The sequence below is a fragment of the Strix uralensis genome, chromosome 1 (genome assembly GCF_047716275.1).
Source record: "Strix uralensis isolate ZFMK-TIS-50842 chromosome 1, bStrUra1, whole genome shotgun sequence".
NCBI classification, from domain to species: Eukaryota; Metazoa; Chordata; class Aves; order Strigiformes; family Strigidae; genus Strix; species Strix uralensis.
In genome coordinates, this window is record NC_133972.1 from 143,417,616 (window position 1) to 143,480,499 (window position 62,884).

At 40.5% G+C, this 62,884-nt stretch overlaps 3 protein-coding genes across 7 annotated transcripts; 1 reads left to right on the forward strand and 2 right to left on the reverse strand.

Moving 5' to 3' along the window:
• Positions 1-7,559: 7,559 nt before the first annotated feature.
• Positions 7,560-19,228, reverse strand: IMPA1 (inositol monophosphatase 1). Of its 3 annotated transcripts, none has more exons than XM_074883606.1 (9): positions 19,137-19,228; positions 17,363-17,444; positions 16,045-16,178; positions 13,967-14,071; positions 12,635-12,680; positions 12,386-12,494; positions 11,553-11,661; positions 9,877-10,028; positions 7,560-9,458 (listed from the first exon to the last, which is right to left on the reverse strand). In XM_074883606.1, the coding sequence occupies exons 2-9, from the start codon at positions 17,423-17,425 to the stop codon at positions 9,340-9,342; spliced, it is 837 nt and encodes a 278-aa protein (XP_074739707.1). In that variant the 5' UTR covers positions 17,426-17,444; positions 19,137-19,228; the 3' UTR covers positions 7,560-9,339. The 3 variants fall into 3 exon arrangements, 2 of the variants coding, with proteins under 2 accessions (XP_074739707.1, XP_074739715.1); XM_074883614.1 differs by lacking the exon at positions 19,137-19,228 and adding an exon at positions 18,809-19,081; XR_012630842.1 differs by lacking the exon at positions 11,553-11,661.
• A 7,711-nt stretch (positions 19,229-26,939) lies between these two features.
• Positions 26,940-35,825, reverse strand: ZFAND1 (zinc finger AN1-type containing 1). 3 transcript variants are annotated; one of them, XM_074883648.1, is made up of 9 exons: positions 35,700-35,778; positions 34,934-35,354; positions 34,800-34,842; positions 32,778-32,817; positions 32,290-32,417; positions 32,113-32,204; positions 31,179-31,303; positions 27,321-27,476; positions 26,940-27,169 (listed from the first exon to the last, which is right to left on the reverse strand). In XM_074883648.1, exons 2-9 carry the CDS (start codon positions 34,962-34,964, stop codon positions 26,999-27,001), a joined length of 786 nt encoding a protein of 261 aa, XP_074739749.1. In that variant the 5' UTR covers positions 34,965-35,354; positions 35,700-35,778; the 3' UTR covers positions 26,940-26,998. The 3 variants fall into 3 exon arrangements, with proteins under 3 accessions (XP_074739749.1, XP_074739741.1, XP_074739733.1); XM_074883640.1 differs by having other exon boundaries at positions 34,934-35,386; positions 35,700-35,763; XM_074883632.1 differs by lacking the exon at positions 34,934-35,354 and having other exon boundaries at positions 35,700-35,825.
• Positions 35,826-36,693: 868 nt separating this feature from the next.
• Positions 36,694-54,008, forward strand: CHMP4C (charged multivesicular body protein 4C). Its single transcript, XM_074883660.1, has 5 exons — positions 36,694-37,035; positions 43,989-44,166; positions 45,091-45,205; positions 48,511-48,619; positions 50,841-54,008. The coding sequence occupies exons 1-5, from the start codon at positions 36,840-36,842 to the stop codon at positions 50,903-50,905; spliced, it is 663 nt and encodes a 220-aa protein (XP_074739761.1). The 5' UTR covers positions 36,694-36,839; the 3' UTR covers positions 50,906-54,008.
• Positions 54,009-62,884: the final 8,876 nt, after the last annotated feature.

The following is a 62,884-nucleotide window of genomic DNA, read 5'->3' on the forward strand; positions in this document are numbered from 1 at the left end:
AACCTCCATGTCCTTGTGTATTACGGAGCCCTACAAACCATGGTCACAATCTCTACCCACCCACAAGCCGAGTAGCCCTTTAGGTCGTGACATATTCCCAGGCATGTGCTTAGTTTCCCTAAGTGTGCTCCATGATGCCATTGGGAATAAAAGTGAACCTAAAGGTAAACACGTGACAAAATGTTTTGCTGGATGTAGATGAAGCTGTAAAAAACCAATAGCATCCCACCAACAGACAGGATCATGTAGGAGGTTCAAGGAAGGGAAAATACATTTCCATTAACCAAATGACTTATCATCCACTAAAGAGGTTTGAGAATAGACTGCTCTCTTTATTCAGAGCTGTGGTCTTGCAGGGTTGGGCCGCTGAGTATGCAGCTACTCACAAGGCCAGCTGCAGCTGAAGAAGCAGCCGTTGATCTGAACACTCGTCCCCCCAGAAGCTGGGGAAAAAGGGACTGTTCACCAGTGCTGCCTGCTCCTCTCCAACATGGTGATGGTTTGACACTGCAAAAAGTGGAGGCTCAGTGATGTAAAGGTGGTGTTGAGCAGAAAATATTTGGCACCAGGTCTCCTAGCCTAGTCAGGAAAAGAGCAAACTGGTGGATACAAGTTAAATTAGTATTTATCAAGTTAAAGTTTAAAAATTGAGGTTTCATCATACATTAATTTATACATGAATTTTAGCTTCTCCAAAACAGTTTTCTTTTGATGCATGTGGACACTGGCTAGGTAATAAATATGTATAATATAGATGTATATGGATTTTGACAGAGCAACATAACATTTTCTCATGATGCTACCAGGAGTCATTTCTGTGGCTCATGAATACATGACTTACAGTTCCAGCATGAAATTGATGGAATTACACATAGAACTACCTTGCCCTTCTAGGTTTCCTCCCTTACTTGCAGTCACATAATTAGCTCAAATTGCATCAACTACAGGCTGGTTTAATATGACGAAGTACCTGCTGTATGTCTCTTTAGGCCCACCTACCTACCTCCTGTGGATGTGTCTGCTTTAAAAAGGCAGTGAACTAAGAGCCAAAATGAAACCAAACCAAGCACACTCTGTTGCACGAAGCTTCAGTTTACCCAAACATCTTCCCTCTAGTGGAAAGCTATTGCAAAATGTCGTCTCCACCATTAGCTTGCAAGATCTCTGCCACCATAAGGCAGCCCTCCCTTACATGCCCTTTTCAAAAATAAACACATCCTGTCTTTAATGGTATTTCAGTCTGAGTTCATTAAGTTCATGTTGTCTCTGAAGTTGCTGACAGAAGACATTACAACAGGCAGGGTGGGAGTGGATTTACAGTTACTGTACTGCATTTGGAAATGCTAGGGACAAATTTTCACAGACTGTAATGTAAAAGTCACACATCCGAGACACTGCCTCCATGTGTCAGCTTGCATCTGTTGGAAGATATGAAGCAAGTGGGGGGAAAAAAAAGGCCTTCAAATGAAACAAATCTTTAATGAGTATGCTCAGGTAAAGATGAATACAGCAGAAAATTTGATATGTGATCGATACAATAAAATTTCCTCTCCAAGACAACTTAGGCTGGAAGAAAGACTATTATTAATCTGACCACAGTATTAACTAGTCTCTGAGTCTTGCCTCCATGATCCAAATGATGTTATTAATGTATTTGCAAATCTCACTTCTTGTATTTTATTTGGTGCTTACATTATCTCATCACCTGTAATTTGATTTGGGAGTTTTTTATTGTAACTGATGCCACTTTTAGAAAATCATGGAATCACAGAATCATTGAATCATAGAATGGTTTGGGTTGGAAGGCAACTTAAAGATCATCTAGTTCCAATCATTATCTTTAGTCTCTTTATAGGTTAAAACCATAACTGAGTCTTTCCTGCTTTCTTGTCTTCTGTTCCATCTTCTATGCAGATGGTACCTTTTCTTGTGAAGGTTAAATAAGTGTAATGGTTTTAAATATTTGTGGAAAAAATGACTGACGACTTTTTTCCTGGCTGTTCTGCTAAAATAAAATTATTCTTTGAACAGATGCAAATGTCTCTTTTCCAGAGAGCGCTCTCTAAAAGCTTCGTTCTGGATTGCGTCAGAACCACAGGCGTCCATGTAGGTACAGACCCTTCTGGAGCAGTCTCATGTGTGGAGTGGGAAGTAACTGGTTTTAGTGTTCATTTCATTTTCCAGGTATTCACTCAGATTTGTTACCATGGAATACAAGCTAAGTAAGAAATATCTGAGAGATTTCATACATACATACATAACATCTTAAATGCATGTGTGCACGCTCAAGCAGCTGAACCATCTCACTGTAATCAGGGTGTATGTACTTCAGTTAAATACGTACAATGTCTTTGCCAGATCAGACTGTGGATCTGACCCTGTGCCGCCGAAGGGAATGCCAAATCTCCCATTAAGTAAAGATTATTCCAGAAATCTCTCTATTCTGGATTCCCAGGGAGACATAGTCAACATGACTTCAGCTGAGGTGCATTGAAGATTGTAATGAAAACTTCAGGACAAGGAAGAAATAAATACTAGTAACAGAGCCTGCTGAACTAGAGGAACTAATTTGAGTATGGAATCGGGCTGGCATTTCCTAAAATGTCAAGTATTAGGCTTAGTAGTTGGCAGGTACACAAGGGGCAGAAAGAAATACTTCTGATAGGTTCTACTAGCTATTCATTTTCCGTTTGTAAATAAAAGATAGGAGGAATTAACCAAACAGGAGTGCGCACTAGTGGAAAACATATCTTCTCTCTTAATTGATTCAGTTGACTGAATAGCAGTGTTTTGCAGTGTCAGATACGCAAATGGCTGTTGATGGGAATCATTATGTCTGGGTTTGCACTTCCTTTCAGTGGAAACTGCTATTAAGATCTAAGTGCCTACAGAAGTAAAGCTTTTAACCTCCCTCTGCTATGACAGCTTATCATTATGAATTCCATTTCAACAGAGTGAGCCAAACAAGGTGCACACATGAAGTGGGAAACAATTTACTTTTACACATCTAATACATTGCTAATTACACCTGAATAAATATTGAAACAGGAATTTCTAATAACATTAACCATTACTCTCTTTTAAATGTGTTTTGCTGGAGGACTGTTCAGAACTGTAATCACAATTTCAAGTATAATGAAGCAGAAATAAAGGGAGTTTTTATTATTTTTAGCTTTCAGTAATGAGGTGAAAATAATAAGCATTTTTTTGCTGTTTGTCTACAAGAGTCCAATGCAAACATCCAGTAATGTGCAGTTTTCTGCCATTACTAATAACTAAAGTCATTCTGATGAACTTCTACACCTGGCTTAACTTTTTATTCTGGAAAATCTATAGAAATCTGAGAATCTCTACAGAAGCTTTCTACATGACTATATAGAAAAACTATATAGATGTCACCCTGTCTGTTTAGCATGAGAGCTGGAAAAGAATGACCTTTCTAAAACTAGAAAACACCGTAAAGAAGTCACACTAGAAGAGAGTTATATCATGCTGATCCACGCTAGAGTAACTTGCTTATTTTAAGCCACCTTGACTTGTACTGAAAGCGCATTGCAGGCACTCTGGGATATCTCTCCTTTTGCTACTCACTATTAGGAAGCAGAGACCTTGGGGCCTGCCCAATAGCCTGTGCAGATGTGCTTGGCAGCATGATAAAACGCTGGGCATGTTCTGGATGGTGAGCTCTAGCAGGGCATCTCCAGAGGTATGACAGGGAGGGCAGGAAAGTCTTTTCCTGAGAACACTGTTGAAGCAATCTTTAACCAGCCACACTGACATAAATAGTGAACATCTTGTCAGTAATACATTGTCACTTAATCTCTAGGCCACTACCTTCCTGGTCAAGGTCACAAATACAGAGAAACTTTTTATAGGATACAGCACACAGACCTGTGAAATAATGAAATAAGGGGATGAGTTACCTATACCTATTCATGCTTGAACATGGTTCTGAAAAATAGTCTCAATATGCTGTACGGTACAGGGACAATGCAGACACAGCTGGTAAAGTTCCTTTATGTCATCACAACACATTTGGAGGTAAAATACTGGGCTTGCGTTCTCTCTGAAAAATAAAACAGTTTCATCTCAAAGATCATACAGAGATGCTCATTAGTGGCTGGGTTTGTGGTCCCAGGGCTGCTGGATCTGCATACAGATTAATGCATGCTTGCCCAGAAGATTATCTGGTAAGTTTAAAAAAAGGCTTCTAAGAGTCATGTCCTAATTCATGACAGTAAAAATCTAGGGGAGATGAGTATGCCTTAAATGCAGTATAATCTGATCATCTGTACAGCTTTTATCTGATTTTAGAATTTAGATTCATGTTCTTGTCATAGATACCACAATCTTCAATATACTTACACTGAAAAGGAGGGATTGTTAATGCTGCTGACACAAGTCCTGTTTCAAATTTCTTGTCAAGTCAGAGAAACACAGAGCCCAAGTCCTCAAAAATTTGTGGTATAATTCTTTTGAATAATTCTCAGATATGTTCTGAGTTGTATCCAACAACAATTACAGAGAGCAGGAGGAGGATGGGAGGGAGAAGTGGAAAAGGGAATCTGATCTACAGAAAAAGAACCTTGGGCCTTCTGGTGTTTTCCTGGCTCCTGCTGCCATCTAGTGTTTTGCCAGGCACGGTGAGGAGCACGGCTTCCTTGGAGGCTGCCTCAACCTCCTCCGGGAATGAACTCGGGCTCCGTGCACAGGCAGGAGAAATAGTACAGAACCACCTCTCCAAGGCAAAGCAGAGGACGAAGATCTCCTACAAAACTGGTTCTCGAGTATTTGAGGTAGCATCACTTCCTCTGAATTAACTGCTTTACATGGTTGTAAACGTGGTCTCTAATGAGCTAAGAAGGACAGATATAACAAAACATAAACCTCGATCTTCCAGTGCATAAAAAGGGTTTTGTTCTTCCTTAGTGCTGTGGAACACTAGTTGCTGTTGTATTTGGGCTTCTTTTCCATTCACTTAAAGAGGCCTACAGAAGGCCTGATTCCTAACTAAAGCAACACTGGTGTAGGGAGAGTCATCTCAGTGTAAAAATCATCGCTGCAACTGTGCAAACCAAGAGTATGACACACAATGCATAAACTCAAGCTAATGTAGCAGTCATCAACACAGTCTATAAGCTTCTGGAAAAGGATGTACATGCACCATTATTTTTAGCATCTTACTAGCTTGAATTGTGCTAGGAGATTATTTCTGCTCTACTGTGGGAGACCTAATCCATCCTCCTCAAACAGGCAAGTTTGTAGCTCTTTAATACAGAGGCATAACGTGCTCTCAAACTGAGCACAGTCCTCGAGTTTGTTTGTTCCGGATGTTGCACACAGCTTTGAAGTGTGTCAGATTTTTTTTGCCCTGTTGTTGCAGCAGGCAGACAGTGGACAGTAGGCACAGAAGATGTTTCAGAAGCTCCTGCTGATCTTTGAGAAGCTACAGATCTTTGTGTGAAGCCTGTACAAACCCGAGTGATCTGACAGACTAGATTCACTGTCACTTTTGGTGCAGGACAAGCAGTAATCCAGAGATCAAACGGATTATGTTGTCCGGGAATCTGGCTGACTCTGGCTCTGGCAGAGACTCTTGAGGTGCCACATCACTGACAATATCCTTCTGTTTGCACAAACTCCAGGCATCAAAGGAAGCCATGTCAACTGGTGTAGATCCAAAACCAATGTGCTGTCGGAAAGTTGCCTGTCAGCACTTTAGCAACAGGATCAGACTTGTGAAGCAATTACTTCACTCACAGGTAATGAATGGAGCTGAATTAGCAGCTGGCTTTGAGGATGGTAAGAAGCTCAGGAAAAGAAAAGATCTCCCTTACTTACATTGCTTCATATAGAGGTCACAGGTTGACATTTTAAATCTAGTCAGAATGTCTAGTTCACACCTAGACATAGACTATGCAGAATTAAAACCATAGCTTTGGGTCACAGATACAACAAGAAATAGTCCATATGGCATTAGGGGGCAGGCAGGGGAGGGATCTTCCGCAGGACTGCTTAAAAGGGCTGGACAAGAGCCTCAAGCCTTTTATAACTTTGTCTTTGGCAATATTTCATGCCGGGAAAAGTTCTGAAGGATTGAATCTACTGGAACACCCTGCTTTGAAGAAGGAGTAAAGCTTTGTGGACTGCCACAGAAAACAATTGCAAGCTATCAGCAAATCAATAAATGGAGAGGGCTAGTGAACGGGGATGATAGCAAGGATGGTAGACTAAGGTTATCTACCCTTTTTCATACATATCAGTGCTAAAAAACAGTATTACCATTTTGTAGCACTGATTGTTTTAGTCTTGGGCTAGAAATCAGTACCCCTACTCTGAAGACCTTTGTTAAGAATAGCATTAGGCTCTATAGCAACTACAGCGATGATGTTGACCACTCCATCAAATTCTCAAAGTAAAGGTGAACGGACTGGTTACATTTGCCCATGTGGTCCTTTAATTTCCAGTAGTATTTCTTGGAATTTTTCATTTGCTCCTTTTTGCACTTTTGCATTTTGAGTGTTCTTCACTCAGAGTTGGAGATTCAAACCATATTAGAATTTGCCATCTGAAGTCATGAGTTGTTCACTGAAAAGCTCTTAAAAAAGCTTCCTGTATACTGGACTGTTGATGTCTTCATGAGGAATATTCATAATCTGAATTTGACAGTCTATCTGTTCAATCTGTGGTAACTGGTTTTCTTTTCCAACTGTCTCATTGCCCAGCAAAAGCTATCTTGTAAATATATAACGTAAGATAAAGATACTTAAAGTCTAAAATGTTTATCACTGTCACTCCACCTTTCAAAGCAGTAAAACCAGGTATCATTGTTTTTAACATTCAGGGACTACGTCTTACACATGATGTCTCAAAAGTATTTTGATTACACAGCAATCATGACTTCTCTGGTTTACTACAAAAACTTATCAAAATAAAATGCCTTTAAACTTAATAATTACATTTTGGTGTCCTTTCACATGATGAAAGAAGTGGCCACATATTAGATGAAGAGTTATCTGAGAAGATAATGCTTAGGCAAAATAGCAAACAACAGCAGTTTCTGAGCCCCCTGAAAGGGAGACTGAAATTGAAAAGAAAGTAGACAATTGTTAAAAGCTGCTATTTACAGTAAAAAAAAATTAGGCTGGTCTCCAATGCAAATAGAGTGAGAGGACCAAGATGGGAAATTCATATAAATTTTGCCTCGAAGAGCATTAGTAGGAAAGCTAACAGTGAAAAAGCTACATGCTTCAACCAGCTGATGGGCCTCCTAAACAAATCACAGGCAAGATAAACCGTAAAGTTTGAGCTCTGAGGTTGGAGATGATTAACGCACCACAATCTCATTGGAAGGTGTTAAAATATTCACTCTAAAAACCTGCTGCAGGTATATACATAATTTCACTTATCTAAAGGCACAACAATTTATGATCTGTGTACATCAGAGGCCAAGAAGAGAAAGCGTTGAACTCACAGAAAGTTTGAAGCCCACAAATCCAGCTTGTTGGGACCCAGCATTGTACACCAATGAACGTTAAGAAAGGAAGCACATCTGAAGCTACAGCTGGTAAAGCATATTTATTTTGAATGTGTTCTCCCATCTCAAGTACTTTTCAGACATGTCTCCATTTCACAAATAAATCGGTTTAAAAAAGTTATGCAGAATTTGTTATATAAAAGCCACAGAAATGGTACAGTAGACATACTGCTTAAGAAATAATGATGATCCCACATCATTTACAGCAATAAAGTTACTGAAATGCTCAAAAAATTTCCTTGTCAATGGGGATTTAAAAAGTAAAATTAATCTAAATTTGGCTTTTTTACAAGACCTTTAAATAGCAGGCTGATCTCATTACCATTAATCATCTGGCATTAGATACAATTTCAAATTAAGTACTTCTGCAAAATCTGCAAAAATCAACTGATATGAAAGACTGAAATTTATAGTAATAGATCTGCTGAAACTTCAAGACAGACAACATCATTTTCCAAAATAAAAATAGTGGGACAGCAGTACAAAGTCAGGTTTTCCAAAGCATTGCTGTGTCTTCACTGGACTCCAATGAGACAACTTTCTTTAGGAAACTTTACACACGGAAAAATCAGTCTAAAAACTGATGTAAGTTAAATCTTTTTTTTAAAGTGCATTAATTGTTTGAACAGTACACTGATACTTCTAACAATCTTAAATACAGAAATGCAAAGAACCAGTATAGTGTCCAAAGTTTAGAACAAATTGACACCAAGAATGAAATTACTAGTATTTTTTAGATTTATAAACCCTTTAGGTTTAGATATGTATCTTTTTTTGTGCCTGCACACTCTAAGACAATGGAAACCTGATCCTGGTTGGTCACTGCTTTCATAACTTACAGAGAATGCTGTAAAAAATCTGGACTATGGGCTTACTTTTTTTGCTGGCTGAGTTACTGAAAACTCTCTTGAATTTTAGTGATTCCTTAGACTCTGAAACACACTCATTCACAGAGAAGCCCAAGCAAAATTAACAGGAATTTTAACTGCCAAGAATAAGATAGAGGACCTGTTATCAGCTGATTCCAACGGTCAGATGCAAATCATACTTCATCTTAACCTAGAGTAAGTCCATTTGGTGATAGAAGGTGTGCTCAGAACTTATTTCTGGGAGATGCACATATTTTCTGGCACCAATAACTATTACTTCTGCAACTGTAATGAATTTGCAAGTGTACTGGCCACATAAGAGCCTGAAGAGGAGATTACGTTTATCTACCAAAAGAAAGGTAGAACATGACTACAAAACCAATGACAGCTAAGTAATAAAGGCTTTAAATTAGAGCCAAAACTACAAGCAACTAAAAAGAATCTGGAAATGTGTGAACTACCTCTACAAAAACCATACCAAGGTAAGGAAATGGATACACTGATGACACTGAAGAAAACAATAGGACAAACAGTAATGCCTTCACCTTTTTGGGTTCAGAATCAGATGTGATGATGTAGTGTTAAGATGGTGAATTTTGTTTTGTCACTTACAGAACTAGAGATTTGTATTTATCTATACATCAAAAAGTCTCTTTACTATGCCTTCCAGTGTAGTATAAAGCTTGAAAATATTAGTTGTTGTATTTGCTTCTTTTTATAGATCTTTATGTAATCATGATGTTAAATAAAATACTAACAGTGAGAGCTTACTTAGAATGTTGGTCCAATTTCAAAACACTACTTAGCAGTCACACCAGTACTGAAAGACTACCATTTATTTATCTATCTTTTTATCAGGTTTAAGGTGTAGAATAACCACCACATGGAAGTATGAGACATTATATAATTACGTTTAACGTGTAGTTTTGGTATTCAGTTAGCTGCATCATCCCTTTTCAGAGGAATTATTTGAAGTGCTTTGGCTATTCTCTCTCCTATAGCTCGACTACTCGCTGCAATTATTCTTCGAGACATCAAATCAAATGGTCCACCTAGAAATCAAAGCAAGCAAAGTAACTAGCTTATATCTGGAGAAAAGTAAAAGTTGTTAAGAAAATGAGCATTGAAAAAAATCAAGCATAAATGATACATTACTATTTAGGACCAAGTTTTGCCCCTGGATAAAAATGCATTTAACACAACAGGTATCTCATATGAGCTACATTTAAATTCTCTTCAGTGTATGTCTACCGTCTTTTTCCACTCTTCCAGGTGCTCAACCAAGAGCGTAATGGTTGTCTTGTAGTTGAAGAACATACAGTTGACTCTGTCTATTAACTGTATGGGAACTCTTCAGTAGTAGTAACTCAGAAAAAGGATTGAAAAACCTCTTTGCCTTCTCCTTTCAGCTACGTTTTGCTCCCAGTTAGCTATTCAGAAGGAGAGTATCATGCATGCCCATGTATTTACCTGATACATCTAGCAGTACTCCACCTGCTTCAGTAATAATGATTCCAGCTCCTGCCATATCCCAGCAGTGAATCCCCATTTCATAATAGGCATCAGCTCCACCCGTTGCCACAAGGCACATGTTCACAGCTGCTGTACCAACGGCTCTAATCCTAAAGGAGACATAGTTGTTTTTTTAATTGAGAACAGTTTGTAAGAAAGTCACAATGTCTGCGTACACTGCACAGAGAACACAGAAGCATCACGCGCAAAGTGAACTGAGCGAGAGAAAACGTGACTGAATGCTGCAGCGAAAAAATAAAAAATTGGGAATGAAGTTTTGCTTAAGTATCTTGAAGAACTCTCCAAATATAGCAAATTTCCAGAAATTACATTTATAAATTCTGTTACACAATTTTGTTTTAGAGTGAAAACACATCTTAAAACAACTTCTTAATCTAAAACATATTATAGAAGATATGTACCCACAAAACAATAACAGATATTCTACTTTGCTTTTTGAATACAAGAATTCAAGTAGAGTACACACTGTCCTCAGCGTTGAAAAAACAGTTACTTCAGTTTCACTGGTGATGCTCAGTAAGCATCTCTGACTTGCAAAAAGCCCTGACAGCAGTAATCCCAAAAAATAAATTACACAGCCTAAGTTTGGTCTGGATAACTTTATCAAACACTTGTGTTACAAATTCCAGTTTCTTTTGGAAATATTGATGCATTCAGTAAGTAAGCGTGAATTGTAAAAATAATTGCAGTTATTTCAATTATCAGTGAAATGTACATTAAATTGTAACTGATAGCAGCTAAGTTAGTGCAAGAAGCAACTTAAATCAACTCCAATCTCATTTTATTGTTTACAAATAAAATACCAAAGTTGAACTGACAACATACTAAAACATATTCCCTACTTACAACTTGGCATATAATCTTTAATGACATCAGAAGACTTTTTGAAAGTACAAAAAAAATCTATATGTTAAGTGTCAAAACAAGAATCCTGGGAATCTCAGCATGAAACTACAACAACCCCTTTTAGATCAGAAAAATGAGTAGGGTTGAGTAACAAAAAACTGTCCACTAAAACCACCTTTAGATGTAAAATGGTTTATGGAAATTTAGGCTTTGGCTCATCTGGAAGAGAGGAAGCAGGGAATGTAATCAAAATAAGAACAGTTTATGGACAATTTCAACTACTTGGACAAATTTTTTAAAATTGTACCGTATTGAAAGAGAAAAGGGAGACCTACTTTTGTCTTCCGATATACATAAAAACCCCCAACAATTTTCATTACTACACAGAAAAGAAACTAAGAAATTATAGCTTTTGTTTATCCAGTTTTACTCCTTGTGTTTCTGAAAAAAAAGTGCACAGAATTGTACTTTTTTTTTTTAACTAGTAAACACAATACTTTTTAGTATTTAGTTTTAATATTACTTAGTTCTACAAAACCAAACATGCTTCACTTCTCAATACTGATTGTTATGGTTCTCTTATATATGTCCCAGCTTGAAAAGTTAAACACACTTAAGAGTTTCTCTGCAGAAGCTACTAGACAAAAACATTTAAATCATATTTCACATTTAAGGTGTCGGATGTAATGCAACCAATCCTTCCTAAAAATTATCATATTTACAATGTTAACACTACCAGTAAATATAAAAAATAGGAAGTATCTTACCCATGAATAGGAATACTGAGAAGTCTTTCCATGTTAGAAAGAACTATTTTTATAGTCTCTGGATCACGATTTGATCCCAATTCTGTTACTAAAAGGGATTTTGTAATGTCTGGAAAAGAAACAAAACCTCACTTTTCCAACAGTACAACTTATATAATTAGCAGAGTTTACTTCATTGCTTTCTTACAAGACTGAAAAAAAGTATGGCATTTTAGTATATTGCATATATTGAATATATAAAAATCTGTTCTTACATGGAAAATGGCAGGAAAAAATAAAATACAGCAAACAAAGCATGATCTGGTTCATTTGTGCATATACATTAATCGATGTCATTAGTAAATAATATTCTATTGCTATAAAAATTAGAATAGTGCTCAGATCTTTAAAAGTCCCACTTTAAATGTGAATTTTACTTTACATAGGGTAGTAAGTATACAAGAGAGATACTGATTTAAACCACTAGTTCACACCTGGAAGAAGTTGAATTGTTTGGTAGATTTGTTGCAGACTCTAAAAGACCAATCATAGATGGATTACAGAGGTACAGGGAATTAAAAACAAACAAAAAACCACAATGCACAGACACACAGGGAATAAAATCTTCAATTGCCAAGACCTGATTTTGCAAAGATCACAAGCACGTTATATGCATCAAAGAGGACATAAAAGCTGTTTCTCAAAACTGAACAATGCCTGGCCAAAAAAAGCCCGTCTCTGCAAAACAGAACTATGAGCTAAGAAACGGGAATATATTCAGGTCTAAAAACTGTTGATGCCTCATTTGCAAAATAAATGTAATTACTAGAAATAAGCTACTCAGTTCAGCTTACCTTCTTGGCCTGATACTTGAAGTTTTTGACCATTGCAAAATGCACCTTTTCCTTTTCTGGCAGTATACATCTTGTCTTCTATACAACTATACACAATTCCAAACTCTATCTGCAAGAAACAGTAAAGATACCTTGAGGGCTTTTTCCCTTTCTTCCTATTTACTGTGAAAATACAGATCTTAGTTATGACTAACAACAAGGAATTAATTTGGTTTTGATTGATTAGATATTAAGTAATAAAAAGTATACCTTTTTGTTTACAACAAAGCCAATTGAAACTGCCACAAATGGAAACCTACAAAACAAAACATTTCACTAATTTATAGTGAGATACTATGCTTCTTTCATTACCACGCTTACTCTTAATAAAAACAACGTTCAGTTAAATGTAATGTGTCTTTCAAAAAGAAACTTGGACTATATAGGAAGTATTAGTTTCCTGGAACCTGCAAAATTTACTATGAAAACAGACCCAACAACACCGATTACTATTTAAAATAAAAACTTTTCCACCCACTGAAACTAAGTCTGTTACAGCTTCGGGACTGTGATTTCTGTTACAGCTGTTACTAGCTTAGGCACTGTCATTTTATAGCCAAAGAATATGAGCAAGCCCCTATGCTACTAACCTTTCTCAGAAGGAACAAGCTGGCACAAAATGGTCTCATGAGAAGAGGCAAGTCACCTCCCCTCCCACCTCCACCTTCTCCACCAAAGCACCGACAGACATTCAAGCAAGAAGGAAGAATGCCAGGGGAAGAGCAAAGGCAGTGGAAAAATATAGGACATAGTGGGCTGCATCTCAGTCTAAGTTTTTAACAATCAACCAATTTTTTTTTCTAATTATTTTTTTACTCTTCAAATTTGCAGTTCCAAAACATTTGCTTTAATTACTATCTGCAAAAAATACAGACTTTTAAGTAACCCAGCAGAATGGGTTCTTTTCTTATAGCTTTTTGAACATTTAGCAGGATTCAGCAGCTGTTTAAAGCTGAGTCGCACATAGCGGCTGTCATTTCAAAACTGGAACCAAATACGCTCAGAAAAGCTCATCAGGGTCAAAATCCATCATGTTTCAAAGACAGAAGGTACAGGCAGTCAGCATTACACTGAAAGTCCCCTCCTCATCCTGGTGCTAAATACCACTAGACAATTACTGCTGATATTCTGCTTTCTTTCGTGGTAGCAGCTCCTAGATCATAATGAATTTGAAATTTCTTAGAAATCAGCACCTAGACATGTTACCACCTTTCTGAAAATGCCACAACTCCTAATTCTGAGTCCTGTTGCTTTACTGTTAAAATCTGCCCACCTGACCTTGGCACTGGTGCCAAAGGCTGCTGACCCCCACACTGCATAGTACAGGTCTCTCATGGAACAAACACCTGCTGTTGGTTACAGAGTTACAAAAACTCCCCAGTGATGCTCAATAAATGCAAATAGTAATTTGTAACTATTAACAAGTTCATAGTATCTCATTTAAAGCCATTTAAAAGTGAAAAAACCTTACTTTCATGGAACTGGAGAAAGAAAAAAGGTAATCAGCTGAAGTTGCTAACATAAAAAAAATGAAAGGTGGACCTGTGTACGAAGTTGGTAGTTCCATCAATAGGGTCTATAATCCATGTGGGATTATCTGTCAAAATGCTGCCCTCTCCAGCTGCAACAGATTCTTCTCCAATGAAGCTAGAGTAGTAAACACATTTAAAAGATATGAAGAAATTGTTTTAAATGTCTGAATTACAACATTGTCCTTGACATGAAAATTCTTAAAGTGCCATGCAGGATTTTGTACTGCCACTGATCATACGTAAAAAGCTGAGAAATACACAATTTATCTGGAAAGTACCAACCACATCTGACCAAACTTGCATCAATATTTATGATGTCAGAGATAAGCACAATATGTGGGGAAAAGAACTTTACATTTTAATATCTATTACTGGAATTTAGCACTCAGAACATTGAAGTTTTCATCATTTTTTTCAGTAACAGCATCACCAAATTTTGGTCAGAACAGTTGTAGCTATTTACACCTTTCAGTTTATTTGTGCTACAAACCACCGCTTTTTAGCTTGCATTTTAACTGAAGAAAGCCTTTGTGGTCATATGCATCTGGTTAGAGCATTGCAGTAACTGTTAAATTTGTAGTCTTGATTTCAACCCAAATATGAGAGAAAGTTGTTAATCTCAAACCTGTTTAGTTTTACAAGCATTATAAAATGGTAATATGGTAAAGGGATGGAATCCAAACCAGAGCTCCTCCTGAGCACAGCAGAGCACATGCTCAACCATAATACTAAATCTGAGGGATACACAAGGCACAGTGCCATAGGAACCCAATTTTTACAGTTTTTGCTGCACATGAAAGTATTTGTTTTGAACTGCAAAATTGTTGGGATGAGTCTAAGTGGGTGGGATTCTCTTCTATGCTTTTTGCATGTTACATTTACCACATATTACTCAACCTACAAAAAGCAGGCATCAAACACATGCTTTCCTCCACAAACATGTAAAATGAGAACTGCTGAGAGTAAACAAATAAGGTCCCTTTAATATTGATTAGAAGTTTTATTAGATTAACTAAGGAAGTGAAGATTTTTGCTCAGAATGAAACAGTATGTTTCCAGAAAGCAGCGGATCTTCACAAAAAGAAAGAGACTGAATAGTTCTTTAGGTGGATGAGTAATTCATTAGAATGAGAAATTCAATACCAGTATGTCTAATGTGGCATCAATTATCTAATATAAAAAGAAGCTAAAAGATTCTAAAATGCTTATCAATGTCACAGAAACTGTTATTTCAAGGTCATTCCACAAGTCTGTATGCTTACACTAACTTGATTGGGTTACCGACATTTTGCATCACCTCAATTGTTCCAGTTCCATGCATATTTATTACGTCTCACATATGCAGCTACAATAAGAAAATCTCCAAGAAAGTGCAATAAAATTAGCAAACCCACTTTAAGGAAACTATTAAACTTGAATCCTTGTGTTAAAATGGGAAAGAAAGTCTCGTGTAAGTAAAAGTAAGTAAAATACATATAATTCACCCTTCAAGAATAAATTTATTTGGGGGGGGAAGAAGGGCAGGGGGAGGAAGAAAAAAGGGAAGAGCAATAAAAAAAAAATCAGTATTTTGTATGATAGACTTTCAGTTACGCAGAATCTGAAAATGCTGTCTTCTTTTAAGGATGCTTGATGTTCTTAAACTGTATGAGACTTGCCTAAGGCACACTCACTACCACGGGACCCCACCAGAAGACAGCGAAGGCATGCTAGTTTCAACAGCCCACAGCAGACATGAAATTTGGGTTCTGGGTATCTTGGGGCCACCTTTGATTCTCCAACACAAATAATCAAGAAGTTATTTACAGCTGGTTCAACTGGAAGTGACTTCCAGAAGTCTTGAGCAAGGCTAAACTCATGTCAGTAGACCCTGGGGACACCTTGTTTTGTTACTACAGCTCTGAGCAAAACTTCAGCCCACCAGTACTCTGAAATACTTAATATATTGAGGGTAAGGGAGAATTCTGTAACTTTTCAGCATACCAATTGTAATGAAATTTTACCAAGCAGAATCATAAACTTCCCATTTTCTACTTCCAGTCACCTCTCTCCTCCTTCTATCAAAAGTGTATTGACAAGAAGCCGTACCTGTGAGAAGGATACTTTTCTCTTATCAAAGAAATAATGAAGTTTTCTACTTTTTGATCAGTTTCTGTCACTAGATCTACTGGTGAACTTTTAGTCATAACAGATATTTCTTCTTTGAGTGCTCCACAGATTATCTGTTGACAAAAGAAAAAAAAAAAATCTTTCTCCATTAACAGTATGGAAAATATTAGTTTCCCCCCAAATTTGAGCATTCTTTTTACTGTGATTTTCTATACTGCACATACAAAACACAAACACAAGTAGTGACAAAACCTGGATTTAACTGCAGAAGCTGGGGCTTACCCTTGCATCCATCTCCAGCCCCTACTCAGCACAAACTTTTACATGACCTTAGATCTAATTACTACAAGAAGATCCACTGGTACACAAAACTGAGCTCTATTTTGTTAGGACAAGTTTTAAATTTATAAATTTAAATATCAGAGTTGAATGAAACACTTAAGACTGAGCTTAGGTCAGCTATTTTTAGCCAGACCCTGCATTTATGATCTTAAAACTATTGGAATCAGCTTAAGAAAGAATACATGCCTCACAGCCCACAAAATTTTTTTACTCTAACTTAGAAAGATTTTCTAAGGGAAGACTTTAATGAGGTCACTGCAGGGACAATGTTCTGCAGATTCTGCAGCTCCAGGGGACAGAATCAGTACGTGTGCCATCTTGTCTGGCTGCAATAGCATTCAAATGTACCAAGCAGAACTACCAGGAACTGAACATTTGGTAACCACGCTTATGCTGAAGTTCTGCCAAGATGTGCAAACTCTTTCCTGTTCTAAGCCATCTTAGATGACAAACGGGCAAAGTACCGCCACTGCAAGGGATGCTTCTTATTTACAGAAGCAGTCTATGAAGAGAACACAATATGGTATTTCGTGCCAACAACAAGCCACTGTATTAAGTTGATTGAGGTGTTTGCAAGAAAGACTGTCAACAGCTTTCACATGGTAAAATAATAAGGTAGACAGGTGCAGTTTAAGGGGAAAAACAGAGATGTTTTTTGTTTACCACAATTCAGAATTATTTTTTTAAAATCAAATTTAAGGAACAAAAGATACTCCTCAGTCTTTACTTGGACTCTGTTCCAAAGAAAAGTACAAAGTTGTTTTCTTAAATTAACCAAGCTGTAAACATGAAAGACACTCCCATCTTCAACCTGTCCATCACTCAATGATTCTGCTAATTTATGTTTTTGACAAAATACTCCTCAGAAGAATATCCAACACCAAACTCCTTCAAAAGCTATATACATACTAGACTCAATAGACAATACTATTACTTATGAATAGTTTATATTTACCGTCCCAGCTTTCCTTGCTAAAGCAACTGCATAATCCATACATTCTTGCCAAGGATCTGCCATCTTCTCTTAGATATACAGCCTACCAAAAGGAGAGATTAACACAAAAATTATCATAGCTGTTTTTTTACAAATTCTAATTTTCTGCTCCCCCTGTTCTGGACTGCATGGTTTTCTCCTTGCTGGAATATGGAAGTTTGTCCTAGCCTTTACTCTGAAAAAAAAAAGGTAATTTAAAAAGTATTAAAAACTTAGATTAAGTTACCAATTTTTTTACCCACATTTTGTGATTATCAAAAAAGGCATAACATAAAAAACATTAACAAGTACAGAGCCTCCGCCTTGAAAGATACATGCATATACGAGACTCCACGTTTAGACACTGACCTCAATGTACATAAAGGCTCAGAAAAGCAATAGTGTGGTTACACACAAGCACGGTCTCAAATATGGTGTACACCTCAGGGTCTTTTTGCTTGAAAATACTAGAATCTTCACTGTAATTTACTGCAGAAGACTATTGACTTAGTTTATTTTTAAGTATGGTTTAAATGACTTTGAATGTCTTAAATTAGATTAGAGTTTTAAACCCAGAATCAATCCTTTCTGTATTTTAGTCCTCCATGTTTTGTTCTAGGGGTTTATTCCAAACACAAATGCGAAATGGTTTTGATTCTACATAAGCAAGTTACAAGATCCCACAGTCATTTAAAAGTGTCTTCTGTATTTTTATGTATTATGAAGCAATACAATATATGTTATCTTCTATTCATCTGTACTTTCATAAGCAATGTGAAATACAAATCAGCATATCATACATTATTTCTGATACACCCCCAATAGGCCACAAATTCATTCAATGGTGTTCTGGATTTTGGAAGTCTTTTTCATTTTTGAGCCCTACCCCTTTTAGAGCCTTCTGGGTATTTCCTACTTAAGTGATTCAGTCATTAAGTGATGGCCTGCGTAACAGTTTTGTAACACCTGCAGATTCAAAAAGATTAGATAAACGATCATAAAAAAACCCCGAGCAATTAACATGATCCATGAGTCCCCAGTCCAATCACCCTGATCTAATGGTCCTTGCCTCTTTCAGCCTTGGTCCTAAACAGGCAGAGATGGCCAGAAAAGCTCAGTAAAATGCAAAGGGTATGATGCTTCAATTATGTTGATAATGTTCTTTATTTATCATAGCCTTTAAAGCATGAGTTCTGTTATATAAACACAGAAGTAATTTGTCAGGACACAGAAGTGGGTACCACAGCACTACATAAAGTTACTCTGTTACCTATAAAAGACTGCTAATACTTGGGGAACCTTAAGTACACTGACATCCAGTAAAACGGCACAGAATCATGTAGTAGAGGAAAAAAAATCATTTAAATTTAAAACGTCACCAAACCCGTAACTCCAGAACAGGTATTCTAGTTAAATACCAGCGCCTACACTGACTGGAAGCACTGTCTTTCTGTCCCCGGCTTAGTTTTGTGGCGAGTTTGTCCCACAAACTGAGGGCGGGCATCCAGAGTAGAGGCTTGCATCCCGAAATAGAGGTTTGGATCCCGGGCTGGAAGGGCTGACGGGCGGCCCACATTGCCCGGCCGGGGCGAGGGCACCTCCCGTCCCGCCCGGGGGGCTGCGCGGCCCTGCCACCGCTCGGGCCGGGCGCAGCCTGTGTGGCAGGGCCGCGCAGCGCCCGGGGCGGCAACGCATCCACCTCACGGCATCCCGAAATGGCGGCCGAGGAAAGGAGAGGAGAGGAGAGGAAGCTCACCGGTACCGCCCGCCGCCGCTGTCTCCGCCGTCTCCGCTCGGGCTGAGGCGCGCAGCCGCGCCCGCGCGCAGGCGCCGGGGTGAAGCCGTTACCCCCGCCCCCTCCTCCCGGTGGCCGAGGCGTGCCGCTGCGCCTGCGCGGGGCGGGGCTGCTGGCCACGGCGGCTGAGGTAACGGTGCGTGCGGGCGGCTGGCGCTGTGCCTGCGCCGTCAGAATTACAGTTAAGGTGTTGAAGTTCGCCTTTAACGTCGACTTATTTGTAATAACTAGACGTGGCAGGGTGAGGATACCGTAGATGCTCTCCCATGGAACATGCGGTTGGCGTTTACCTGGGCTTTTAGCTGCTGAAGGTGATGCCTGCGAGCAGTTGGTGCCAATTGTTGTAACGGCCCTCAAACAAGAATGCACCCAGCGACATAATTTTTGCAACTGTGATGTGTACATCCCTGGGAGGGCAGATAAACCAGCAGACATCTGTGGAAACCAGGATAAGGAACCTGAGAAACTTCGCAGACAGAGCCATGAGCCGAGACCTTATATGAAAGAAAGACTCGGAGTTTGTGGAAAAGACCTTAAGAGACACCTCTTCAACAACCACTAGGGACCACCATAGACCACTGAAGACCCCCATGGAAGCCCCTCAGAGACTCTTCCCCAAATTTTAGTACACTTGCACAATGTATTAACATATCCATTAGATTCCCTGGAAGCAGGCGGGTACCTCTCAGAAATCACATGAATATTTGTTTCTTTTATTGTATATAATGAGTGTGCCTTTGTCTTTCAACATGCACGTTAGGTGGAGTGATCCCCTGAGCACCCAGTGCTGCAATAAAGAGAATGCCCGCTTCCTAATGTTACATTGGTGTTAGAGGTTTATTTCCAATTTCAGTGGCAAAGGCGCCGCTGTTGAAAACAAGACTGTGTTACTAAACGTGGAAAAAAAGTATGAAGGCCCGTGAAAAAGAATGTGAATGTATGTGTAACAGTGCCCTCAAAATAGAACAGCATTTTATCAATTCAGGTTACAGTGCTGAAAAACAGTAAAACGAGCAAGTTTCTTACAGAGACAATTGATATTTATAAAATATACAATAAAACATTTTCCAGAAAACTCTTTAGCTTTCAAAGAAAGGATTTTGAAAACAACTTACAGTTCGAATGATGCATTTTCAAGATTACTGTAATTAAAGTTACACGGAGGAAAAAAAGCTTTCCAAGACTGACTGATACCAGTTTTGTTGTTTTTCTGTGGTCTTTTGACCCTATTGTCTTTCATCAAGTAGAGGTAAAACACTAAGGTGTTGTCTTGTGTTCAGAAATCGCAACTGACGTAATTTACTGTCACATGTAAAATGGTGATTACTGTAAACAGGACAAGGGTTGTAGTTTGCTTTGTGACTTAAAATGATCATAAAATGTCTGCATCTCCAAAAGAAACAGCCTGACCCCGTTTCCCCAATGTCAGTCCAACCCACAACTAGGCACTTGTTCAAGGCCAAATGGGGGTAGTTTTGTCTTTTCCACATCAGTGAAGATATGGTTTCCATTCCCAGCAGTGCTGTTGTGTGGGACAAGTCACTGTGTCTTTTCATGTTTCCTCCTTCTCATTTGGTAAACAGGAATAGTCATATAAGCCTGGTTTTTAAAGTACTCACAGTCATTAAAGAACTGCAGAGATGATAAGGTGTGTTTTTATTAATTATTTTGCAAGTCATTCTTTACAAGGTTATACCAAAAGCATACAGCTAATTGAAAGAGGCACTTTGGCTCTGATTCAGTTTTTGTTGAGGCAAGCTGCCAAACATGCCTCAGTACAAGCTATATTGGACTGCGCCAGCATTATGGAAAATAGCTTCTTTGACGTCGTTAATAGTATACTTAACATTACAGCAAGTGTTTTTCAGGCTCTATAAGGGGATTTCAAATTCTGCATTGATCCTGAAACAAACAGAAATGCCTGAAATTCTCTCCTCCTAAGTGTAAGAATTTCTCTAATCCGTACCACAATTTGTCTCCTGCATTAGCCAGTGCATGACCTTATAAGCAGAAAGAGGGGAGCTGGCGAGCCACTTCATCCACCATCAGTGCCTCTTTGTATTTCCAGGCCAGTACTGCCAATGAGTTGGCATATGACGATGGTGCGCACCATATAAATTTCTGCCACGTGGGTTGTGTGCATTGGAGTTCATCTAGATCGGCAGGTAACTGCACATTGTCTGGGTCATAATAAATCATCTCTAGCATGGCTAATTCCCTCAGGTACTGGATACCTCTCTCCATGGTGGTCTATTTGCCTGGGTGACACATAACATCTTCCTTAAAGGGATACTTTTCCTTCACACTTGACAGGAGTCACCTCCAGAGGCTGAGGACTTGTGTCCCTTTCCAATTGCCTTGTCAATGCCCCCTTCCCTAGAAAGTGAGCCCAGCTGCCTGACTTCCTTACCCTCTAATTCCAGGATACTGGCCCTGTTATCCCAGCATCAGAGCAGCCAGGTGATAATGTGTTCATCTGGACAATGACTGAAATCTTTTTGCATATCCCACAGCTCATGTAGGGATAGGGATCAAGTGGTTACCTCTTGTTCTGCCTCTTTGTCTTGTTCTCGTGGTGGCCCTGCTTTGTCCTCCTTTACTAAATAAGCTTTCACATCCATTTCTTCTTGTGTACAGGGATGACTGATAATGGCACTGGTTGATTCTCTGGTTCAGCTGCATCACTCACTGCTGGGATTTGAGTAGCCACAGTGCCTGTCACCAAAATCTGAGTAGCTGCACTGCCTGTCACCAGGGTTTGAACAGCTGCAGTGCTTGTCAGGGGGCTGGAGTAACTGCGATGCCTGTTGCTGGGGTCTGAGTAGCTGCAGGGCCTGTCAGCGGAGTTTGAGTAGCCACAGTGCTTGTCATGGGGGCCTGAGTAACTGCAGTGCCTGTCACCGGGGTTTGAGTAGCCACAGTACCTGTTGTGGAGGTTGGAGTAGCCGCAGTGCCTGTCACTGAGGTCGATCTCTGGGTGGTTTTCTTGTTTTTTTAACACTAAACAAGACCTGTAGCACATTCAGGAGACATAGCAATAGGATCATGCTGGCTTGAATATCCCAAGAATATTAAAAATTTTCAAAATTCTCAAACGCTATTGTAATTAGCCTGGCATAGAAGGGGAAGATGTGGGAAGATATCTCCTCCATAGGTTGGCTCCCTCAAAAGGTAAAAAGTGTAATTATTAATAATCTCCAGGAGATGGCACCCGAGGTACAGAGATGATGGCAATGCTGACTACAAATACCAGATTGGTCTCACGGTCAGCGTTACACAGTACAGCAGACTGATACCCTTGATCCAGAGTGCAGAGCTGATAACCAGCACAACAGTGAGCAAGTAGGGTGTTACACCACACAGATCTAATAACAACTCTGAGAACAAATCAATCAACATCGTGACCAGTGACTATTAAACCAATACAATGAATACTTAAATTTGTTTTAACACACTCTGATCAGATCTGTTGTTATCTCAACCCTTTGGATCCCAAGTTGGGTGCCAAAAAGGACTGTTGTGGTTTAGGCCCAGCTGGCAACTACACACCACATGGCCACTTGCTCACTGCCCCCCACTGGTTAGATGAGGAGGAGAATTGGGGAGAAAAAAAAGTAAAACCCATGGGTTGAGATAAGAACAGTTTAATAATTGATATATAATAGTAATAATAATAGTAGTAGTAGCAATGAACAGGAAGGTAACAAAAAGAGAGAGAAATAAACCCCAAGAAGGACAAGTAATGCACAATGCAATTGCTCACCACCCGCTGACCGAGCAGCGATCCGGCCCCCGACCAACTCCCCCCAGTTTATATACGAGCATGACGCCCTCTGCTATGGAACATCCCTTTGGCTAGCTCGGGTCAGCTGTCCTGGCCACGCTCCCTCCCAGCGTCTTGTGCACCTCCTCGCTGGCCGAGCATGAAAAAAATGAAAAATCCTTAATTTAGGGTAAGCACTACTTAGCAACAACTAAAACATCAGTGTGTTATCAACATTATTCTCACACTAAATCTAAAACACAGCACTGCACCAGCTACTAGGAAGAAAATTAATTCTATCTCAGTCAAAACCGGACACAGATGAAAGGAAATTTAATATTTCATGTAAGAGGCTACTATGAGGAGAACTGAGCTGCAAGGAAGTGTATTTTTAGGTGACACCTGAGAAGCAAGATGAACAGAGGTGATCTATTGATAAAAGCCTTCAAACCAGACTGATCATACTCCAGGGCACGTACTTTTCTAAAACAGACATACAAAGGAAACAAATGAAAATGAAAGTATGAGAGATTACTGCCTGCTTTCTTAGGGTGATGTATTATTTCCTGTTTGCTACACCATTGCTCAGCTGATCTAACATATCCAAGCAAAACTGAGCTCTTGATGTTAATATAACCATTCCCAAACTGTGTTACATATATCACACATATATGCCGGCAATTTTGTAGAACTATTTGAACTGGAACAAGGCCAGGAGCTGCTACCAAGAGCATTCTCAGTGGTAAAATATTTGCAAAGTCTTGACCTTGTGCATTCTCTAAAATTACTATCCAGATATAACAACCAAAAAGCTTGATATTCATCTATTTTAATAGTTTGGCTGAAAGTACTGTTTATTATAAAACCATTAAATGTTTCTTTTGACAAATTCCTCTTCTCAGTTAAGTAACTTTGCATGCATTTTCTTTGCATCTCCTAGAAGTGAGTTTAACATACTAACTTTGAAATGAAACAGTTCAGCAACTTCTAAACATAAGCCTGTAAAATTAACAATGGTTTCAAATGTCAAATGTCTCCTCCAAAGTGTTTTTTTTTTTCCAAATCCAGTTGTTTAACTTTCCCTAAGAAAATGTGCTAAGAGAATAAGCTTTACAAAACCAAAACTTTTATATGCTAAGTAAAGATATGCTAAACACCTAAAATGCGAGCAATTCTAGCCCAGACAAGATACTGAAGCTCTGGGAAAGTTTCTGCTTTTATTCCTAGAGTCGATGTTTAGGACAGAGTTTTCACCTCTCCTCAATGATTTACCTGTCAGACTAACTTAATTTGGTTTTGCTTCTCGGTTTTGGAAAACTAAGTGGAATAAGCTTCTATATACAATCCCAGACACATTCCTGGAATAAGATGAAAGTGAGTGTGAAAACTTTTTGGAGTCTTATCAACTGTGACTTGCCATATTTGTACTGTCGTTTACAGGCTGCTAGCCCTCAGCAGTAACTGCCGATTGATGAAAGCAACCTTCCTGGTAAAACCTTTGAGATCTTCCCAAAGACTTCCTGCATCCCAAGTCTATCTACTCTCTATCCACAACAAATGTTATTTTAATTATTTTGCCTGCAACTGCTAGGGCAGAAAAATCAGGGACGGAAGAAAGTGTGTAAACAGAGAATGAGGATTTTCTGGGAAAAAAAAAAAAAAAAAAAAAAAAGACCCTATTCTGTAGCAGCGTTCTTGCTTCTGGAACAACAGTGGGGGAAGCAAGTTCAGCTTGGGGCTCTTCCCCGACTCACTTGTCCCACAATGATGGTGGCCTCTTACTGCATATTCCTTACCACAGCAGCCTAAGATGCAAAGAAAGGTGAATTGAGAATTGCAGTGGAAAGGGAGGAAAAGAAATAACAAGGGAAAAGGGGACTGTTCCTCTTGTGCTGGAAAGGGAGATGATGAACAGCTGGAGAGAGAGGCAGGGGAAAGTGGAGAAATGCACGTATACTTCCCACTGCCAGGAAACAAAGATTTCCAAAATATTCTGCCACTGAAGATCCTTTCCTTCATGGAAACCAGAAGCACCCTCCTTTTTGTGACATCCATACCACATCCAGTAAAAAATAATTTATCCTTGGTCATGTTAAAACTACAGTAAAGAGTACTGCAAAGCAAAATAAGAACAAGAGTCACACGCTTACTGAGACGTTTTGGGGTTTTATGCAAGTCCAATCAATATATAATAATCCTATAGGTATTCCTAAATTGCTATAAAGGTATGCTATTTGGTAGTACTAAAACCCACGATACTTTACAGCCACTTGAACAAGACATTACTGTTCTGCCAATGGAGAGTACCTTTGAAAAAGATGCAAGGCAGACTCCTCTTACATGGTGATTTTTTTAATTTTATTGCAGCTGTGCCTAGAGCAGGTATGTCATTCATGGCTATCCATTTGTCTTCAAACTGGTACAAATGAACCAGAATGTAGCATTATAGCCAGTGGACAATGGTTTCCTTTAAGCAAGCATGTACTAGAGGAAAACCTGGATGGTTTTTCTCAATGACCAGCCTGAGTGAGCTGAAACACCAAATCCAGGTTTGTGAATGCCCAGGTGACTGTGGTGTGGTGTCCACCTCCACTTGAAGGTCTGAGTACACATCTCTGCCTCACGTCAGCTCTCCAAACTAAAACTCCATTTCTCACAGGACTGGCAGTATTCCTTAGCCTTATGTACCCTGCCCTCCCCATAGAGTTCCTCCCCACTTCTATGTATGTCCTGCTATGGCAGCACAATGTCCCTGAAATGCATTATGTTGACATTTTTGAACAGCGTAGACATTCAGTCTCCCTGTGGCCCAGTTTCACCTCCAGGCATTACCGAGCATGTTCTGTCACAGTGCATGTACAAGCTGGAACATCCTTGTGACCCTGAGAACAGTACGTGAAGATAATTGCCTGAAAGAAAGTGCCCCATGTCAAAAAAAGAAAGGTAGCTCTTTCCTTTTCAGAGTCGTTGAAAGGTGAGTCACAGTGATCTAGCAGTGAGTCAGGCTGTGGGAGATGGAGATTTCTCCCCCTCTGTCTGAATACTGCACCCTGATCACAAGCCACTAGGTCCTTTCAGTAGCAACGGATCACACCTTACATGCTGCAGCTGATTGCTGCTGAAAATCTTGCTAGCCTATTTAGGATCCTATTAATAGGTTTTCCTGGGTAGTTTGTTCACACTGCACAGCATCACGGAGTGGTAGAAACACACCACAGCTTTGCAAATGGAGCTCAGGCTCGTGCTTTCCACTGCTCTGTTTACACCTGTTCATACATTGTCCTTTCTGCCATTGCAGGACTGCCTTTCCAGCTCCTCCCCACTGGAAAACATTTGCTGAATAATTGTAAACAGATGAAAGCAAATTGGAGGGATTAGTCTTGAAAGGGTTCTACTCTTCTAGCTTAAACAGAGACAGGCCACTGCAGAATGAGTTTAGGTTGTAATAGGCCTGTTCAAGAAGGATGAATCAAGGCTCATTGGTTATACATAAGAACTTATGGTTAGGAAAGTGCTGGCCCTAGTATTTGTGTGCAACATTACATGTTTTTATATTTCAGTAATGCAAAACAGCTATAACTGGGGTAAAAATAATCTTGTAGTTCCTCCTTGCTATGTTCACTTTAAAATTACAATCCAGCTTTGAAATCCACCAAAAGATCCCCAAAAACTAGAGTACATCAACTACTGATATTCTAAACAATCTTCTCAATGAGCACCAAACAATGTCAAGACACTGACAATTGAGAAATCCATTAATTCCAGAGGTCATACTTATGCACCCAGAGGTGTAACTTCTTTGTGCAGAATCACTGTAAACAACTGTGTTAAAACTTAGTAAATCCATCCTGCAGACTGCTGAAGAGGAAACAATAGAGATTTACCTAAGGTCAGAAATGTCCGGATGAAACAACAGGCTGCTGAATGCTATGCTTCTAGCTGAACTGTATTTCTTCCTCTTACCATATTTCTTCCTCTTTTACACAAGAAGTAGAAAAGAATAATTTCAAGTTCTCTTTATTGTCTTTATTATCTCTTTTTTTTGTGTGATAATTACTGATTAACTAAAGTATGACTCTGTATCTTCTATAAATAGAACATCATTATCAAGATACTCCAAAATTATATTTCCACCATTGTACAACGGATAGTCTTTATCAGACAGCCATGTTTCCAATGTGTGCTCAAATGGCAAGGCTTCTCCAGAGGCAGTATGGCATAATCTCAACTTCTGTAAGACAAATAGCACAGAAATTGACATCAAGATTTGCCTATCTGAGATGCAAGAAGTGGGGTGGGGGAGGGACAAAAGAGAAAAAAAAAACCCAAACAAAATCAAAACCCAAAAAACTGGAAAATGTTTGTTATTTTTACTGATTTACCTGGGATGTTGATTTGTTGTTGTCATTTTTAAGGCTTGCTAAGGAAGCTGCAAAATCTACTACTTTGCCAATACTCCACTTATTGCAGAAGAACATGGGCTTGCTTTTCTCTTTGTTCCCCTTTGGTAGAAATACTTGAAAATAAATTCTTTCTGTCTAGAAAAACATAAAAAATAAACAAAAATTATTCACAGAAACAGCACACAATGCCAGTCATACACATCTAATAGTTTTTTAGTAAAAAACTTAAACTTCAACCCCAAAATTGCCAACTTAAACTTGTTCTATTCCATCAGGACCAAGGCCCCATTTTACTGCAGAATATAAATGACTGAGATTATCGACTCACATCCCCTCCAGCTGCAGGCACATATATGACGGAGAGTAAGTTCAGAAAGGTTTCACCAGAGCCCCACAGCTAGACTGTTATATATAGACAGACATGAAAAGGTGTCTGCCCTGGGTTTACTAGACAATAATGACTGCTCTGGGGAGAAAAAGGTGAGTTTAAATAAGCAGTGCTGGCTTTTGGCAGAAGTGTAATGTCTCAAATTGGAATGCAAAGGTGGTTAAAACAGAACAATTCACCGTACTAGAAATGCCTGCTTCATTTCCAGTCATGGCCAGCTAATCCTTCATCCTGCTTTTCCTCCTTTTATGTACTAAATGCTCTTTCAGTATCTACTAGACTGAAACACTTGTTTAAGAAATTTCAAGAATGATCTATGAGGGAGAGATTTTGAACAGGATTGGGACAATCCCTTCTTCAGGTTTATTTCTTCTTGACATTCAACAGAAGACACAGAGCAAGCATGACTGGTATATTCATCAGTTCAGATCGCCCTTGCTGAGTCCAAGCCAGACACTATCAAACAAGACAGAAGTTTTCTTTTTAAAGGATTTATTTACGTCTTCCCTAGAAAAATATGGAACTACTCTTCCCCCAGCTATGTTCATAAAATTGAGTCTGAATTTCAACCTGTGTATTCTCCTCAAAACTTTAGTGCTCTCCACACACACAAAAATATCTTGAACATCCAGGAATATTACAAAGGGGCAAGGGAAGCTGGACCTGAATCTTGCTAAAATGTAAATGCCCACAACTTGTAAAACAAACACAACAGCCATCTTATTATGGACACATGCTAACATCACTCAACTGCAATCAGAGCCCTGACACCTTCCTACAGTTGCTCCTCCAGTTCTAAGGATGATGAGAGAGCCTCCCACAGTTCACTGCAACTTAATTCACAAAGCAGTTCATTCTACTGTTGCATCCTTAACTATGGGATATGCCTCCTGGAATTTCTGTGCCATATCCAAAATACCCATCAGTCAGTGACACAATAACTAACACTACTCTACAGCATGGCCCTCCTGTTTTGAGCTGATCAGTCTCCAGAGGGGTAACTCATATCAAGGTCTGGCACCAAAAGAAGCAAGCATCTACAGAAAGCTAATCTCAACAAAGAGGACAGAGAAGAGATATTTCTAAGATAGCCTGATTTTTCTGATCATAGAATAAGAAAGGCCAGGAAGGACCTCTGGTGTCACATGGTCCAAAACCATGCTCAAAGCAGGGGGAACTTTAAAGCTGGACCTAACTATAAAGGTAGATCAGGTTGCTCCAAGTTGCATTCAGTCAAGTTCTGAACATCTCAAAGATGAGACTCTGCAAAATTTTCAGAGCAGCTTGTTTCAAAGTCTGACCACCCTCACTGTGTTTTTTCTTCCTATTATCTAATTGGAATTTCATATCTTGCAGCTTGTGCCCATTGCCCCCTGTCCTTTTGCTGTGCACAGCCAAGAAAAATGTGTCGATCTTCTCTGTATAGTGATGACAAAACTACAGTGCCAAAGACACATCCCAGAATCTTCATATTCAAAAAATCTGTCATCAAACTGGAACAAGCTGGGCAGAAGAAGGCTAGAAGGAGTCCAGGAAGAAATTTAAATAGAGGTGCTGAAGGTTAACAGACTTAATTTATCATGTTAGAATTATCACTATTCTAGATGACTAAACAATTAATATCCAAATGAGAAAATGAATAGTAAGAGAAATTAGCATACAGTAATTTTAGAGCTTACTGGCTTTGGAATTAGGAAGCAACTTTAAAAATTTTCTTGTATGTATCAAGGGTGGATTTTTTTAATTGTGTCCCACAATATTTGAAATTAATCACTTTTCCTCCAGCACATATTTATTAACATGGTACTATCTGTGAAGAATGCTACAAGCAGGTCTTTGTATTATGACTTCTGCCTCAGCAGAGTTATCTAATTTCTAAGCATGACAGAGTATAAAAAAAAGAAATTCATAAGAAGACTGAGTAATGGAATAGCTGTAGTTTTTTAAAAACAATAATCAAATGTACTTTACTAAGATAAGGCCTAACAATAGCACTATCACATAGAATGTTTTCAGTATTATAAAATCAATATAATAGGCCTAAACTTGGTGCACCCTGACATAACAATGTGGTAAAAAGTAATTTAAATACAGTTCTTTTAAGAGGATGCTTAAGTACAGATCTAAAGTGAAACCCTGGTTGAAAGAATCAAGTTGTTTCCAAACCCAACATAATCCTGATATATGAAAAAGACTTGAACACCAAGTTTGACTTGCCACAGTAGTGAAAAACAATTAGAAATCTGTGAAATACTTCAAGAACCAAAGAAAGGATGAAAGAAACATAAAACAACTGTCAAAACCCTTTTCCAACCCAAAGGCAGGAACAACTGACCTGAGGTCCTACTGAGAAGCCTCTCAGTACTGAGCATGAAAAGCATCCCTTTGAGATGAGTTTGCCATGTGTGACCAGTACCGCAGTTCAAACCTCCACATACAGTTAGCATAATTAATGACGTTTTATAAGGCAAACAGACATTCTCTGCGACTGAGCTGGTCACAGATCAGTCCCCTCTCCCCTCCTCCTGATGGCCCTGAAGCTCCTGCGCACCAGGCAGACTTCTCCCCCTCCCTATCAGCCCCAAGGTCCCTGGGTGCCAGGCCAACTACTACCCTCCTTACCGGCCTTGAAGGTCCCAGGCACCCGGCCAACCCGGTGGTGATGATGCCGTCACAGAGCAGGGAAGCACAGCAGCAGCACACAGAGCCCTGCCCATAAAATCAAGCACTTACAAGCCCTAAGCGGGACTTGGACCAGAACTGCTGCTGGACTGCAAAACCCGTGATCCCCCAGTGGCCAGGGACACCTCCACTGTCATCTGCTTCCTCGGAGGACTGAGTGAGTGACTCATATTCTTTTATGTGTTTCGAGTATAGATGATGACTGTGATCTTGACACTGCAAGCCAGGTATGAAGACTTGACCTGATCTGCAGAGGGTCCAGGCGATTAGAAGCCATAAGCTAAGCTGTGCTCTAAAATTCTCTGCTACGCTAGTTAGAAAATTGTGCTACACCGATTCTAATTATAAAAACCCTGTTCTACTCTGATCATAAATGTCTATGCTATGCTGATCATCAAAGTCAGTTAAAATAATAAATCTTTAATTGTAACTACAACTTAATGCCGTCATCATTCTGCCAAGGACCCCCAAAAGAACCTGCCTGTCCCCACAGTGTGAGTGACAGCCATATGGCAGGCAAATACATTTGTGCTATAAAATAAAAGAATTTGACCTGACTGCTCCAAACTCGACACAGACACCTTATAACAGACATAAGACTAGTGAGATGTTTTTTTGGGTACCAGGCTGAAACAGATGTATAAACGCTTGTGGTCTTGAAGAATTAAATCCAAAACCAAACTGAGGGTACTAGATGAAGAACAAGAAATTTAGAAAACTTCCCATTTCCTTTGAGAATTCAATTACTGAAAATAAACATGACTGACCTGAGGCAAGGAGTTGTCACCACACGCATGCATTTTCAGTTTCATTAATGCCACTTTTGCTGCTGTCTCACTGTTTTTCGCTCCTTTACGTTTTTTGCTTTTTGCTTCCTCTTTTTTTTTAGAATCTGAGAACAATATTATTCCTGTTAGTGTGATGATTCAGACTGTCTCTTGAACATATCCTGGAATTAGCCTATTGGGCCTCATCGTATCTCCAAGGTTCCCATCTTTTCATGTCCTTTTCATGTCCTCCTGAGCCATGATATCAGATCCTCCAAGAATATTTGGAATGGTTACAATTCCAGCAGAACTTCTTTACACTTAAAAGCAGCTGAACACTATTATGAGGTGAACACAGGTTGCACAACACAAACAGATATGAATTCCTAAGTTTCTACACCTATAGCCATCACAGCGTTCATATGGCAACACTTTCAGGTCCTCCTTTCTACACATAACCACACTGTCCAGTTAGGCAGTGCTGTTTATTCTCTTTTATGTCGTAGAGCTTGTTTAAAAGCTGCAAACATTACATTGTAGACTCACAATTTTTTGCCATCTTGGTTGTGTAGGTATAATCCCAGCAGCCTGGCATGTGTACCCAATACAACTGCATTATTTGTACATGAATTAATATGCAAATAATAATGGCTAGGCACAATTAATTACATTACTTGTAGAATGAGAACAAGACAATAATTCTGCAAGAAACCTGAGCCCTATTTAAACTTTAAAGATTCTCTTTATATGCTACTGTTGTCTTGTCTCAGTCTAGATGAACAGTATTATCTGCTGACATGTGAGTTTAGGGCTATTTAAACAAGGAACCCTCATCCTTTCTTCTTACTTGGCCAAACCTGAACCCTCAGAGGAGGTCACAAGCTCAAACAGTCTTATGAAAAAAATTGTAGAATATATATCTCACTGTACTTGCCTATAATATGTTTAACTAGCTGCTGGGTGGCAGCCATTCGAGGTTTTGGTGTGTCCAGTTTCTCACATTCATGGTCTGATTGATGCCGGTGTCTGTAAACAACAGTGTAAAACTTTTATTACCTTTTCCATACACTAATGAATGAGTATTGATGTTTAAACACTCTGTTCCACTCACCTTAGACAAAAATGTTTTTCACAGTAGGGACATAAAACTGGCAAAAGCTCCTTTCCATTGCAGTCCTTGTATGAGCATGAATAAGATCTGTGCTGACCTGGTTTCACAGAATTGTTTCTGGTATTCACCTAGGCATTAGTATAAAATATTTTGTGTAAAGAAACAGATACCACAAATACAAGTCACCACCACAGCTTTCCAAAAGAACTGTGTGAGCTCTCCCTTCTATGGGCAAAACTAGTCCATTGATTCTCTCCTACTTTTGTCCTGGTTAAGTTTAGCTCAGAGTTAGAAAAAGAACCATCATCCTACTCAAACTCAATTTACTTCTGACAGGCAGAAGAAGAGCAGTTTCCTTTCTTTAAGCTTGTCACATTCTCAGTTAAATAATTCATGCTTACATACTATGTGTATATATCTAATCTGAAAATAAACAGTTAAGTTGCACAGAATTTTAATTTTAAGGTAGTCATATATTATTAGATTACCTCAGAACATCCATGAGCATCCCGGCTCCTGTGCTGAAGGCTTTGTGACAAAAGAAGAAAATATCACACCGTTATCAGCATTTCAGAAAAAGAAAACTACATGTGAAAACATTTAAGTGTTTAAAGAGTGATCTGACAAGTTTTACCATGGGAACACTGCAATTAAATAATGAATCTCCAAAATTTGTTCTGACCTATGCATTTCGCATCTTGAATAAATTGATCATACTCTTCCCGAGTATGTAAAACATTTAGCTCTTGGAATTTATGCCCCAAGATAATAAACCATTTCAAGAGAATAAGAACATTAGCATGCTTAAGAATTCAGATCAAAACAACTGGAGGTTGTCTGTTTTAATGAATTTTGAATCACTTTCCACAAGAGCAGAAATCCCTTAAAGGCTTCTAACATGTTAAAGTGAAATCTGCCCTCAGTTTATCTGAGCTTATCTCAGTTGCCTCTGCTTATTTGAGATGTAAATCGAAGTGCAGGCCCTGATTTGAACCCTGGAAGAAACTTCAGTTTCTTTTCTACAAGAAAAAATACTTTCCCCCCGCCCCCCGCAAAAAAGCCCAGTACAAAACAGGGTCTAAACTAGATGCCTTCCGAAATAATCTACCTGTATTCTAGAGATATTCCCACTGATTTCAAACCTCCACAACAGCCACTAGGTAAAAAGGTGGCAAGTTCAATAAAACAATTATTTTTTAACTAAATGTATCTGAACTGAATCACATGCTAAATTCATTTAGGTCTACAAAACTGCCACACTGAGATCTTACAGGAAAGACTACTTAATTTCCTTTAATGACAGGGTCACCCATCTAGTTGACATAGGGAAGCCAGTAGATGTGCTGTTTTTTGATTTTAGCAAAGCTTTTTATACTGTCTCTTACAGTATCCTTCTGGCCAAAATGTCCAGCACACAGCTAGACAAGCCCGTAATACAATGGGTGAGCAACTGGCTGAGGGGTTGGGCTCAAAGAGTTATAGTAAATGGGGTTACCTCAGGCTGGCGGCCAGTCACCAGTGGGGTTCCCCAGAGCTCAATTTTTGGGCCAGTGCTCTTTAATGTTTTTATAAATGATCTGGACACAGGAATCGAGTACATTAAGTAAGTTTGCCAACAATACTACACTAGGAGGAGCTGTGGACTCCCTCACAGGCAGAGAGGCCTTACAGAGAGCTCTGGATAGACTAGAGAGCTGGGCAGTCACCAATCATATGAAATTTAACAAGAGCAAACGCAGGATTCTCCACCTGGGATGGACTAATCCTGGTTATACATACGAATTGGGGGACAAGAGGTTGGAGAGCAGCCCCACAGAAAGAGATCTAGGGGTTTGGGTTGATGACAAGTTGAATATGGGTCAACAGTGTGCCCTGGCAGCCAAAAGGGTCAACCATGTCCTAGGGTGCATCAGGCAGAGCACAGCTAACCGGTCAAGAGAGGCGATTGTCCCACTCTGCACTGCACTGGCGCAGCCCCACCTCAAGTACTGTGTGCAGTTTTGGGTGCCTCAATGTAAGAAGGACATCAAAGTATTACAGTGTGTCCCAGGCAGGGTGACCAAGATGGTGAAAGGCCTTGAGGGCAAGACTTAAGGAGGAGTGGCTGAGGTCACTTGGTTTGTACAGCTTGGAAAAGAGAAGGCTGAAGGGTAACCTCATCGCAGTCTACAACTTCCTCATGGGGGGGAAGTGGAAGGGGAGGTGCTGATCTCCTCTCTCTGTTGACCAGCAACAGGACACAAGGAAATGGAATGAAGCTGCGTTGGGGCAGTTCAGACTGGGCATTAGGAAAACGCTCTTCACCGAGAGGGTGGTCGGTCACTGGAACAGGCTCCCCAGGGAAGCGGTCACGGCATCAAGCCTGTCAGATTTCAAGGAGCGTCTGGATGACACTTAGTCATGTGGTTGTTTTAGGTAGTCCTGCGAGGAGCAGGGAGTTGGACCTGATGATCCTTATGGGTCCCTTCCAACTTGAAATGTTCTATGATTCTATGATTCTATGAACTTACCAGAAGACACCTGAACAGCCATCACATACAAAGGGGAGAAAATCTGTAAGAAAGAGATTTGGTTTCAGTTAAACATGGTCCTTGTATTGCTAATAGTTTCTAGCTTAATTTTTACATTAATAACTTTTGCTTACCTATATCATGGGGTAGGTATCTTAACTGCATCTACCAAAAATCATCCAAAAAGCCAGCACCTCCTCCATTTGACAGTCTTGATGATCCTGCTCCTTCCTCTCTACGCTTCATATCTTACATACCATCCTTGTGTAATTTAAATTGCACATACTTAAGTCTCTGCACACATCCCCCTCCTACTGCAACAATTCTTACAGATAAAATCACTTCACTGTCAGCTGAACTCAGCCATGTCACCAATGGCAGCAAATGCCCAACTCCTAGGCCATTACTCCATTTCTTCATCCTTCAGATTTGGTCTCAATGGACCACCAGGTGACTGGACTACAAAGCTCAGGTCATGAAGATCTCGGTCACTTCCTCTGTAAGGCTGAGTGGTCTCGTCTGAAAGCTTTCAGTACAAACGTTTCTGCTGCCTTTCTGAAAGGTCACATTTTTATTAGCACCACTTCCTGAGATCCGTGAAGGCAAGCAAGGGTAAAGAGTGGAAAAACGGTTGTTAAAGCAGGGGATGGACCACCTGGTGACACAACTGAAACGACGGGCCCTGGCGATGGGTCCTGCAGCCCTGCAGCAGCACGGAGAGCACCCCAGAGGGGAGGAACCACCCCGCGGCGCCCACCACCGCCGCCACCGGCCCCGCCGCCGCGGCCCCGCCCCGGGACCCGCCCCCGGCCCAGCGGCCCCGCCCCCGCCAGCGGCGGCCCGCGGGACGCCGGGCCCTGTCTCCACCACCCCGCCGGATCCCGCCGCGCTTTCCCTTACCGAGCTGGCGACAATCCGCCACCCCGCAGTGCTGCCCCAGCTCCAGCTCCGCCATTCTCCGCGCGTCGCAAAACGCGAGGGGGGAGGGGGCGGAGAAGCTGCAGAAACCGGGCGCGCAAGGGCTGTCGGGACACTGGAGGGCTCGGCACCCCGCCCGCGCGAGGGCGGGGCCGGTATGCAGCTGGGGGCCGGCGATCCCCGGGCGGGGCCTGGGGCGGGGCGCGGGGTCCCGCCGGCCGGGGGGATCCCGCTGCGGCCTCGGCAGCGCTGGGCACGGCGCCCGGCTCAGGGACACCTGCGCTGAGCGGCGCCCCGGGGTTCCGGGCAGCCTAGAGCCCGGCGCTGGCGCTCTCCGTGCATCAGGCTGCTGTTACTGGGGCAAAAAGTATTTTTTGTGTCTTATTCTTGCCGTTAGTTGGGTGAGCCCTGCGAACAGCGCCTGCTCGGCAGAGGGAAGCGGAATACGGCTTTCCCAGATACTTCTTGCACTCTTGTAAAATATATTAGTGCCGCTGCAGTTTCCTTAACGACGCACCTGTACTTTTAAAAGCCACATTTCTTACGAACTGTTTCTTTTCTCAGCCCTCACCCGCGGGTCCCTGGCCGTTACAGCCCGTGGCTGGCGGCGGGGCCCCTGTCACCCCCCTCCCCGCGCCGTGCTGACGGGGGCCCGCTCCGCCCGTCTCCCCGGCGTGTCCCCCGCGGGGCGCGGGGCGCGCTGCCCTGGCCAGCGCCGTTACACCCTGCGGCCCGAGACTGAGAGTAACTGGGGGGGGTGGGGGAAGCACAAACTCGTTACCTGCCCCCGCAGCGCGGGCACGGCGGGCACGCCTGCCCGGCCCCGCCTCGGCTGCCCTCCGCCCCGCCGGGGCTCTGCCCTCTTCCTCCCGGGGACCCCCACGGGCCGCCCCGCGGGGCTCGCGGACCTGCCGGCGCTGGTGGAGGGCCCGCGTGGGGCCCGCGGAGGGCAGCGGCGGTCCGGCCTCCCCGGGGCCGCCCCGCCCCGCCGCCAGGTGTGGTGCCGCCGCCCGCGGGCCCAGGAAGTGCCGTCACAGCGGGTGCCGGGCGGGGAGGCTCCTGCGAGCCGGGCCGGGCCGGCTAGACCCTTCCGTCGGCGGGTGCCGAGCCGGGGCCGCCGCCATGAGCAAGATTTCCAAGTTCTTCAAGGGGGGCCGCTCGGCCGCCTCCAAGGGCCGCGGGGGTCCCTCGCCGCAGGAGGCGCTGGCCCGGCTGCGGGAGACGGAGGAGATGCTCAGCAAGAAGCAGGAGTACCTGGAGACGAGGATCGAGCGGGAGCTGGCGGCAGCCCGGCAGCACGGCACCAAGAACAAGCGAGGTGAGTCCTCGGGGCCGGGGCCGGGGCTGGGCCGGTCCCGCTGGCCTTCACCCGCCGCCGGGGAAGGCCGGGCGCGCCCTGCTGGGACCCCCTGCGAGGGCTGGAGAGTGTCCGGCTGGCAACTGAGGAGCAGAGTGATTGGAGAGAAATTCGGTATTCTGGAACAGGCTCCCCAGGGAAGCGGTCACGGCATCAAGCCTGTCAGAGTTCAAGGAGCGTCTGGATGACACAATACAATACAATTCTGGTATTCTGAATGGAGAGAAATTTGCCGCATATCGCAAGGAAAGGACCTGATATCGCTAAAAAATGAATGATAGTTCAGAGTATTAGTGACTGCTGGTTTGGGCTGCTGTTAGGTGCAGACGAGGGGATACTAAGGGAAAATAAGACCTGGATCCTGCTTATTCTGATGTCACCTTTCTGGGAAGCAAATGATAGTAGCCAGTGTCTTGGGCATCTACAGACCTTTGAGAAACAAGTTAAATACTTTCTAAAGTCACCCGGAGTCCTCTGTTTGTCTACTTTGAGCTTTGTTTTTCTTTAAATACTTCAAAACAATAAAACCGTTTTGAGTTAACGATTTGTGATGTAACGATAAAGTAGTTCTTTGCTCTTTTTGTTGCTCAGTTGTTTAAAAAATTAACACCATGCAACTTAGAGCTTGTGAGGGGATGCGTGTTAAAGGTGTTTTGGTTAGTCCTTTAATGTATTTATAATACTTCAGCGTTTAATAATTATTAATTACTTTAGCAATTAATAATTATTAGCAAAAGGCAGATTAACTAAACTAACTTTTAATTAGGATTTAAAAACATGGGTCAAGATGGGACAGATTTGAAAGCACAGTTAGAGGGAGTAAAGCCAGTTCAGCAGCACAACTGAGCCTGCCGCTCTGCGGCACGGGAGCTGTCAGGGTTGTCCCAGTCCCACCCTTTCTACTCCCCTGACTTCAACTGGAGCATTTCCCTTGTACCCTTGTGCGGGTAGTGGCACCTGTGTGCTGATGCAGTGAGCTAGTTCAGAAAGGTGATGCAGCTGAAAACTAATTTGCTGTGGGACAAAGTGACCAGATAGCTCCTGGGACTGGGTTCGTCATGCAAATGCCTGGGCGGCAGGGCTGATGCAAGAAAACAGGCCTGCTCCTGTGACTGTAGCAATTCCTGTTTAGATCCAGACATGCTGCTGTTGAACTTCATCCCAAGCCTGGACTTTAAACTGGCATGGTTGCAGGAAGAAGCAATGCTTCCTGTCTCGCTCCTGCCCCTGTGCTGCTCCCTTCCCTTCCTTGGCAGAGCTCCCTGAAGGGTGTGTTTCAGAAAGCTGGATGCAGCTGTAAGATCTTGTGGGTTTTTTAGCTGGATTATTTTTTTTTTACCCCGGGTAGGTTAAGCTCCACTTACCCAGTTGAGTCCACAGCTGCACAAGTGCTCTGGCACCTGTGAAGGAGAGGATGGTGCACAGGCAGGAATGAGTACTACTTGTTGAGAGAAGGTGGATCTGCTTCTCCTTTAACTCAGCTGGTTGATGTTGGTTCCAGGTGTTTGTCAAACTATGGCCTTGTGCTTCAGGCGTGCAGGATTTGACATATAAGGCTTTTCTGCCAGATGTTTGTTTCCACTGTGGTGCTCAGTATGCAATTCCCCTAGTTTTATCTATGCAATTGTTTGTGGAGTCATGTGGCAAACTGGATTATTGAGCTGTTGAGCTGATAAAAACTCCTTTTTATCTTGTCGTTTGTTCAGGAACCTACAGTTAAGAATAGTAAAGAGACCGGAGTAGGGCAAGAAGTACAGAGTGGGAAGTTTTTCATGCCAAAGATGGCTCTGAAGTCAAAACAGGATAGTGTCTCTACAGTCAGAGGAGAAACAGGAGAAACTAACTTTGCTGTGGCAAAGTGCTTGAATTTAGCAGGCTAGTGAGTTAGATTACATCCCCAAGAATACCCCTTCATTTGATATGTCAATTGCTTTACAGTTTAATTGCTGTTTATTTGCATATTAGTAGCATATTGTTAGTATATTGTTTCCATATTATATATATTTTTACATATTGTTATTTATATATTTACATATTATTAGTGTATTATTACCAGCGTATTAGCTGGTATACTGTACTATATAGTTCAGAGGAAATCAGAGCATCTGCTGTAGCATTACGTGAACATACACACAAATGAGAGAGTAAAACTTAATCTACATTGCCTTGTTAAAGTGAATGTTCAAGGGGACCTCATAGGTAAATTTTAATGTTGTTTTTTCTTAATTGTATCTGTAGAGAAGCCCGTGAAAACCAAAACGGTAGTGTCCGAGACTGGAGCAAGATCTATCTAGGTATAGAAAAGGCAACAAATTAGCATGATCTCATTTGATTTTTAGGCACATGAGTCTGACTCAGTTATACTGACGCAAGAGAGAGCAGATTCAAGCACCAGCAATTTTTCATGAGTTCAGATGATTCTTGAATCAGTTCATGTGACATCAGTAGGCTTAACTTGATTTCAAAGCCGTAACACGTGAGCTATGCAAATAGATCTGAAATATCCCTTAAATATTTTTGGCAGTGAGTATCTCTGCAATTCCTGTACCTAATCGGAAATTAGCTACACTCCTGCGATGATACACTTCCAGCATTCCCCATTAATATCTTGTTGTAGCTAGACCACTTGAGGGTTTTCAGAACAGTGGTGTGTGTTGGAATACCTCCTGCAGAGGTTATGTCATGATAAGCAATATTTCTTTTCACAGTTAGCAGTGTCTTTTAATCTCCCTCCATTCCAGATACAAACTCAAGAATTTTTCTTATATATCTCTTGCTGTATATTTTTTGGTATCAGTTTCAGTGAGTGCACTGCTGCCAACTCCATCTGGAAACTGGCCTTTCATCTTCAGTATTCTGAAGGTCATACAGGAAAATTTAAAGGACAGAGTGTGATACTGAGTATTTGAGAACTCTTTAAAAAGGAAATGTCTTTTCTGAAGTGCACCTGTGACAATGGCATACATGTCAACGAGCGTTGTTTCAGCCTGGAATCTTTTACAGATCCTCAGAAATGGCTAAATGAAAAGACTTAAGTTAAAAGAAGCCTTAGCTGCCTTTTTTTTTTTTTTAATCCAGAATAGGATTAAATTTTAACCATAAAGAGGCACACAGTACTACTGAGGAAAACCCTAGCTAGAAAGTTGGAATAACAGGTAGGCTTTTACAAGTAGATGCTGCTAAATATGCTGTGTACATTTGGGCAGGGTTTATGTAGCTGTGTAGCATTCCTTTTCAAGGACTTAGTTGTAACCAGAATGCTGTTGAAACCAAACAACAATGTAGTAGTTGCTTGTTAACGTGGACAGAGCCGTCAATACCTGTGGCAACGTATATGACAGGTTGGGACTGAGGGTTTCTGGCAGGGAGATATGAGAACGTCTTTACTGTGTCTTTGTTCTGTGAGTTACAGCTATTGTTTTCTGATCTTCATGATCACGTTTCAGGTGTCTTGCCAGGAACTACAGTGGTTATAACAAATCAGGTGCATTATTGTTCTTGAATTAGCCTCTCAGTTGTAACTGTATGTGGCTTCCCTCAGAAGGTTTTAAGGATTATGAATGTTGATAATGAGCTTACTCAGGGTGGTATGATTTTCATGGTCTCAGCAGCATTTCTTTTGGTTGTCCTTGGTGTAAGGGAGATCACAAGTTGTAATCCATCGGTCCCTTGCAGGACTGAAGTGGAGGTTTGTGAACTGTGTCCAAGAGTGAGATCCAGTATTTTTACGGTGGTGCTCTATCTTCTGAAGAAGCATTCTTTTCCTTTTTTGCCCTTTTCCCCTGGGAATTTTAAGGATTACTAGATAATACTTTTATTTCTACTTTAGAAGATGAGATCATTGGTAATTCCTGTACTGATGGGTGTTGGTGGTGGGCTTGACAGGTGAAGGTGTTGTTATCACTGTATTACCTCTTTTCATTCTGATCTGTCATGAAACCACGAGGAAGGTGCCACAACTCTTTCTATGTCACTACTTTTGTTCTTTTCTTTAGTAACCTGGATATTCAGTGTGGCCGGGATTACTGTTGCCCAGCCGGCCATTTCTGCTTCCTTAATAAAGTATCAACATAGTGATATGGGAAAAGTGTCCTTCTGTATGTTAATAACAGTAGTTCTTTAATATGCGTACTTAAACTGACATATACCTTGAAAATAAAATAAAAACTCAGATTAAAAGCAGTGGTTCCTAATCTGTGAGCTGTATCCTGCTTGCTGGACTCAGAAGTACAGCACAGGAAATGTGCTAAAGCCCAGCCAACTGCTAACCACTTTGTTATGAAATGCAGGAGTTGAATTGGCTTCTCTGGAGCACAGCGAACACAGTGTATGAGATTGTTTTTTTTCCTGGAGAAGACTTCCACCTCTTCCTGATTGAATTGGTATTAATTACACTTGCTTCCTCAGACTCTACCTCCTGGGCTGTCTTTCTTTTTTCAAACCTTTGGAATGGGCAGCCCCCTTTTTCAGTGCCATTCTTAGACCTTCAGTGAAGTAGATTTATGTTCTCTGCTCAGTTTCTTTCTTTTTTGATAGATATGTTGTTCTTCAGTTTGGTTATTACAATGTAGTAGCATTTCTGTGAAGCGTTTCAGTCTTGTAAGAGTTGCACGTGAATTTTAAAATGCTTGTATGTGCAGTAAAAAACCACTTCAAGTTCACGATAATCTAAAGCACAGAAAAATACACTTCAAATAACAAGGAAATTCTCATATCTTAGCTATAGAAGCTACTATTACAAAACACTGCAATGAAGGGCATTCATTTAATATAAATGAGAAAAATCATATAGTGTGGTGTGGGAATTATGCCTTGGTTGATACAGGAGTATGAACTGATTTCCCATGAAGTGCTTTGTTCTGTAAGTCACTGGTAAAACTAAAGAGAATTAATAAAGATGATATGTTGCACTATAATAATTAGGAAAAGCTGTTTATGAATAGGTGAAGTCACACAGAGTTTAGCTTCTGTGGTTTCTATTTGGGTGTGGTTTAATTAAATGTTAATTCAAGAACCTTCAGGATTTTGAAAACAACTGCTTTATGTGTAACTGAGGAAATCCATTTTCTCTCTGAGCAGGCAATAATAACAGCACCATTACAGAGCCACATTTTTGCAAAACACCTACTGGTAGTATTGTCCTGTGATATCTACTGACTCCAATTGAAGCCTTTCTGCATTAGTGTTCCTCAGTCCACAGGGCTTTAGAGTCCTCCCTGGCGCAGCCAGTGTTATGCAGTTTCAGACCATTAAATTTACCTAGAATCTCTGGCTTCCAAACCAAAGAATCCAGGATCAAATTTTAATTCAACTGAAGCTAAGGAAGGAGGTGGCTGGTGTCTTAACACTACCAATAATAGGCCTGAATAAGTAGGGAAATAAGAAGTAGGTAAAAAGATTATTTGGGATTAAGTCAAACTGATGTATTTTGGAATTGCCAGTGAGAATTTTACAGTTCTCACCTTTGCCATTTGCATGACATCATCTGGTGTTCATTCATCTTTTTTTAGAATATGCATGATCTTTGCACCATGCTTAAACCTGGGAAGATCTTGAATTTGAATACTATGATTAATCTCTTGTGATTGTGGCTTGCTGTCCTGAAACATTTTACTGCAGGTGCTAGAAGGCACTGTGTATCTTCGCCTGTGTGAATGCTTGTCCTTGTCCAGCTAATGATGAACAACTTTGACCATGTCGATTCAAGCATTTGTCAACAAAGCACTCAATTTTTTTAGTGTGTTGTTACACACCATAAATCTATGTCCCCTCCTTGGAGGGTTCCTAACTTCTTTTGAAAAGTTGTGTACCCCAGTGTCAAGGTTCAGTGTTAATGCACATGGGTGATTATTCAAATAAAACAGAAACAGTAATGGCTGCTGTCGGTTGAGTTTGGGGGGGCTGCAGTTCTGCTGTTGCTTGCTGGCTCTGAACCTGATTTAAAAATTAAATGTAAGAGACAAGGGAAAGGACATGTGTGTTAATAGCATTGAAAAAGCGATGGGTTAACTCGGTCTCTTGGTTTTCTTTGGTGTTTTTCTTGCCTGGCACATGTGTCGTTTGGAAAGGACAGTGGTCAGGAAATGCTGTGGCAAGATTGTGTGTGTTCCACACCCAGAGGCCAAGAGAAAGCCCTTTTCTCCTCCTGCTTATCACATGCATTTATTCTGTAATGATTTACTCTGGGCAAAGTATGCTGCTCATAATTTAGCAAATATAAAAGATTAATCTCAACGATTTACAAAGATAGTGAGGGAGTAGCTGGATTTGGCTGTGACCGTGTCTACAAAGTTCTATATGTTTTCAAGTTCTAAGGTTTAAAGATCATGCTCCTAAGTGATTGTAAGAAATAATGCAGCTGAAAGAGAAATGTGAGTCCTTCTGTGATCTAACCCACCTGCTTCGTTAGGCCATTTGGGCTTTCCATTGGACTTGACAGTTCCTGCTGCTGAGACAAAGTTTAGAAAGCAGCATTGGTGGAGATGTGGTTATCATGACAGATCTTCATACTCTGTCTTCCTTCATTTTTACTTATGTATTGCAACCTCTTCTTTTCTTTCTTTCCTGTTTCTTCCTTTCTGACTTCTCTCTGATGTTTTTCTTTTTCCTCCCCATCTTCCCTGCTTTGCCTGTGTGCACAGGATGGAGTTCAAGATCTCCCGCAGTGGAGGAAGAAGCTGCTCTTCCCTGTGGTGCTAAAAGGAGTTAATCTAAAAGAGGCTTCCCAGCATGTTCATGCAACAGCATGTTGGTGATAAACAGGCTGCTGATCTGGTGTGGTCAAAGTTTGTCTCCCTACTAGTGAGGTAGGAGAGTGAGAATTATAAATTCTGCAGATCAGCTTGGTGCTGAACTACTTGTCCTTGTGTTTTGCTATATAAATATACAATGCACTTCGCCTCTTTGCTTTCCAGCTGCCTTACAAGCACTGAAGAGAAAAAAGAGATATGAGAAACAGTTGAGTCAAATCGATGGGACACTTTCAACCATTGAGTTCCAGAGAGAGGCACTGGAAAATTCCCACACCAACACAGAAGTGCTCAAGAATATGGGTTATGCTGCACAAGCTATGAAAAAAGTGCATGAAAATATGTAAGTGCTTTCTAATAGCTTACAGGTTAAGCTTACTAACCACTTTCAAACTATTTCATCGCTACAGTCTATTGTATCGTCAGGCAGTTTTGATTTCATTTTGAGTTTAGGCGTTTAACATCAGGAATGCTGTTGGTGTTGTAATGTTATATTTGGCAGAAAAATATCTTTCTTAACAGTAAGTCTAGAAGGAAGTCCAGAGAGATCCATGTGGTACCTGTTTTTTTTAAGTCTGCCTTGGCAGTAGGGACTGGCCTCTGCCCTTGGTTTTTCCAGAGGAAAACTTGGTTGAAGAAACTAAGTGGACTCTTTTCCTCAAAGTCCATAAGCTGGACTGTGTGATTCAAAGTACTAATTAGACCTGAATAAAAGAGAGGGTAATTTTTTTGTGCATGTAATATTTTTATATGTCCTGTATTGTTTCATGAGGTGTTTTCCTGCCTGAATAAACAGAGTTAAATCAGAAAGGTTGTTTTGGGAGAAGTAAACAGGAACTGAAACAATAATGAAGTTAACAATAAGGGGAAACTCTTAAATAGCATATAGTCCAGTTCTGGCAAAAGCTTAGCATCGAAAAAGATCCATCTATAAAGATGCTGACCTTAGGAAGGAGACGGGATCTGCCCAGGGAATGTGACTGTTGGCTGGCAGAGGTCTGAGTAGCACGGAGGGAGAGAGACACAGACTGCTGCAGTTTGACTTTTGTTATAATCCCGAAGTGGAAGAAATTGGATGGGCTAAAACATGCAGAAGCTTGCCAGGAAGCATAAAGGTGTAGGTGAGGGAAGTTATTCACTGTGAGTTCTGCTGTTTATACAGTCATGGGTATAAAAAGAAAATAGGGTCTGTTCAAGTTGCTTTGAGTCTTTTCTGTAGTATTTGAATGATGTATCTTTAAAAAATGTGTCCATGTTATCTTGCTAGGGACTTGAACAAAATTGATGATTTGATGCAAGATATCACTGAACAGCAAGATGTTGCCCAGGAAATTTCAGACGCCATCTCAAACCGAGCTGCCTTTGGTGATGAGTTTGATGAGGTTAGTACTTCAGTAAAGCCTGTGAGTTTTAGCTGTTAAATGACTCCATAGTTACTTTGTGTGGTGGCTTGTTCCAGTGGTTTGTTTCTCGAAAGGTGTGGATGTGAAATTCCTTGGTTCCAGCTTACCCCGTCTAGGACACTTTTATAATTTTTTTTACATATTAAATTATATTAGTATTACTTATTAAATAAATAAAATAATATATAAAATAAATAATAACAATCTATATGTGTAAAAGATTTTTTATATATAAATTTTAAAAAGGCGATTTTAACTGCATTCCTGTAGTTGTTATTCTCATTTGTACCATGGAAGCAGGAGGTCACTAAAACGTGTAATTTGTACTGCTCCAAGTGGACACTGAAACATATAATTTTTTCTGCTCCAAATAGACATCCGTTTGACTAAGTGCATGTTCCTATGCCATGAACAGGCTGCTGTTCACAATTCTGAATATTTGCACCACGTTTTTAAGGACTTTTCTGGTGCTTGGAGGTGCAGGCATTTTCCCTGTTCACCAGATTTTCTACAGAAGTAAATTCATTACAGGAGAAGTAATTCCTGTTGGAGGCAATAAGGTTTATTCCTTGAGCTCTTTTCTTATGAAACCCCCACAAGGCACTTAAGACCTTCTGAAAATTTGTTGCAGTAGCTTTCATTGAGTGTCCCTGGACTTGACTTTGTACATCTAAGCAGGACATTACTTCTGATCCAACCATGGCTGAGGACTCAAGGGTCAGGTATACTCAAAATTCCTGCAGTCTGTGGAATGCAGAGCTGAGAATCAGGCTCAGTATCACAACCAGTTTGGTTTTGGTTTTTAACTATGTTTTAAAATGACCAAGCACTAGGGATTGTTTGAAGAATGTCCAAATGGACAACAAAGAAAAATACATATGCTATATCATATTTGCATGACTGTGGTGGAGGGGAGGTTTCATTCAACAGTGATAATTTGTTGAAAATAATAGTGATTCTTTGTATTTTGGTCCCATTACCTGCTTTCCTATTTTTCCACTTTAAATGTAAATAGACCTTTCAAGAAACATTTAATCAATACTGGCATTAAGGAATAGGACTTGGCCTGTATAAACTGGGCTTCAAACAGTTGAAAAACATACTGCCATCCCAAACAGCTATACAGTGTCACTTACTTTTCATCAGTGCTTAACTTGTAGGAGTTTAGACTTAGTAAGCATGTTGTAGATTGACCCGGAAGTTCCTAAGAGATACTAGTCTAAGTTGATGGCCATGTTTTCTGTTCTGGGAAAATAAGCCACTGTCATGTGGGGCATCGTTGTACCAGTACCTGCATTTGCATAGGAGCCTAATACTTACAGCAGTTGTGCAGCAATTGGGAAAGCTGGTTTGCAGGCCACTTCATCTTAAGAGTGCTAGAATCAGTGACTTAATTGCTGGGTTATGAGGTGATTTGTGTTGGAGGATGATTTTAATTTTATGTTTTTGAAGGACGTTTTGACCACACACTTGGGTTTCCTCTTCACATGTGTGCCATGGGTGTAAGGAGGTAATGAAAGAATGTAATTTCTACTGCTCCAGACAGACACAAAAACATAAGGTTCTCTCTCCGTGGCTTGACACAGTGTATGTCATGAAGAATGCAAAAAACCTCTGTCCTACCTGAATAGGATGCTCGCTGGGAGGGGTGACCCTTGCCTGAAGGCCTGTTTCTGATAATCAAATGCAAGATATGCAGATTCCAGTGGACAAAGCCTGGAACCTGAGAATTCACATGGTATCTTCCCACTGCAATCTTTTTGGCCTAGGTTCAAGGAGAGTAAAGGGATTTGTTGTTGCTGTTGCAATATTCCACAGCCTAGTTGTAGAGCGGAGCCTGAGTTGTGGGAAACAGTTGAATCCATACTGAGGATTAGAAGAACTTAAAACTTGGGTCTCCCACTTTGAGAGAAAATGTTCTAGCCGTTACACTATTATTTATGTTAACAGTGTAGGGGTCGTGATCACTCTTTTTTAAGAGCCTGTTGTGGCTGACAACACCTCTTAATTGTTTATTTATTCAGTAGAGGTTGGCAAGGACTAATTTGGTGTGGGAGAGTATTGGATGACCATCTAGAGGTCTTCAGAAATACTTGTTTCCATTGACTTCATGACACTTGGATACTAACTTTGTAAGAAGTTTGTATTCACCCCACTGACGAGGCACCTAAAGTGCAGACGCATTTGCACCTCAGCTAAGTAACCTAAGTTAGACAGGGAGCCCCAACTTGCACATTTCTTTGAGAGATCAGCCATCAATTGAACATCATCAGGTGTAGACCTGATGCTGAAATTTTTAGATGTTATCCTAGTATTTGCACTGTGAACTAGGTCAAATAGGCAAACCATAGCCTCTTTTTGGCCTTAAAAATATAAAAACATGAGAAAGTAAGTCTTGGAAGGCCTGTGGTGGCTATGTATTTATCATTTTAATTTCCACATTGGTGATGAGCAAGGTATAAATGGGTAGGCAAAGTCCATTGTAATACCTAGTAGATCACCCTTCACTACAGCCACTTTTCCCCCAGCCACTTTTCCCCATTGTTTCTTTTTAAACCATTTTATCAACATGGCAAAGGTCTACTTCTCTACGAATATGTAATATCTAGCTTCCTTTCTTTGGGAAACTACAGCCAAGGAATGTCTTTGGCTTTTTTCAAAAGTGTGTACCTCTTTATTTTTAGTATTATACAAGTGGATTAGATCATCTGTCCAAATCAGCTTCTGCAGCTAAAAACCCAAGAGTTACATGCTTTAAGAGTGAATAACAGGACCCAGGAGGACAGCTCTGATTCCAGTGCTGCTTTGAAATCATATATAATCCTGGACTTGTGTGATAGGACAGAAGCATAATGTTTAATGACTGTCTACTTATATAACTGGTGGAAGCTCTTTGTTTTTTAAAATGGGAGAAATTGCACATTAAAATTATAATCTGTTAAAGAGTACAGGCTCTAGATTTGGAACAAATCTGAGGAAGGCAGAGGGACTTCCCCCCCCCCAGCCATTTGCCTGTTTGGCAAGTGCTACACTGCCATCAGTTTTCTTCCTAATGTTATTCCTTGTCCTGTTTCTAACTTCCATTGTCTGTCCTTCAACTTTCAGTTAAGGTTTATTGTTATTGCTCATGCTTAGTAGAAATCATACTTGTGATATGCTGGGTTTTGATACTTGTTTTCAGGTGTTTTTTCAGTAGTTCTTTGCCTCATGGTTGTTAAATGTGCCCTTGCCTGAGATCACTGTCAGGACAATGAATTTGTAAATTATGTTTTCCTTGAATTTAGGATGAGTTGATGGCAGAATTAGAAGAACTGGAGCAAGAAGAATTGAACAAGGGAATGAAAGATGTCAGACTGCCAAGTGTTCCGTCCACATCGCTGCCTTCTCGCCCTGGTAAACTGTTTGCTTTCAATTTTATGTTTCTCATGATTGAGGCATGCTGCAAGTAGGAGGAGAGGAAGGGAGAGCTCCAGATATGTATTTAACTGTGTTTTAACCTTTAAAGTGTTATAAGTTCCTTTTCCTATTTTTGTATCTGTTTATCAGCAAAAAGCGGAGTTGAATTCTGGTTTGCTGTATGAAAGTATTTAAGATCAAATTCTGTGTAGATTTGGGGAGACAAACTCAGGGAATTTGACCTTGCACTTATAATAATTCATCTCCTACTGAAATGTAATGAAATCACTGAGGAATGGGAAGAACTTTTTTCTCTTTTTGGCAATTAAATCCTTAGTCTTTTTTAATTAGAGCTGACCTAGATTCAAAATGTTTGCGTCACAAAGATCCAGTTTTGTAGGGTAGTGGTTTGATATTTGCCAGTGGTATTTTAATTAGAAATGAAGGAGGCAGCAGGAAGTACACATTTAAAGAAATATTGTAATTCCTTTGCTTGCTTTCTACAGAACAGACATTCATGGCTTTAAGCAGTAGTCTTATTTTTCTGTGGTGCTGCCCTTTTCAATTTTGAATTAAGCCAGGGACAGTCAACTTTAACTATACCTTTTACAGTGTCCCTGTTGTCCTCTACCAGCTGAAAGACTTGCTGTGTACTAATGCTAGTAAAAGAGTATGAATATTTGGTGGCAAGGGCAGCACACATGTGGCAGAGGTTGTTCATGGTGCATTCTGCTGCAGAACAGGTTACCTAGACCAGTTTAGCTCAGAGACTCTTACATGTCTTTTGGCAGACAGCACTTAAAACCATGAGAAGCAGTTTAAAATGTTCAAGCTGCGATTGTTGTCTCATCTACTTAAGTCAATTGCAGAACAGCTAGTAAAAAAATGGATTTAGGAAAACCCAGTGCAGTTGCAGTCTAGTCCTCTTCCAGATCCAGCTGTGCCAGCTGACATGTTTATTAAACCCAGGCCATCTCCATGTGCTTCTCACAATCTTAATTTGCTACTTCATCTGTCTGTATGAGTGCTTCAGGCAAAATTAGCTGGTTACATTTATACAGTTTAAGGCCTTGCAAAACAGACTTATCTTTTATGAAACTGAATGCTTACCATTACACAGCAATGGCAAAATAAGAACAACAGTTAATGGTTTTATAATGCGTCTAATTGGAGATCATGTTACCCTCCTGATTTTAGAGATGGGGAAGCTGAGATGGAGCGAGGCATAGCGAGTGACCTTTCCCAGTTGCACAGTGAGCCAGTGGCACTTGCCTCTAGAGTAGGGACTGGACCCTTGGTCTCCGATGTCCTCCTCCCACCTTCAGTCCCCCAGTGGTAGCTGCAACCCCTCTCAAGATGGTGGCTCCTGGCCTTATGGTTGCCACAGGTGGGAGCCAACTGGCTGCTGTAAGCGTACACACAAGCATATTGCACCCAGTAACAGTGTTCCACTGATGTTTGGAGGAATGCAAATCCTGACATGAACAGCCCACAGATGGAGACAGCTTGAGGTTGAACCTGGGCTGTAGGGCATGCAGTTTGTAGGTCAGCAAATGAAGACTATTTGGGTGAGGTTTTAGTTCAGGGAATGCGAAAGATGTGTGATAGGAGATTTGGGTAAAAAAAAAAAAAAAAAAGAGAAAGTGTGTGTGGGATCTGTTACAGAGCTAGGAATTGTTGTTGCTGTGATTTCATGTTAACTGATGTCACCTGAGCAAAGATTAGTTCAGGAATGTTTCTCCTTTTTAATAAATGACACTTCTCATTAAAATGGGGTGGATCAGTTTGGAGACTGAACCTGCACATGCAGAACCCTTCAGCCCTATTTGGAGAGGTAGCAGGATGCACAAACGGTCAGGGGTGGGTCACTGGTGCCCGCCCAAGTGGCGGTGAGAGAACTTGCAGCATTCTTGTGGGTGCTTGCTCTGTGTGACAGCTTTTAGGAATTAAATGTATTTTCTGTGGGAATCTTTCAGTAGGATTTATATCAGACCTATACTGTTAACCTCATGGTTATGTGTGAGTTAATGGTGGGGTAAAATAGTTGCATCTCTCATCAGCTTCCTTACTACCATTACCTGTGTTTATCTTGCTGCTCAATAAATTGATCCGAGATCTTCAAACTGAAAAGCACTACGCAAGTCCCCATGCTAACAAATAAAATGATTCTGACTGTTACGTTAGTTGATGGTTATTATTAATCTCTCTTTCTCTGCAGCATCGACCAGGAAGAGAGCAGAGGATGAAGATGAAATGAAGCAGCTGGCTGCCTGGGCTTCATAAGTGCACGGTCTTTTTATAACACTGAACGTTATAGTGCAGATGTAAAGAGCTGTAATGCTGTTTTATAACCGTACCGATTTAGTGTGGTTGCATTTCATACAGGCTGGGTTTTTTATGGCCAATCTTACTAAGAATAGTGTTAGTGCCGTACAAAACTAGTTTAAAAACAAACAAAAAATGCAATGGTTGCCAAAACCTCCAAACATCAAATTTGGCCAGAGATTTGTTTTGTTATTGGTATCAGTTTTTATTAGGTAATGTCTTACTATATCTGTCTGGTTTGTAAAACCTGTGTGCCTCACTTATGCACGCAGCTGGATTCATTGTTGAAATGAAAAAGTTAAATAAGTCATCGAGGCCCTACCCTGGAGGGTTATTGGTTCAGACTATTTGAATATTAGCACAACAGCTTTATACATGTCCTGACTTGGAAGTTTCTTTGAGCCCAAGAGCTAATAGCGATTCATTTGGGCATGGAGATTTAAACAGTCTGCCTGGAGCAACTTATGGTGTCCTAGATATTAAGAGGAGACTCTCTGAAGGTTTTTTGAAGTGGGATAGGTTTTTTTGTTTTAACTTTGGCCAGAATATCCCATGCACTTCTATAGGTCAACTTGAATCATGTTTTGAACTATTTCCAACTCAGTTAAAGAACAGTTTTACAGTGATTGGGGAAAATGAAATGTCCAAGTTCTTATAGATCACTGCCAAACAAAACTGAATTCCGCTAAGTCAAAAATCCAGAAGAGGTTTGACCTTACTGTGTTCTTCTCATCCACCGTGTCTTTCTAGGGTGAGTCTCTACTTCAGATGGTAATACCCATCCTCAAAAGAATTAGTAACACATTTTTTTAATTATACAATTTCAAAATAATTTTAATTTCTGAGCATTCGGTTCTTTTACTCAGTTTCTGAACAGAAATAATACCAGTGTGTTGTATTTGAAATGCCTTTCTAATGCTTATTTAAAAGCTGATTCTGGATTGTAAAGTTGACATGTCCAACTGACAGCTTTTTAACTTAAGGAACAAATGCCACTCTGAGTGCTAAACTACTGTATATATAGAGAAATCACTGTTCAAATACAAAACAAAAATTAAATAGGCTCCTTTGTACTAACAAACTCTATTAAATAAGACTTAAGCTCTGTGCTAGTAGCCTGCTGTCAATCACAAGGAAATAGTAACACATTGTGGAGTTCCTAGGGATGTGGGAAGCAGAGTCACATTGATCTAGGTTTCTTGTTTTCAAATTAATTTAAATTTACTGATAATTGAACCACTTGGGGAATAAGAGACTTGGTTTCTGTAGATCTACAGCAATAGAAGACTGACCCTGTGGGCTTCAGCCTGTGATTTGCTGGGTATTTAGCTTCGATAGGCTACAACAGGCTTCAGCTTACTGGATTTTAGGTTAAGCATAAGCTAATGTGCATTTCTGGACATGGCGTGCTGGCATGCTCAGAACCTTTCAAGTTGAGTTCCCTGGATGAGACCCAAAATTTATAAACCCTGTGGAGAGACTCAGCTTTTCAGGACTTTTTCATTCTCTTAGTGGAATTGCTTTTGGTTTGCGTCCATGTGAAAGGAGAATCAAGCGTTGCCACTTTACTTTGGATAAATTTCCCACTGGAAAAAATGAAGTGTGTTAATTCTGTCCCAAAGTTTGGAGGTACCAGGAAAATTGTCCCTTTCTGTTGAGAGTAGAGAAAACCTGGATCTATTCAATTTTTGTTTTAAAACAACAAAAATTGAATAACTGCCTTAAATTTAAAATACATTTTGAGCTCTCAGTAGGAAACCAAACACTAACAAAATGTTACTCAGTTTTAATGCTTTCTGAAATTGATGATGAGATGCCAGCTGAAAGCAGGCATATTTAATAAAATAACAAATATTCTGAGTTATTTAGAATCCATTTGCTAATCCTTTTGGCTGGAATCCTGTTTTCAAGGTATGCAGTCTATGCAAGTTTCTAAATTGGGTACAGAAAGTATTACCATACACTGCATCACCGTGCAAGGCTGGCTGTGTACTTGTGGACACATCTGGTATTTCTAAATGCGAGGCCATGGCAACATAGTCCCGTGCTTAGCTTGAAAAAGCTGTCTTCTAGCATCTGTTCTTGGTCAAATTAGTAGTTTTCCAATACTTGGCACTTACATAGCATTTAACATATTTAAAGTGCTCTAAGACCTAACCAGAATAGGTCTCTAGGCTTTCAGTTTGAGACTAAAGTGATTTTCAGTCTGCTTTGGAAAATGTGGACTTGCTGGTTTTGTGCAAGAACTTCTCATATGAACACCCTGCAGGGGAGGAGAAATCCTAGGGAAGGTCTTCTCCTTTGCAAGCTAGCATGACTGCTGACCTCCAGCAATGTTTTGGCCAAGCGTTGATCCTGGGAAGCTTCAGATGTCTTCAGCTTATTGATTTCAGACAAGGCACTTTAGGAACAAAATGTGTGAAGGGTGAAGAAAGGAAACTGGTCATTCGGGTGAGCTTCTCTAAAAGCTTGTGTGTAGTAGCTGGTGATTCTGGAGGACAGAGTCACATACCATTTCACAGTCTAGGAAGTGTGGTTGGTGAAGCTATACTCAGAGATATGTAGTCATGTTCACAAACCAAAATACGGTATGGACCTCCACAACTGGAGTGCTTGTTGCCATATTTGTTTGGGAGACAGCAGATGACTGGTTTTCTTCAAAAGCACAGGGGTTTTAGGGATTTAATTCAGCTGAGGAGCTGGCTCTTTCCTGTGTAAATTCAGACGACACTGGGACAAATGGCTCTTCCTTTTTTGAACATACGTGTCTCTTCATGCCAATATGGTATTTGTTTAGTATATAAGCGGACAAGAGTGAATAGTGTCAACATGTTATTGTAAATGTACTCCCTATTAACTGGAGTATATTTTACAAGAGGACTGTGGAAGCAGATGGTGTACTATAGCTGACTTGCTTTCTTGTTTCTTATTTATTTTGAGAATGTATTCTTCTCTTAACAGACTTGGACATTTTTAATCTGGATAGCTTTAAAAGGGGGAAAATATATTAATAAAAAGTAAAAATAATATATATGTTGTAAATAAATATTTTGGTGCCATATTTGTGCTATATGATTGTATTAAATTTATTTTCCTGTCAGGAAGAACTGCAAATACTCTTCTTACACTGTCATTAGGATACAGTGCTCTTTGGAGGATGTTAGGCTATTTTGAAACATTTTTTGATGTATTAGTCTTTCAACATCAGCTTAAAATTTAAGAATTCTTTAAAGTTGATTTGGTTTAAAAAACAAAAAAAAGCAGTATATGCTATGTGTTTGGACTGCATTCCTTTACACTTAACAGTTGTGTTGCAAGAGATTTTTTTTTTATTTTAATGTGTGCAAAGTACCTACTTTTTCTCTTCCACACCCCCACCCACCAAAAGATTTCTTCATTATTTCAGAAATGTATGTATTTCACTTTCCAGGCCTTAGTTGAAAGGAAGAATGGTCGTGTCTTTTAAGCATGAAAAAGAAAAATGACTATAGGAAAGGATGAATTAAAACAAATAAAATAATGCAATTTTTCATGCATCTCATAATCTCCTTAAGGTAAGTGTGTGTGTGTATAGTATCTCACCTTTTGTGTACACACACACACATGTATATTTACATACAAGTATAAAGTGTTGGAGCAGTGATTTAAGACCATAATTCAGTATCTGCTCTAGGAAGGATTCAGTTGCTTGGGGCAACTCGTCTGTGTATACAGATGTTGGGGGAGGGAGCGGGGGAAGAGACTGAGGTGGGTGGAAGAAAAGGATGGGCATGTATGGGGAATATTCTCAATGAGAAAATCTCAGTTTTACATGATGTAGAGCCTAAATTATTTTAATGATGTCATTTTTTTAGAAATATAAGGAGGAAGCTTTACTCTCAAAAAATTACTTAACAGCAGGGACTAGCTTAAACATCTTAGGAAATGCCAACTATCACCAGTCTGATCTTATGTAGCTGTCGTATGTTGTCACATCTGTCCCCATTGCAGGGACTGTTGCAAGACCCACCGATGCAGCACTGTTCAGTCAGATGTATACTGTAGGGAAAACCTGCCCCGTTCATGTGACTGATCACGGTTTAAGTGGTTTATTGTTTTGTTATCATCAAGTAATTAACTGGCCATTGCTGAACTATACACTTGGGATCAATATTTGCAGTGCAACAGATAAAGCTAGACAATATGGTTATGAAATGTTAGTATGTGCCTAGAAAGTTCTGAACATCGTTGTATAACTAGGACGGCTGTGTCTGGCAGCCCCTCTGCTGCCCTGCTCCCCGCTTCTCCTGCACACTACACGTCCTCATGTTTTCACATTTTGCTTGTAGGTCTCTTTAGCTGACCTTTGGATATTCCCCCCCACCCCTGTTCCCCCCAACTAAAAGTCTACTGGTAATTCCCCAGTTGCTGTTTAATACAGTTGATTGTTGTCTTCTGCTTTACCAAGATGAGCTTTGCACAAATGCCCTCACAGGCAGTTTGGGCACCCTGCTCCCCCCACCCTCTTATGCTGGCTGTGCTCTCTCCAGCTGGTGTTACCCAGGCTGTTTTTAAGGCAGCAGGGCTGTGTAGTTACCCACTCAGCTGGCTTCCTCAAAGTAGGCATGTGATTCTCCTAGACTTGAATGGCAACATGTGTCTAAATTGAGGATCTGTGGTTTGCAAGTGAGCTAAATTTAATTAAAGTAGTGGGAGGCTAATTGGTCTGAGCTAGCCATCTTTTCCCATGTAGGTGATAAGTCTTGATACCTCTCACTGGTATGGCATCAGCTTGCAAAGATGTACTGTCTTGCTGGGTGAGGAGTGTTTTGTGGGTTCGAACAGGATTTATGTGGACCCTCCCTCCATCCCGAGTTTAGCACCCTTTCTTCAAAAAATAAAACATGCACTTTAGGAGGAATATGTGTCTTCAGGTATGTTTAATATGTAAATATATTCAGATGTATTAGCTTTACTTTTGAGGTTGGATTCAGCTTACCAAAGGGGCCTTGGTGCAGCTGCTGAGCTAACTGATGTCAGCCTATGTATAGGCATATGTAGGGTTACTATATTATCCTGTACCTACCTATTACATATATCCTATATGTATATAGGGTTGTTGAAGTGCCTGGTGCATTGCTGTTTGTGCCAAGCAGCAGTGATGAGCTCTGTCAGCAGCAGGGCTTGGACTCTGCAGACCTCCAGGAGGAGCTCTGGATTCAGCATACAGCAAGAAACTCCAACAGGCTGGGAAGGCTGCAATTTTCACACAGGACCTAATTTCAGTCTTTCTTATTGCTCATGCTGGAGGGAAAAGAGCCTGCCTGGAAGCGCCGCTCAAAAATCCTTGCCACCTTCCCCACTTCCACCCCAAATTCCCACTTTTTCAAAGCTAAAATGCTCTTTTAAGTACTAACCCACCTTCTCAGCTGTTTTTATAGCCTCTCTTTTCTTACCTTCCCCTGTCTGTGCCCACCTTGGCATCCAGCTTCATTCCCTGCTTGGACTTGCAAACATGCAGGACAGCAGGACCTCAGAGGCAGACCTTCAAGCAGAAGTTTACCAGCCCCCTCCTTATGCACTCATACCAGGATAAACTGGAGCTAAGACAAAGATTAAATCAATTAAAAGTATACATTTTCAAAGAAAAGTTTAGCCCAGCATGATGGACTTACCCTATTTAATACTGGTTCAGTGAACTGTGAAGTGACTGGCTGCAAGTTGGTGTCATTGCAACACAGTGAGGACACTGAACTGCGAAGAGGGATTTCTCGGTCGAGTCTGTGTCTCTCAGCCTTTGCTAGGGTTCAGAGCACATCTGTAGTTGTGTGGTAACATCAGCACTATGTTGGGTTAGGTGCAAACACGTGGGATGTGCCTATAGCAAGGTACTGCAACTGTTGGTTGTGAGGCTGTTGAGGATGTTCAAGTGTAGAATTAATCACTTTAATTTGTTGAGGATTGAATCTTAAAAGGTAAGGAGAAGTCTTATTTGTCAAAGGAAATTCAGTCTGAACTGACACATTCAGCAGATTGGCCCCATTTTCAGGACTGGCTACACAGTAGAGCTGAATTGGGTTTGGGCCCTTTGTCCACTAAGGAACAAACTCCACAGCCCTGTTAGTTGTTCTAGTGTTGTGTCTGTGCATAACTAGGGTCATTTGCTGAGCTCCCTGGAACAATGGTTACAACATTTGAAGAAGTATTGCTATATTGTGGAGCACCTCACGTATCCCTTCAGGTACTGTAAGAGTACCTGAAGTAAAGCTCTACAAAATGTTCCTCCTGAAGGAAGATAATAGGCTGGAAAGCGGAAACCATAATGGGAGAATATCAGAAACAAGGAGAATATAAATCATGTAGATAATGCTTTGATTCTTTCACCATGCTTTGCAAATGTCCTTTTTACACTGCACAAGGAAGAGCTTCAGAGAAAATGCTCTTCAGATCTTCTGCAACAAGAGGCTGTTAGAGTGTCTTGGGTAAGCTACAAATGGTGGCAGTGGCAAATAACAAATTTGGTTGCAAGAGCAGGTAAAAAAAAAAAGCTGCCTTTAGCTCAGGTAATTTCTAAAACAAAACCACATACAGTGGAACCTGCATATGGATGCACAAGTAAAATTGGTTATGTTGCCAGTGACCTTTCTATGGCTGTAATGCAGTTTCAGAAATTAATAGCTGAACATGGGTAGCAGAGACCACCTCACACTTTTCAGGTTAAAACCTTCAGATCCCAATGCTTTGCAAGCTCTGTCAACAAAATGTGTCCAATCGATTTAGTTTCCTGAGCTAGGAAAAAAATCATCCTGCATGGACTAAGAAATTCTGGAAAAGGTTTGTAATAGCACTAACTTGATGACAGATCTTATCTGTATGTTGTACCAGACACTTGTCGTTGAACACAAAGGGTTTTATTTCACAAAGAAGACAATAGGAGAAAAAAAATGATGGGGGAAAATTATAAGTAGTCAAGACATTAATTTATGTAGCCTGAGAATCTGTCTAGAGCACATATTGTGTCTGAATAAACTGAAATCTGAGCCGACAGCTGCTTCACCAGAGCAGAACAGAGCAGCCTGTTTGTTGAGAGACGAGATCTTGTGCTCTGACCTTTAGACGATCACAAGTCTTGTGTAACTCACATCATTTGAGAAGTGAAAGATGTTGGTCTTTCTGTGGTTTTCTAGATTCAGAACTGAAACACATATCTCACAGAGGATGCCAGTAGTTGACTACAGCATGCTGACAGCAAAGATAGATAAAAGTTATTTGCACATGTTCTGCTTTCTGAGGTTAACTCACAGCAAGGTTGAGCTTAATTTTCATTGTTTAATACTCCTTCATAACACATTACTTCGCACATGAATTTTGCAATGCTCTCAACGTATGTTTTAATTGCCTATTTAAGTAGGGATGATTGAGTCAGATCTGACTGGTATGAGATGAAAAAGCAATGCTCTCCACAAGAAGCTTACTTATCTGGGCTCTTGTACACATAAGCAGAAACAATACCTCTACAGGCACATCAACATTCTTACTGAATGGCTGTTTTTTTTGTTTTTCAAAAGATTACATGAAATGAGACAGTTTTGTCATCTGCCTCTTCCCATGCAAGTTATAATCCCCTTGCCCAACTCAAATCTAAGAGGAATCAAGTGATGTTTTTTGTTAGGTTTACATTATCCTACAAGCTATGCTGTAAGATTTCTAAATTAACACTGCACATCAGCACACAAAACAAACTTTTCAGGGCAAGGCTTTCTCTAAATGTACAAAGCAACTGCCATAATAGGGTAGATCTCTTGCCTGATGCCTCTGCTTATCCCTGTAACAGGCATATTTATACTATGGAATGAGGGGGAAAGGGAGACCCCTTCACATCACAGACTATCCACCCCACAACCCACTTATCAGAAATGCTGAGAACATCTAGGAGAGAGCCACAGGGAATTTCAAAGGAGAGATCCTGTAGGACATTTGCCACATGTTGCAGCTGCTTCCTAAACTACATATATGTATGTATGTATGCATCTATCTGTCTTCTTCTTTGAACATGCAAAGCAGTAATGAGATTTTGAAAGGTCAATGTGCAACATTCCCCCATTAGGCACTTGCCAGATGAGCAATGCTTGACAAACCCACATTAACTGCCAAACAAACAAATGAGCAGCCTTTCATAGTCATCCTCAACATTTCCATAAAACAGCTGTGGCAGCTGTGATTTCGTCTAGATGAAAAGCATTAATCCATAGGGGGTTCAGAGAGTAGAGGCTTGTTTCTCCACCACATTAATGCAAACATCCTAGAGGTTTCAGTTTGAACTGGTAGAAGAAAGGAATAAAATTTAGAAGAACCTAATAATTTATGAGCAAGGATATTTAGATCTACTTGAAACCCAGTTGAGGTATCTCAAGACACAGTTCCTGTATTATACAGACTGGAGTCTCACCGGATCAGCGAATCATCTAATTTTAACCTGCTGACAAGTCTATGGGATCAGCAGTAACACTAAGAATACACCGACTGAGTTACTGTGCAATTAGGGTGAATCATATAATTGCTTTCTTCCTCATTTTCCCTATTTGCACAGCAGAGGGAAATACAATACCTGTCTCTCAGATACGAAGTGGGGACAAATTCATCATTTGGAGAGCACCTTGATGACCCTTGAGTTGCAGGAGTGCTGAGTATGAATCAGCAAGCATTTAAGATCTTCATGAAGAGCTTAAAAGGGGTGAAAAGGCTTAAAAGGGGTAAAAAGGCTTAAAAGGGGCAAAGGTCTCCATGAAGACTATGTTGAAAACCATGAAAACATAGGTTAAAGTACTACTCCTGAAGGCTTAACAAAGGTTGTGCAGAACCTGCTAACTTCCCTTAAGACAGATGAAACTCAGCCAGTGCTGGGAGTTGAGCCCAGAATCCTGTTTGTTAGGCCAGTGCTTTAATCAGATGAGCCAGAACACCCACTGTCAGCAATACCCACGCTGATGGTTTCTGCACTGTGGGGGGTGATGCATGTTCCTGTCTCCTGAAGCCAAAGGGTTCAGCTCTGGCTAGCAGTGTCAGCACTTCTGAGGACTGAAATTATTACTCAAGTTTACCACTCCAACTTCCAAGTCTCCTTCTCCAGAGCCATGCTGCCCTGCTTGCAGTGTGGGATCTTTACAAGCAATACCAGAACTCCAGCCTGGGCTGAATGCCATGATATCCTTAATGAGACAGAAAATGAACAAGTCACACAAACAGGGACAGGCAGAGGGTAAGGATCTGGGTTACACGAGACAAATATGCTGCAGAATACTTTTCTGCCTGTTGGTTGGAGGTTGAAGTTACAAAAAAGAGAAAGAGAAGCTTTGCCAGTTCAGCTAGAACATTATTAGGTTTCCTGAATTGGAATTTTAGTGTCAGGTGCTGTTCCGCTGCAGAAAGACTTCATGCTAAAAATTTTCATTATCTGTTAAGTGAGAATGGCCTACACATCAGGCTTTCTGATTTATCCAGCTACACAGAATTACATTTGAGGACTCAGAAACTTTGGCCACTTACCACAGCTCCTTCAGCCTTCTTGTTACCTCTACAAGATAGTGAAAAGTGCCTGTCTGTCACAAACATCCTGCTCGTGCACATCCTGTGCTCTGGGCAGCCTAAATGTAGCTCTGACTGACCCTTGTTAAGCAGGATCCTTCAATGCCAGTATCGGTTTATTTTGATGATGCTGGATAAAACTGCAGTTTGGGACTTTAAAATGTGCCCACCAGAAGAAAAAAGATGCTTCGTCTGTGACATATGGGGTTATGATTTGACACCCCTCATGACACCCTTTTCCTGACTCTGGAACAACCATCAGAATGGTTCTGAATTCATCAACCCAGGGAGTAATTTAGAGAGAAGCATTTCCTATTCCAGTATAACTCAAGCTATCCAACTGGAGAATAATCTATAAAGCAGAATATGGCTGACAGTCACTATTACTCATAAGTGGGGATGACCTAAGTTTGTAATTTATATGTATTACAAGATAAGAATATGTTAATATTTTTTGTTTAGAATAAAGGACTGCATTTTCCCACCTTTCCACTCTTCCAGTTGCATCAGATAACAAAAGATACATCAAACTTTGGAAGAAGATTGAAAACATTTAACAAAAGCCTTACTCAGTTTGTTTGCCTTGTAATGCACAACGTGAGAAGGACCACATACAAAAGATTGCCCTTTGAAACAAGCATAGGATAAAGGTTAGCACAACAAGGGATTGCAAAGAAATGCCTGCGCTATGGAAGAAGAAACCCTGGAAGGAGGTTCCTGAATGCCCTAAGATAACACAGAACCTAAACCACTCACAACACAGAAACTAACATTTAGTGGAGAAGCAATTCTGGTTAGCAAATGATTGAACCAGTTTTCACTCTCAAAGGGGACAAATCAAGTGTAAACTATGGGCAAGGCAATCCTCTCCTTCTTCTCTGCCTTTTCCGCTCGCTCTCTCATCTTTTCTTTCATCTGGGACGTTAAGATCCTATTAAAAATGTGATGAAGATAACAAAAACGTAGAAAAAAAAACCCCTCCACTGGTCAATACGTTGACTGCTCATCCAGAATCAAACTGTTTAAAAGAGACATCTTTTGGAGACAGCAGCATTATCAGTCCTCCAAGTTCAAAGAAACATGGATGTGAGGATATAGTTCTTTTACCCTAGCATCCCTTAAAGCAAGTCTTGTATTTTATAGGAAAAGTACATACCTAGTTTTGAATGTTGGATCTCTCCAACAATCTGAATGTACTGATCTCTGGGACAAAGATTTAATCAAAATATGGAAAGGAATGATAGGAAGAAAGACCCTTAGACATGGTATTCTACAAAGGGAGTGTTTTCTTTAGGATTCTTCCCTTCCTTGGTGATTCAAGACCTTGGACTACTTATTTGTGTTATCTGACATCTTGTAAAAAAACCGATTGCAGCAGTAGCAGCTTCAGTGTAACTCTTCAGAATTCCTTCCCCAATGTGTATCAGAGCCTGCTGTAGCATAGGAAAAAAACCCCAAACAAAACCACATAAAATTTCCTATAGAAAGTTTGTTATCAGTTGTACTAGAAATGCAAATTTCTGGCAGGATAACTGCTACTGCTTCATAGCTGCAATTCAACAAAGGAATAGAAACTGCAGAGAGAAAAATCAAGTTACTTCATGGTCTAATGAGATGCACAGAGTAAAACCAATTTGGGACAGACATACCACCTAGAACAGGAGCTTTGCACATCCTTTTTCTCTGCAACTATGACCCCCCAAAGCAACAAATTGATGCTTAACATAAGGAGATGAGGACAGTAGCCTACTGGAAATCACACCACGTAGGCTATTCTCTCCTACGACTGCCAGGTGCAGTTTCATGAATTAGTGAATTCGCTCCCTTCCTTGAGCTGGTTCAATGGGACTATTATAGTCACAGTAACTAATGGCTGTCACAGTGGGAAAGGTATGAAGTGGGCGTTTTATTGGGACTCATTCTTGATTCAATACTAGTCAGCATTTTAATTGATTTAGGAGTATACAAACCAAAAGCAGTGAAGTGGTGTGGGCAGACTGCAAGGGGTTTGGAGGATACAAAATGCTGCAGAATTACTAAGTTTAAGAAGTAGTATAAACCAAAGCAAAACCCCAGTAAGATTAAGCTGGGTATTAAAATGTAAAACTAAGGGGAAAACACCCATTGCAAATCAGTGTCTGAACTATTAAGACAATTACCTTTGGAATGATTTAACTACAACAGAGAACAGTGCATTACTGGTTGCAATTCTTGTAATTAGTTCACTCCTCTGCTCATTGTGAAGAGCACAGAACTCCACTGTCAAATTCTCATGAATGAAATAATTGAAAGTTGGCTTCTTCCATACTAAAATTGCAGCAGTGAGTGAAAGAAGGAGGAGATGGATGGAAAACAGTGCCAGAATGGAAGCAA

Excerpts from the sequence above, each read along its gene's own strand:
- IMPA1 (XM_074883606.1), bottom strand. The coding sequence starts at position 17,425 with ATGGCAGATCCTTGGCAAGAATGTATGGATTATGCAGTTGCTTTAGCA. Across the intron at positions 14,072-16,044 it reads GAAAAGTATCCTTCTCACAG|CTTCATTGGAGAAGAATCTG; the intron begins GTACGGCTTCTT and ends TTACTACTCTAG. Across the intron at positions 9,459-9,876 it reads AGTACTGCTAGATGTATCAG|GTGGACCATTTGATTTGATG; the intron begins GTAAATACATGG and ends TTTGATTTCTAG.
- ZFAND1 (XM_074883632.1), bottom strand. The coding sequence starts at position 35,754 with ATGGCGGAGCTGGAGCTGGGGCAGCACTGCGGGGTGGCGGATTGTCGC. Across the intron at positions 31,304-32,112 it reads GCTAGTTAAACATATTATAG|ATTCTAAAAAAAAAGAGGAA; the intron begins GCAAGTACAGTG and ends TATTGTTCTCAG. Across the intron at positions 27,477-31,178 it reads GTGACAACTCCTTGCCTCAG|ACAGAAAGAATTTATTTTCA; the intron begins GTCAGTCATGTT and ends ATGTTTTTCTAG.
- CHMP4C (XM_074883660.1), top strand. The coding sequence starts at position 36,840 with ATGAGCAAGATTTCCAAGTTCTTCAAGGGGGGCCGCTCGGCCGCCTCC. Across the intron at positions 37,036-43,988 it reads CGGCACCAAGAACAAGCGAG|CTGCCTTACAAGCACTGAAG; the intron begins GTGAGTCCTCGG and ends TTTGCTTTCCAG. Across the intron at positions 44,167-45,090 it reads AAAAAAGTGCATGAAAATAT|GGACTTGAACAAAATTGATG; the intron begins GTAAGTGCTTTC and ends TTATCTTGCTAG.